Source organism: Microtus oregoni, unplaced genomic scaffold (genome assembly GCF_018167655.1).
Source record: "Microtus oregoni isolate MIOR12 unplaced genomic scaffold, Mior012 000008F_ref0000371, whole genome shotgun sequence".
Taxonomy (NCBI): domain Eukaryota; kingdom Metazoa; phylum Chordata; class Mammalia; order Rodentia; family Cricetidae; genus Microtus; species Microtus oregoni.
The window spans coordinates 36,292,010-36,363,936 of record NW_024543067.1 but is presented as its reverse complement, the minus strand read 5'-3'; the positions used below and the strand labels follow the sequence as shown (position 1 = coordinate 36,363,936).

General features: G+C 36.2%; 4 protein-coding genes across 4 annotated transcripts; 3 read left to right on the top strand and 1 right to left on the bottom strand.

Moving 5' to 3' along the window:
* The first annotated feature begins 12,849 nt into the window (after positions 1–12,849).
* LOC121451345 (olfactory receptor 7G2-like) lies at positions 12,850–13,788 on the top strand. The gene has a single exon (XM_041656816.1). It carries the CDS (start codon positions 12,850–12,852, stop codon positions 13,786–13,788), a length of 939 nt encoding a protein of 312 aa, XP_041512750.1.
* An 8,541-nt stretch (positions 13,789–22,329) lies between these two features.
* LOC121451344 (olfactory receptor 7G2-like) lies at positions 22,330–23,280 on the top strand. The gene has a single exon (XM_041656815.1). It carries the CDS (start codon positions 22,336–22,338, stop codon positions 23,278–23,280), a length of 945 nt encoding a protein of 314 aa, XP_041512749.1. The 5' UTR covers positions 22,330–22,335.
* A 19,257-nt stretch (positions 23,281–42,537) lies between these two features.
* On the bottom strand, positions 42,538–43,479 carry LOC121451562 (olfactory receptor 7G2-like). The gene has a single exon (XM_041657215.1). The coding sequence runs from the start codon at positions 43,474–43,476 to the stop codon at positions 42,538–42,540; it is 939 nt and encodes a 312-aa protein (XP_041513149.1). The 5' UTR covers positions 43,477–43,479.
* Positions 43,480–54,384: 10,905 nt separating this feature from the next.
* LOC121451702 (olfactory receptor 7G2-like) lies at positions 54,385–55,326 on the top strand. Its single transcript, XM_041657421.1, has one exon. It carries the CDS (start codon positions 54,385–54,387, stop codon positions 55,324–55,326), a length of 942 nt encoding a protein of 313 aa, XP_041513355.1.
* The last annotated feature ends 16,601 nt before the right edge of the window (positions 55,327–71,927 follow it).

The following is a 71,927-nucleotide window of genomic DNA, read 5'->3' as shown; positions in this document are numbered from 1 at the left end:
TTCACAAACCTTCCTCCCAAGCCTCAAAAATTAACTGAGAAGAGGGAATGAAAAGAGTATAAGAGCTAGAAATCATGGATGTCTTCAAGGCCAGAGTGTTTCATGGATGTTACAGTACTGTTGAACACATGTACTTATAGCTCCTGGGAAAGGTTCAAAATAAAAAATGAAACCAAAGTAAAACATAAAAAAAATTTAAATGGAGCAAATAAACAAAATGAACACATAATCAAAAATCCATGCCACAACTGAAAGCACCAAGTGCATGTATCAAAAAGAAAAACAGAACACAAAAATCCAACAACAAAATCTTCCAATGTCAAGGTCCAAGAGATTAGGAAAGTCCAGGTTATCAGGACAAATGTGGACAACCAGCTGCTTTCTATCCAACGAGAGTTTCTCTGTGGCATCAAGACAAAACCCAGACCACTACAGCACCTTATAGAAAAAGATCCCAAAAACTTCTCACAGAGGCTTTTGTGATGTCACAGTAAGAAATGTGGCAGTAACAGCAAATAGCTCAAAAGATGAATCTCTATCTAGCTACAGGAACTGGATAACTTTTGTCATGGCTGTGAGCAAATTTCCAACAAGCTACAACTTAAAAGGCAAAGGGTAACCCTCCTCTCAGGCTCTCTGAGGGCAAGGAAGGGTGACAGATGAGGAGCTGGGAAGATTTGGGGAGATGGTTCTGCAGCAGTTGGGTACATGACTTTGATGAGCATCCAGACATCCAGTTCCTCCTGCTGCCCTGGGCTTTTATGACCTCCCCAAATGGAACCTCCTGCTAGAGCCCCAGGATGTGATACATGGGAACATGTGAGACCATTCTTATTAAACCTGAAGAGGACACTTTGACTTAAGAACTCAACAACAAGCTAACATAGCAGTAAGGTAACTAGTGGCATAGTAACAAGACAGACTCTGAAGCTATGTGCTGACCTTTGCTAGAGACACAATATGGACTAGTTAGAGAATAACCTGTGGTTTGCCCCAATGTCCTGTGCACTAAAATGCTTAAGTTCTCTAAAAATTCTGACTACTACATACATCATCTCTACACTTCATCCATTCAATTTCTCTACCTAAAGCTCTTATAGTTGGCCATGTAAATTATGCTAGCCCTCTCCAACACTGGGACAATGTAGTAAAATGAATACCTCACAATACAAAAGGACTTCACAATGGTCCTTTTGGTAGAATATTGGATGCGGCAGAGTAAGTATGGAAGATAGTTACCAGGATGGATGAGCATTTAAGTGCTTCAAAGGTTGTAGGAGAAAATAGTGCAGGTAGATGTGATAAAGATTCACATAGTGATGGAATAGCTTGCTTCTTACAGCTTGTTCATACTAATAAATCTTTTAAAACCTAAAATTAATTTTAAAATGTCAAAGAATCCTTCTTAAGGATAGGCATATAGGGTTAGGAAAAAGAAATCGAATGGAAGTCAGAAATTAAACCAAGAACCAATTCAGAGACAGGAACCCAAACCAACAAGCGAGGAAGCAAAGTCACTATTTAGATGTCAAAGCAGAAGAATAGTGTCTGATTTTCATAAATTGGTAATATCAAAGTTTATGTGAACCAATGTCTGAGTACAACAACTCTGCAGCCACCCAAGCTGCAGCCTAGCAGAAAGTCCTAGGGGGAAATGAATGATTCACAGGTATTCACAACCAAAACTGAAAACAAAACCAAGAGATTCTTCACTTTCTGCCTCCATGGACTCCATGGTTCCTGGCAGTGACCAATTCCCTATGATACACCATGTTTTCCAAAGGTTATGATATGGCTCAGGCTCTCAGAGCTCAGGGAAACTATGTCTGGGGATTGGGAAGATGGGTCTGAAACAGATGTTTATATGATTTGATTGTGTCCTGTTGCCTCTAATAACCCAATTCCCTACAATAGGTTCCACCACCATGGTTTTTTTTTTTTTTTTTGGTTTTTCAAGACAGCCACCATGGGGTTTTACAGTCTGCTTATTATGAGCCTCTGTTAGAGACCTAAATTCAGAGGCTTGAGATGGTATGAAACCTCACCCACACAAACCTTGAGGAGGACATTTTGACTTTAAAAATAACAGCAGTAACAACAAGAGTGGACTCAGTCAGTTTTAGGCCAGCCAGGGTTAGACACATGGACTAGATAGTGAACACACAGGTCCTTTTCACTCAGATCCTCAAATTCTTTAATGACTCCAACTACTGAAGAGTTCTTCAGGTCTAAAATAATTATACTCAGTTCCTTTTCTTTAAACCCATATTTATGGACATCAAAAGGCTGATAGTCTAAATGTGACACTATGAGGCCATGAAGAAATTATTGTTCCTCAACATTTCCCAGAGCATGTTTTGTTTAATAAATGTTACGGTGAGCAGAAGAAGACACTTTCAATGATAAGCAAAGTTATAACCACAGGGAAAGGCTGAGGAAAGTAACAAAGCAGGTATGTGTGCTTCACACGTATGGCCAAATCAAATTCTTTACTTTTTATAGCTACCTTAGCAAAAGCTGAGGTAAAGAAATAAACCACTGTACAAAACGTTAAAGATAAACAGGCAGAGAATAATAGAAAATTATTGATAATAAACTAAACTAAAGCACAGGCACTAACTACATCTAAACCAAAGTCAGTCAAAATTCAGGCACATACCCGAGCCCACTGGGAAGCACACTCACAATGTTCAGTTCAGTGGTGATCACAAATGTTCAGTTTCAATGACAGACAATCAAAATTTCTCCAGACCAAAGTCTTGAGTCAGGTCCTATGCAGTCAACCAGCAGCCTAACTGCCACCTAAGGACAAGATCCAAGCCTTATATGGGTGGGCCACTCTCATCACTCACAATGGCTCATTGTGAGGTCACAGAGCAATGGGCCAATCACAGCTAACCAGAAGCCATCAGTGCTTTGCAGTTCTTTGCTCATGGCTCCTCCCACATCAATGCTAAGACTTACCAGAGGAGATGGCAATTTGGCTCATGTATTCAGAAGATCAGGCACAGCATGGTGGTAGGGTCAGCTGGTGCACTGGTAGCAGGGCCTACATAAGTGCTTTTATTGCACAGATAATCTCCTCATGCTTAAGCCTATTTAAATGTCTTTGTCATCTAGTCCACTCCTGAATTCTTTTCAGTGTCACTACCACAAATGCTGTTAGTCAAGATCCCTAAAAACTCACAGTAATAATTAGACTGCTGAGGGTGACAGAGTGAAGATAGGTTTCTGTCACCACAATGGCTGACATTTCTGGGGGTTTATGCCAAATAAGCAGGGACAGAAAGTCAACTTTACTGCCTGGTGTCCTAGGTTTATCTGCTGGACTATTCTTAAGAAATATATAATAAGGAACTAATGTTATTGCTTGGTACTTATCTTCTTATAACCTGGGAGCATTATTCTCTACCCCATATCACACTACCAGCATCCTGGAATATGACCATACTGTCTGATTCCATAAGACAAGCAGGGTTGGGCCTGGGTAATACTTGAATGGGAGGCCTGGCATGTTGGCACACACATGTAATCCTACCATATGGGGGTGAAGGCAGGAGGATCAGGAGTTCAATGTCATCCCCAGACATACAATAAAGGAAAACTGAGCTACAGGAGAAGATGAAAACATTTTTATACGTGTTCACAAGTTTGGGTTCAGCAAGGCTTTCTTATCCCCAGCAGTGAACTCTATGAGAGAGCATAGAACATGGAAGAAACAGACCTCAGAGTGACAGAGGAGGAAAAGCAATTTACATCCAAATACTCAGAAGGTGGCAGATATACTCCCTTATGCAACCCTGAGACCAGAAAAAAGATTAATGTCCCCTGATCCCCCCCAAATGGAAGAGTACAGGGTATTGTGTAGCTCAGGCTGGCCTCATATTCCCTATATAGCCAAAAGTGACCTGGATCCTTCATCTCCCAGGTTTGAGAAGTGCAGGCATGAATGCATACCTGACAATGTTTTCTTTTCACTTTTCAATTTTTTTTAAAAAAGAAAATCTTTTTTTCACCATACATACCAATCCAAGTTCCCACTAACTGCACTCCTTCCATTCCATCCAGATACACTACCACCCCACCCCTATCCATTCCTTGGAGAGGATGTCACATTGCTTTGGGCAAGGTCCAAAGTCCTCCCTATTATATCTAGCTGAGCAAGGTATCCATCCAAAGAGAATAAGTTCCCAAAAGCCAGTACATACAGTGGAAATAAATCCTAGTTGTACTGCCAGTGACCCTTCAGTCTGCCCCAGACATGAAACTGTCAGCCACAATCAGAGGGACTACTTTGGTCCTATACTTGTTCCTTCCCAATCCAGCTTGAGTTTGTGAGCTCCCATTACTTTAGGCAGAATATTTCAGTGGGTGTACCCATTATGGTCTTGACCTCTTTGCTCATATTCTCATTCCTCCCACTCTTCAACTGGACTTTGGGAGCCCAGTCCAATGCTCTGATGTGGGTCTCTGCCTCTGATGGAAACCACTTTCTGGATGAAGGTTCTAGGATGATATTTAAGATCATCAGTCTGACTACAAGGCAAATCAAGACCAGGGCCACTCCACTCTCTTGCTTAGGGTCTTGTCTGGAGTCATTCTTGTGGATTACTGGGGAATTTCTCTAGAGCCAGATTTCTGATAAGTGTATAATGGCTCCCTCAATCAAGATATCTCTTTCCCTGCTCTCATCTCTGACCTTCCTCCTCCTCAACTAACCCATTTCCTCAAGTTCTCCTCACTCCTCCCCTTCTTTCTTCCTCTTCCTTTTCTACCCTCCCTTCTCTCCCACCCCCATGCTCCCAAATTTGTCAGTTGATATTGTGTGTTTTTATTTTCCAGGTGGATCTATGTATGTTTTTCTTAGGGTTCATCTTAATATTTAGATTCTCTAGGATCATTAACTATATAGGCTCAATATCCTTTGTTTATAGCTAGTTTCCACTTATGAGTGAATAGATACCATATTCATCTTTTTGGGTCTGTGTTACCTCACTCAGAATAGTGTTTTCTAATTCCATTCTTTTAAATGCAAAATTCAAGCTATTATTTTTTTCAGCTGAGTAGTATGCTAATGTATAAATGTGCCACGTTTTCTTTATCCATTCTTCGGTTGAGGGGCATCTAGGCTGTTTCCATGTTCTGGCTATTACAAATAATGCTTCCATGAACATAGTTGAACAAATATGATTGAGCATCTTTGGGTATATGCCCAAGAGTGGTATTCTTAATGTATGAAGGAAGTGATAATAATAAGTAAAGATGTCAAGAAAAACTGAATGAGGAATATTCTCTCAGGAATTCATTATATCACTGGTGATGAAGTCAAATCTATGCTTTCTTCCTTAGTGGCAGACCCTCAAGGGATTTTAATGATAGTGTCATAGTTACTTTAATGAGAAACTTTGGATATTCAACCATTGGGGAGATAGAAAGAGTAAGAACAAGTCTGAGAATATTTCATTCAATAGATCTACCTACTTCAAGAAGAAAAATCTATGCCTACTACTACAGAAGATATTGCCTGAGAAGCTAATGTTGACCTGTTCTATCTGTATTTCATACACAGAAAGATTTTTATTTTCCTAAGCAAGGTAATTTCGTGATAGCCATTTCTAATCTCTTTAGGCATAGTTATTATTTTGATAAGGTATGCTTTAGATATCTAACTCATTCATGGATCAATTCTTGCTATTTATCATTTCTTTATAGATATTCCTGCAAGTAGTATAAAGTTTCATATCTTTTTAAGTTTATATTTTTCTATATGATCTGTGTTCCATAAGGCATTTTAGCATTATGTCATTCTTTGATTTTTCATAATGCTCATGCTATATGTGTTTTTTGTTCTGTTTCTAACTTCTATTACATATAATTCTTTATGATGAAATTTTAGAGCCTCTGCAAGGGTTCATAGATTAGAAATTTTTAAAAAAATGGCATAAATATTTTTATGTATTTATTTTTGTGATGAGTGTTTTTGTTCTGTTTACTTCAAGAAACAAAACATTTTCTTGGTGTTAACCAAGACACACTGAAATATAATTGAATATTTGCTTTAATCCAGTGTCAGTGGTGTGATAGAAATGATGGCTAGAATGGTTACTATGAACAAGCAGTTCAAACACATACAACCATCTATTTTCTAGTGAGCAAACACAGCACTCAGAACCTCACTCCTTGAAAAATTGTGTTCTTATTTGTATCATATTGGGTCCCTGAATCTCATCTTACAATTAGTAAATAATGGCTTAGCCCACTGAAACTCTACAAACACATAGGTAGAACTCTGCATATCTTAAATATGTCACATAGGAAAATTCTCTGCCAGAGTTTTATATGCTAATCACCAATATATTGTGGTTATATTCACAAATGACTAAATGGTCTCTTGTATAACCAGGATGGTAGTGAAAAAAATGAAGCCTCAAATACACATAATCTTTTCACATCTGATTTGAATTCTATATTTGATGACTATTTCTTAAAAATACCATGTAATTTTATACCAAAATTTTCTCTTTTTATACTCTGTGAAATACTTCTGAATGAAAAGCTAAATTTTCATTTAATTCAGTTCAGCACTTTGAAAAAAATATATGAATGAATTTATGTTAAAAATATGTTCTACTGACAGAAAATGTTGCCAAGATAAGAAAGAAAGACAAGATATTATTTCTGCTTCTGGGAAGTTAAGCTAGGACAATCACTATGAAAATCATTGATGCAGTATTTTTAAAGAAAATCAGAAAATTTAACTTACACACTCCAGGGCATTTAGCTAAGGCCTCTACATTGTAACTGCAGAGTATTTTGTATTGATGTTCATTGCTGATGTACTCACAGCAGAAAAGAATAGCTAAATGGACAATGAAATTATGATTGGTATAAACAATTAAGTTTATACCCTGTGAGGAAAAAAGAAATTATGAAATTTATGACTAAATGGGAGGATAGGGTAAAGTAAAATAACAAAAAGTGAAAAGATAACATATGACATATGATATATTTTGTCTCGTATGCTCTTTCTCCCTTCCTCCCTCTCTTCTTCCCTCCCTCCCTCTGTCTTTTTCTGTCTGTTTCTCTCTCTCTCTCTCTCTCTCTCTCTCTCTCTCTCTCTCTCTCTGTGTGTGTGTGTGTGTGTGTGTGTATGTGTGGCTTTACTGTGGATACATGACATAAAGGCAGAAAGAAGACAAGAAAATAAAGAGGTTATGATGAAGGAAGGAGTATAATAGAACAGGGTTGATGTGAAAACTGAAAATGCACTATAGAGTTGGAAAGAAATACAGGGATGAATAATAGCATAGGATTATTTATGAAAATGTGGTATTGAATATATTAATATGGGAATTTAAAGATATAAGAATTTTAGTTGTGGAGAGTTACATGTCATCATCCCCATCACACTTTTTAAAACTCCTCTTCCATGACTTCCTGTCTAGCCTGTTACATATTAGGGATAGTAGGAATTCTCACAGAAGCCTTCCATGACCCTCCCTTTCAACTGTGCATCTATAGGTATCAATATCACAGATAAAGTAGCCTCCTTGCTTTTACAGTCAGCCACAACATGGATCATGGACCTCCCCATGATTTCTGGCTGACTACAGCAGAGACCACAAACTTTGGCCCCTTGGTGCAGTATGACCAGAGACCCAGTCAGGTCCTTCAGAAGCATCCAGATGATGGACACCAACATGGGCTCGGTTGACAGTACAGGTTAGTCACATCAATATGGCCCTTGGATGTCAGTCAGGGTTATGGGAAAGTACTATGTTCTATTTAAGGGTAGACCACTGAGAGTTTGATCATTACTTGAAAGAATATATAGATAACAAAAATTGGGTTTACATTTTTCTTTTTTTAAATCTCATATTTATCTTTACTTTTTTAGGAGGGTAACAAGGGTTGAGAGGCAGACATGGAAGTACTGGGAAATAATGTAGTAGGAGGCTACTTGCTTGTTCACAGTTTCTCAGCCCCCAAATAATCACACAGAAACCATATTATTTGCAATACCGTTTGTCCAATAGCTTAAACATATTTTGGACTAGCTCATAACTTAATCCATCTCAATTAATCTGCATATTGCCATGAGACTGTGACTTATGGGTAAAATTTTGATATCTGTCTCTGGTGGGGCAACATAGCTTCTTAATGACTTTGTCTACTTTCTCATAACATTCAGTTTAGTTTTTCCCACCTACATCTATTTTGCCCTGCCAGACCAAAGCACTTTCTTTATTAACCAATGGTATTCAGAGCATACAGAGGTGAATCCCATAGCACCTCCCCTTTTCTGTTTAAATAAAAAAGTTTTAATTTTAAAACAGAATAATTATATATAACAAAACAGGTATCAAACAAAAGTTACATTTACACTCCTTATATCTACTTTATATTTTATCATCACTAAGGAAAATTCTAATTATAACTATTTATTCTCAACTCTATCAAAGACCCCAGAAGGATATAATATTACCTAAGTAACCAGGAAGTGCATTGTAAGCAACTCCCAAAACTCTAGAATTAACAGAGACATCTTGCTGCCTAAGCAACCATACAAAGATCTTCTGTATTATTGGAGCATCTATATTCAGCCTATAGGCCCACAGTATCTAGTAGATTTTTCCATGAAGCATGAAATTTCAAAGCCAGTTCAACCTATATTGGCAGTATGTCAGTTAATTTCTTCTGTGTTTTGAAAACTGTCCTGGAGACTCTTTCGTGAAGCAGGAAGCCCAAAGGACCATTTCACCTTTAGGCAAGTTCAGCAGTCATTTTTCTGTGGGACTTGCTTGCTTAAGTCATATAGTATAGCATAAAGCAGTCGAAGCAAGGGCAGTTTCTTGCCCAAATGGCTAGCAAACTCCATAAGAATTCTCTTCAGTGTCCATCATCCTCTTTAAGTAATTGGTACTGCAGGAACAGATGTGTCTCATGTCATTAACTGTCCTAACTTATTAAAATATTTTAAATGCCATAGTCTTTAGTCATTGAATGTTTGAAGAATAGCTATCCATCTAAACTACACCTCTGTACATCTAGAAAATATAACAAGACTACAAGCCTGACTATTTAATTAATTTATTTATTTATTTATTTATTTATTTAAGATTTCTGTCTCTTCCCTGCCACCGCCTCCCATTTCCCTCCCCCTCCCCCTCCCCCAATCAAGTCCCCTTCCCTTGTCAGCCCAAAGAGCAATCAGGGTTCCCTGCCCTGTGGGAAGTCCAAGGACCACCCACCTCCATCCAGGTCTAGCAAGGTGAGCATCCAAACTGCCTAGGCTCCCACAAAGCCAGTACGTGCAGTAAGATAAAAAACCCATTGCCATTGTTCTTGAGTTCCTAGTAGTCCTCATTGTCCGCTATGTTCAGAAGATGACTATCTATTAACATATGTCTCTTAATTATACAGTACATTTTAAATGAGCTACATAAACACAATACCGTAATCAAGAGTAGATGTATAAATATAAAAACTTGTCTTCAAATTTGCATCAACAGAACAAGATTCATAGCAATGCAAAATATTTATATCTATAGCATATCCCACTTTAAATGTAAGCAAACATTTATAAGCACTATTTGGCAATTTGGGCATTGTTAACTCCACACTGCTTTCTGCCTTTTGTTGTGCAAAGTATTTTGGGGGATATTCATGGCCACCTTTCAGGGGGTTTTGGTCCATATAATCCCCACTCTCTGTGTATATTCCATCTTTATGGGGCTTATTTTCTTCACTCTATTATGTTTTCTACATGTTTAATATTTATTTTATTATCTTTATTTCTCTAATCTATGACTGTGCGCTCTCTCGTAAAGAATTTGTTTTATTTATTTAAATGATTACTTCTTTTTGTAATTCTCTGTACTCTTTTTCTTCTCTCTTCACAGCTTACACATGCATATGCAACACTGTGACCCATTTAGACATCGTTTCTATCTGAATTTGTCTTTATTGTGTATTTGTAATCATTTTCTGACAAGGACTGCTTCTTAAAATTTTAAGCAATTCTTTAAAGCCTAAGTGGTGGCATTGCCAGAGCAAATATGGCCTTGCTTGCTTGCTCTGCCCACTTAACATGGTAGAAGTCTGTTTACTACCTTTGAGACAACTAGGTGGGGCTGCCCTCTCCACCTCAACTCTAATAACCAGTTGGGCATGGGCAATGCTGCCACCAAATAACTGTCAGCAAGCTGCCCACAAACTCCATCTAAATGTTTGGCCTCCTGAAAGAGCAAGAGTTTGTACTAGCAGCACAACCCAGAAACCCACCCTGTCAAAATCTTGTGATGTTTTTTATGCTACTGATAAATCAGGAAAACATCTCATAAAGAAGTCACAACATTAAGCTTTGCTAATTCTGTTTTGCTTTGTTTTGTTTTGCCTATAATTCCTTCTAAAACTCCATCAGGTTTTAAGTGGATTTTCATTTGCCACTTTGGTGTCAATCTGTAATAGGAGGCCACTTGTTTGTTCCCAGCTGCTGGATCCTGAAATAATCACACAGTAGCCATATTATTTGCAATACTTCTTGGCCAATAGTTTAAGCATATTTCTGGTTAACTCATATCTTAAATTAAACCATCTCCCTTAATTTGTATATTGCCACGAGGTTGTGATTTACTGGGTAAAGTTCCATCGTCTGTCTCCAGCGGGGCTATATAGCTTCTTCTGACTGGCTCTGTCTATTTTCTACCAGCATTCAGTTTAGTTTTCCCTGCCTACCTCTATTTTGCCATGCCAGGTCAAAGCAGTTTCTTTATTAACCAATTGAATTCATAACATACAGAGGGGAATCCCACATCTAAATAAGTGTGTTTGGGGTGCATAATGTGAAGTACCAGAGAATCAAAAAAAAATATTATTTTGAATTTTTCCCAAGACCAAGATAGCATTTCTTCTGTATTGCTTTTTAATTAATTAAAGATTGTTTTGGAAGTGGTAAAAATGATTATCAATAAGTCATACTAAATGATAAATATGCAGCAAATGGACTCTGTTGTTTACTACAAATTATTCAACTGTTCTCATAATGTGTTAACTCTAGCTTCTGTTTTGTAGAATCATATGTAACATTTGGAGGTCATTGTCCTCATTTATTGCACAGTTGTTTATTCTCTTAGTCTTCAAGTTAGATAGGTATATAAATCAATAGTCATATATGTTTGTCATATTCATATTTAGGATAATCAGGTTTTTTTAGATATACAAAGATTATATTTAGTATAGATAGTATAATCTTCAACCTCTTTGAAGAGCTGTAGAAAATGGCCTTTAATCTAACCTAGAGTTTCGTACTAATGAGACACAATCACTCCTGGCAACACTGCTCTACTCCAGAGAGAACGTTGAGCACCAAAGACACTCCACTGGAAGCTTGTCTTCTTCTTGGCAGAACTGGCCTTTGGGCAAAGAAAAGCCCATTCCTTGACTACTGATAGAGATACAGAGTATCCATGAATGGATAAAAACAGAATTGTCTTATCTTGCCAAGACAGGGTAGGATAATTCTACAAAAAAAGTTCCTTGCCTTTGAAAATGGTATGTCAGTTATGTTAGGCCTTAGCCGAAGCTGGTTGCCTCAACATTGCAAACAAGACTTTGGGTGATTGCCCAGGTAGTCAGTTGTCTCTGTTATTTGTTGCACATTTTGGAAGTTTCTCGTTTGTACTTCCTGGATGCATAAGTAATATTACTTCCCTTCTCAGATATTTGATGGAGTTGAAGATTAACTAATCGTAGTTACCCTCTACATTATTTAGACTCCTTGAAATAGAATGCTTAGCAAAACTTTTGTTATATGTTTCTTGCTTAATATAGATTGTTGTTTGTAATTTTATATTTGGTATCTGTTCCTGCTGTATATAGTTGTATTGGGTTTAGTGTGATCATGTTTAGAGAAAGGGGGAGATAATGGGGGACTTCAACCAATTGCGTGATATATAAGGTGTGTCCTCCCCAGGGCCACAAATAGCCTATACAACCATCAATGTGTGCTGGTTTTCTTTCGTTGTTTTCCAGCACTCCTGAATCACTGGAACCCTGGCTTTGTAAGTTCCCCTTCTTCACTTTATTAAAGCTGAATATTTTATATTAAAGCTAGTCTGGTTAATTCTAATTGCCAGTCATTTATGCCCCTTCAATCATAGGGATTGAAAATGACTTAATTTCAAATATTTCATTGCCATAATAAAATAATTTAATAATACTTATGGAGCAATGTAAGGAATTTGCTCTTTAAAATATATTAAATTTTTCTACTACAAAAATCCTCTTAAATGTATGTGTAAATTTATTTGAAATTGTATTAAAAACAGCACTAAAAGCAATGAAAAGTTAATGATAGTTTTTTAACAGGGAAAATTACTTATGTCTGTAGTTCTCACCATGGAAATGGTGGAGATCTTCATTAATATATATTTCTCCAAAATTCAACATATATATATATATATATATATATATATATATATATATATCCTTCAAGATGAGTTAGAAAGTAATGTCTCCGGTTGCCAAGATTGGCATCCTGACTCCTAGCCCAAGACTCATGGGGCAAAAGGGAGCCCTTATTCCTATAAGCTCCTCTACATGTATGTCAACATTCAAAAACTTCCCTACCAAAATATAGAAAATATTTTAAGTGAAAAACATAAGCATATAACAAAACCAACTGCATGAAATCTTAAGTATTATCTACTGGTTTATCTCTTAAATGAGATTGAAGAATATGTTTGGGTTTAGAGTATAACTTTTATCTCTAACATGCCTCCAAGTGATGTTGAATCATGGCCTTTAAATATTTTATTCTACTCTGTTTTCATTAGGTTTATCATCTACATGAAACCTGGAAATGAAACAAGCATCTCCTACTTTTTTCTATTGAAACTGACAAATGATGCTACAATGGAGCCCCTCATCTTTGGCCTGTTCCTCATTACATATCTGGCTAAAATTCTGGGAAATCTGCTCATCATTCTTGTGGTCATCTCTGAAGCCCATCTGCAAACACCCATGTACCTCTTTCTCTCCAAACTTTCATTTACTGACATCTGCCTTAGTACAACAACAGTCCCCAATATGCTGAAAAACATCCACACACAGGATCAGAGCATCAGTTACATGGGCTGTCTTACTCAGGCCTGCTTTGTTTTGAATTTTGCTGTATTAGAAAGCTGTGTCCTTGCTGCAATGGCTTATGACCGCTATGCAGCTATTTGCCACCCACTGAACTACACAGCAATTATGAATCCAAAATTCTGTGGTGTGCTAATTCTATTGTCACTGACCATTAGCATAGTGAACAGTTTATTACAATGTCTGATGATACTGCGGGTCTCATTTTGCACAAACCTTCAACTTCCTCTGTTCTTCTGTGAACTGGCTCAGGTCATTAAGCTAGCCTGTTCTGATACTCTCATCAACTATATTCTGATATATCTTGCAACATTTATATTTGGTGGCATTCCAATCTCTGGAATAATTTTCTCTTATACTCGAATTATCTCTTCTATTTTGAGAATATCTTCAATGAAAGGAAGGTATAAAGCCTTTTCTACTTGTGGGTCTCACTTTGTAGTGGTATCAATATTCTATAGTGCAGGAGTGGGGGTTTATGTCACTTCTGCAATTACTGTTTCACCTCAGATCACTACAGTTTCATATATGATGTATACTGTCTTCCCTCAAATGTTGAACCCCTTTATTTATAGCCTAAGGAATAGGGATATGAAGAAAGCCTTAAGGAAACTTATCACAAAGGTACCTTGTCTTCCATGATGTATTACTTGATTTTGACTTGAGTCTTTCATGGGTCCTACCAAGAAAAAAAAGTTTAAATACCCACAACATCTTGTGTGTTGCTGTGATCTATACACCACACTGACAAAATATCTATCCATATATTGTCCTTGATTTATTATTTTTATATTTTTTGATCTTGATAAAATTTTGACAAGTGATATTCACATTATACATTGGATCTATTTTCTCATACCAAATACCAAAAGCATGCAAACAAATTTACATCTTCATAATTTTATCCTATATAAAATCCTAGGTAAGATAAGTAAATCAATTTATAAATAGGGCATATTTATATATTAAATAACAATTGAAGATGAGTCAATAAATTTGAGAGGGAAGATGGGACACACTAGAGATATTGAAGGTAGAAAAATTAAAGTGTTATGATTTAGTTATATTTAAAAACAACGTTACTAGAAGTTTTAATAAGGCAATAGAGTTGACCTTTTAGTGCCTGCAAATATAGTCTTTTTCATGTTCAGAACTTTTATAGCCACATGTTAACTATAAAATTTATATATCTCAAGTATCATTATCTTACTATAAAATAGAATGTTAAACATCATTTACCATTTTGTACATTACCCAGACATTGTCTCCTACAGTTTCTGATATTTTTCAACCCTAAAAAAGTATTTACCTTGAAGAAATTTGAGTAGTCCATGGAACATTACCCATGTGTTACTTCACTTGATATTCTAACCTTATTTTTTACAGCTATCACATGTATGTGTATGTATATGAATATGTTTCTATGTACATGAGTGTAGGTGCCTAGCTAGAAAATATCTTCTGTCTTCCTGGTCCTGGTTATTGCCTGTTGTAGGTGGCTTTACATTGACTTTTATTAGGGAGTCATCACTGTAGCCTTGATGATTATTTTAATTATATATTGCTATTCTTCCCAGCCTTCTAGGTGTCTTAAAAAGAAAGTTTGCTTTTCATAACATTTGTACTTGCTGCAACTTTCAAATTATGTTATACTTGTTTTTTTATTACTTTAAAAATACAAATCTAAATTCCTACTTTCTCCCACTTCCCTCCCACTCCCTCCACACACCTTCCCCACCTCCCCCTTCCAATCTTAAAAGAGGGCAAGGCACCCTGCCCTGTGGAAAGTCCAAGGCCCTCCCCACTACATCCAAGTTGAGCAAAGTATATATCCAAAGAGAATAGGATATCAAAAAGCCAGTACTAGCAGTAGAGACAAATCCCAGTGCCATTGTCATTGGCCCCTCAATCTGCCCCAGCTCTCAACCACATTCAGAGGGACTAGTTTGATCCCATGCTCATTCATTCCCAGTCAAGTTAGAATTGTTGAGCTCCCATTAGCTCAGGCACATTGTGTCAGTGGGTGTCCCCTCATGGTCTAGACTTCCTTGTTCATATTCTTCTTCCTTCTGCTTTTCAACTGAACCTTGGGAACTCAATCCAGTGCTCCAATGCGAGTCTGTTTCTGTTTCCACCTGTTGTTAGACAAAGGTTCTATGATGATATTTAAGATAAACATCAGTATGAATACAGGGCAAGGCCAGTTCAGGGATACTCTTTATTGCTTAGTGTCTGCTTATGGAATCCCGGGAATTTTTTAGAGCCTGGTTTCTGGCTAATTCAAATTGGCTTCCTAAATCAAGATACCTCTTTCCCTACTCTCATCTCTGTCCACATCCTTCTCAACTAACCCATTTCCTCAAGTTCTCCTCACTCCTGCTCTTCTTCATTCCTCTTCCCTTTTACCTTCCCTTCTCCCAACACACACATGCTCCCAAATTTGTCACTTGATTAGTATGTTTTTACTTTACAGGTTCACCTTATTTCTTAGCTTCTCTAGGATCATGAACTATAGGCTCAATATCCTTAGTTTATAGCTAGTATCCACTTATGAGTGAATACATACCATATTAATCTTTCTGGGTCTGGGTTACCTCACGCAAAATAGTGTTTTCTAATTACATCCATTTGCATGCAAAATTCAAGCTGCCATTGTTTTTTTACAGGTGAGTAGTATGCTAATGTATAAATGAGCCACATTTTGTTCAGCCATTCTTCGGTTGAAGGGCATCTAGGTTGTGTCCATGTTCTGGCCATTAAAAGTAGTGCTGCTATGAACATAGTTTAATAAATATGATTGAGCATCTTTAGATATATGCCCAAGAGTGGTATTCTTAATGTATGAAGGAAGTGATAATAATAAGTAAAGATGTCAAGAAAAACTGAATGAGGAATATTCTCTCAGGAATTCATTATATCACTGGTGATGAAGTCACATCTATGCTTTCTTCCTTAGTGGCAGACCCTCAAGGGATTTTAATGATAGTATCATAGTTACTTTAATGAGAAACTTTGGATATTCAACCATTGGGGAGATAGAAAGAGTAAGAACAAGTCTGAGAATATTTCATTCAATAGATCTACCTACTTCAGGAAGAAAAGCCTATGCCTACTACTAGAGAAAATATTGCCTGAGAAGCTAATGTTCACCTGTTTTATTTATATTTCATATGCAGGAAGATTTTTATCTTCCTGAGAGAGGTAATTCCTTGATAGCCATTTCTTATCACTTTAGGTATAGTTATTAATTTGATAAGGTATGATTTATATATCTAACTCATTCATGGATCAATTCTTGCTATTTATCATATATTTCTTTATAGATATTCTTGCAAGTAATATAAAGTTTCATATCATTTTAAGTTTATATTTTTCTACATGATCAATGTTCCATGAGGCATTTTAGCATTTTGTCATTTCTTTGATTTCCTTAATGCTCATGCTATATGTGTTTTCTGTTCTATTTCCAATTTCTATTACATATAATTCTTTATGATGAAATTTTAGAGCCTCTGCAAGGGTTCATAGATTAGAAATTTTTTAAAAAATGGCATAAATATTTTTATGTATTTATTTTTGTGATGAGTGTTTTTGTTCTGTTTACTTCAAGAAACAAAACATTTTCTTGGTGTTAACCAAGACACACTGAAATATAATTGAATATTTGCTTTAATCCAGTGTCAGTGGTGTGATAGAAATGATGGCTAGAATGGTTACTATGAACAAGCAGTTCAAACACATACAACCATCTATTTTCTAGTGAGCAAACACAGCACTCAGAACCTCACTCCTTGAAAAATTGTGTTCTTATTTGTATCATATTGGATCCCTGAATTTCATCTTACAATTAGTAAATAATGGCTTAGCCCACTGAAACTCTACAAACACATAAGTAGAACTCTGCATATCTTAAATATGTCACATAGGAAAATTCTCTGCCAGAGTTTTATATACTAATCACCAATATATTGGGGTTATATTCACGTATGACTAAGTGTTCTCTTGTATAACCAGGATGGTAGTGAAAAACATGAAGCCTCAAATACACATAATGTTTCCACATCTGAGTTGAATCCTATATTTGATTACTATTTCTTAAATTTTAGACCAAAATTTTCTATTTTATACTCTGTAAAATATTGCTGATTGAAATGCTAAATTTTCATTTAATTCATTTCAGCACTTTGAAACAATATATGAATGAATTTATGTTAAAAATGTGTTCTACTGACAGAAAATGTTGCCAAGATAAGAAAGAAAGACAAGATATTATTTCTGCTTCTGGGAAGTTAAGCTAGAACAATCACTATGAAAATCATTGATGCAGTATTTTTAAAGAAAAACAGAAAATTTAACTTACACACTCCAGGGCATTTAGCTAAGGCCTCTACATTGTAACTACAGAGTATTTTGTATTCATGTTCATTGCTGATGTACTCAGAGCAGAAAAGGATAGCTAAATGGACAATGAAATTATGATTGGTATAAACAATTAAGTTTATACCCTGTGAGGAAAAAGGAAATTATGAAATTTATGACTAAATGGGAGGATAGGGTAAAGTAAAATAACAAAAAGTGAAAAGATGAAATATGATATATTTTGTATGCTATTACTAGTTTTAGTTTCTCCTTCTTCCCCCCTCCCTCTCTGTCTTACTCTGTCTGTCCCCCTTCGTGTGTGTGTGTGTGTGTGTGTGTGTGTGTGTGTGCGCACATGTGTAGTTTTACTGTGAAGACATAGCATAAAGGCAGAAAGAAGACAGGAAAATAAAGAGGTTATGGTGAAGTAAGGAGTATAATATAACAGGAAGACGTGAAAATAGAAAATGGACTATAGAGTTGAAAAGAAATACAGGGATGCATGATGGCACAGAATTATTTATGAAAATGTGATGAAAATGTGGTGCTGAATATATTAATATGGGAATTTAAAGTAAGAATTTTAGTTGTGGAGACCTACATGTCATCATACCCATCACACTTTTTTAAACTCCTCTTCCACGACTTCCTGTCTAGCCTGTTACTTTCTAGGGATAGTAGGATTTCTCACACAAGCCTTCCATGACCCTCCCTTTCAACTGTGCATCTATAGGTATCAATATCACAGATAAATTAGCCTCCTTGCTTTTACAGTCAGCTACAACATGGATCATGGACGTCCATATGATTTCTGGCTGGCTACAACACAGACCACAAACTTGGCCCCATGGTGCAGTATGACCAGAAACCCAAAGAAATCCTTCAGAAGCATCCAGATGATTGACATCAACATGTGTTAGGGTGACAGTTCAGGTCACTCACATCAATATGGTCCCTGGATGTCTTTAAGGGTTATGGGAAAGGTAGTACTATGTTCTATTTAAGGGTAAGACCACTGAGAGTTTGACTATTACTTGAGAGAGTATATAGATAACAAAAATTAGGTTTATATTTTTCTTTTTTTTAATCTCATTCTTATTTTTACTTTTTTTAGGAGGGTAACAAGGGTTGACGGGCAGCCATGGAGGGACTGGGAAATAAATGTAGTAGGAGGCTACTTGCTTGTTCCCAGCTTCTCAGCCCCAAAAAATCACAGAGAAACCATATTATTTGTAATACTGTTTGGCCAATAGCTTAAACATCTTTCTGTCTAATTCATATCTTAAATTAACCCATCTCAATTAATCTGCATATTGCCATGAGACTGTGTCTCATAGGTAAAGTTTTGATATCTGTCTCTGGTTGGGCAACATGGCTTCTTACTGACTCTGCCTTCTCTCTCCCAACATTAAGTTTAGTTCCCCCCCCCCTCTATTTTGCCATGCCAGGCCAAAGTACTCTTTATTAACGAATGGTATTCACAGCATACAGAGGTAAATCCCACATCACCTCCCATTTTCTGTTTAAATAAAAAGGAAGGGTTTAACTTTAACACAGAAAAATTGCATATAACAAAACAGGTATCAAGCAAGAATTGTATTTACAACCTTGATATCTACTTTATATTATATCACAACTAAGGAAAATTGTAATTATAAATATTGATTCTTCAACTCTATCAAAGACCCCAGAAGGATATAATATTACCTAAGTAATCAGGAAGTGCATTTTAAGCAACTTCCAAAACCCTAGAATTGACAAAGACATCTTGCTGCCTAAGCAGCCACACAAATATCTTCTGTATTATTGGAGCATCTATATTCAGCCTATAGGCCCATAGTATCTAGCAGATTTTTCCATAAAGCATGAAATTTCAAAGACAGTTCAACCTATATTGGGTATTTGTCAGTCACTTTCTTCTATGTCCTGAAGAATGTCTGCAGACTCTTTCATGAAGCAGGAACCCCAAAGGACCATTTCACCTTTAGGCAAGTTCAGCAGTCATTTTTCTGTGGGATTTGCTCGTTTAAGTCATATAGTATAGCATAAAGCAGTTGAAGTAAGAGCAGATTCTTGCCCAAATTGCTAGCAAACTCCATAAGAATTCTCTTCAATGTCCATCATCCACTTAAAGTAATTGGTACTACATGAACAGATGTGTCTCATGTAATAAACAGTTCTAAGTTATTAAAATATTTTAAATGCCATTTTCTGTAGTTGTTGAGATGTTTGAAGAATAGCTATTCATCTGAACTATACCTCTGTACATCTAGAAAATATAACAAGACTACAAGCTTGACTATTAAAGACCTATGTTTCTTAATTATATATTTTAAATGAGCTGCATAAACACAATACCTTAATCAAGTGCAGAAACACACATATAAAAAAACTTGACTTCAAATTTGCCTCAACAGACCAAGATTCACATCAATGCAAAATATTTATATCTATAGCATATCCTACTTTAAATGTAAGCAAACATTTATAAGCAATACTTGGGAATTTGGGTATTGTTCACTCCAAACTGTTTCTTGCTTTTTGTTGGGTGAAGTATTTTGGGAGTTATTCATGGCAGCCTTTCAGGGGGTTTTGCTCCATTAAACCACATTAGTCTGGAAGGATTCCACAGGTTCTCATCTTCCGTGGAAACAAAAGAAGATCCTCTTTTTCAAAGCAACTTGTCCTTAGACAAAAATTTTGAAGTCAAGAAACTATTAAAACATATATGTTGGTTTCGATTAGCAGCCCATACAATGAAATGTCTCTCTGTACATAGCTGCTTCACAGTCAAAAAAATTCAAAGAAAACACAAATTATATATATATATATATATATATATATATATATATATATATATATTCCAGAGTCTCTGTGCATATTTCATCTTTATGTGGCTTATTTTTCTAACTCTATTATGTTTTCTACATGTTTAATATTTATTTTATTATGGTTGTTCTATTTATTTAAGTGATTTACTTCTTTTTGTAACTCTCTCTTCCAAGCCTACACACATATATCCAACACTGGGACCATTTAGAGGTCTTTTCTATCTCAGTTTGTCTTTATTGTGTATTTGTATTCATTATCTTAGCAAGACTGCTTCTTAAAATCCTAAATGCTTCTTAAAATCCTTAGCAGTGGCATTGCAAGAGCAAATATTGCCTTGCTGCTTGCTTTGCCCAGTCCAAAATGACAGAAATTTGTTTCCTACCTCTGAGACTGCTGGGTGGGAGCCCATCATCTTCAGTTCAACTCTGATATCCAGTTGGCCCATGCTGCCACCAAATAACCTTGCAGCAAGCTGCCCACAAACTCCATTTAGATGATTGGCCTCCTGAAAGAGCAAGAGTTTGTACTAGCAGTACAACCCAGAAACCCACCCTGTCAAAATTTTGTGGCTTTTTTTTATGCTACTGATAAATCAGGAAAACATCTCATAAAGTAGTCACAACATGAAGCTGTGATAACTCTGTTTTTTTCCCTCGAATTCTGTCCAAAACTCTGTCAGGTTTTAAGTGGATTTTCATTTGCCTTGTTGGTGTCAATCTGTAATAGAAGGCCACTTGTTTGTTCCCAGCTGCTGGACCCCGAAATAATCACATAGTAACCATATTATTCGCAATACTTCTTAGCCAATAGCTTAAGCATATTTCTGTTTAACTCATTTCTTAAATTAACCTATCTCCATTAATCTGTATATTGCCACGAGGCTATGACTTACTGGGTGAAGTTCCATCATCTGTCTCCAGAAGGGGTATGTATGGCTTCTGACTGACTCTGCCTATTTTCTACCAGCATTCAGTTTAGTTTACCCTGCCTACCTCTATTTTGCCATCCCAGGCAAAAGCAGTTTCTTTATTAACCAATGGAATTCATAGCATACAGAAGGGAATCCAACATCTAAATAAGTGTGTTTGAGGTGTATAATGTGAAGTACCAGAGAATCCTTAAAAATGTTATTTTGAATTTTTCCCAAGACCAGGATAATATTCTTCTGTTTTGCTTCTTTAATTAATTAAAGATTGTTCTGTAAGTGGTAAAAATGATTATCAATAAGTCAGAATAAAATGACAAATAATATAGCAAATGGATTCTGTAGTTTATTACAAATTATTCAACTGTTCTCACAATGTGTTAACTCTAGCTTCTGTTTTATAGATTCATAGGGATTGAAAATGACTTAATTTCAATTATTTCATTGTAATAATAAAATAATTTCATAATTATGTAGCAATGAAAGGAATTTGCACTTTAAGATATATTAACTTTCTATTATAAAATTCTCTTAATAAAGTATTGTGAGTTTATTAAAAATTGTATTTAAAAAGGCACGAAAAATGAAAAGATAATGATAGTTTTTTTTTTAACAAGGAAAATTATTTATGTCTGTAGTTCTCACCATGGAGATGTTAGTGACCTTTATTAATATATATTTCTTCAAAATTTAACATATATAGATCATTCAAGATGGCCTAGAAAGGATTGTCTCTTGTTGACAAGTTTGACAACCTGACTCCTAGCCCAAAACTCATGGGGCAAAAGGGAGCCCTTATTCCTATAAGTTCCATTCTGTCCACCTTCTGTGTGTCAATATGTAAGAACTTCCCTACCAAAATATAGGAAATATTTAAGTGAAAAATATCAGTATGTATCAAAACCAACTGCATGAAATTATAAGTATGATATTATCTACTGGTTTATCTCTTGAATGAGATTGAAGAATATGTTTGGGTTTAGAGTATAACTTTTATCTCTAACATGCCTCCAAGTGATGTTAAATCATGGCCTTTAAATATTTTATTCTACTCTGTTTTCGTTAGGTTTATCATGAACATGAAACCTGGAAATGAAACAAGCATCTCCTACTTTTTTCTATTGAAACTGACAAATGATGCTACAATGGAGCCCCTCATCTTTGGCCTGTTCCTCTTTACATATCTGGTCACAATTCTGGGAAACCTGCTCATCATTTTTGCGGTCAGCTCTGAAGCCCATCTGCAAACACCCATGTACCTCTTTCTCTCCAAACTTTCATTTACTGACATCTGCCTTAGTACAACAACAGTCCCCAATATGCTGAAAAACATCCACACACAGGATCAGAGCATCAGTTACATGGGCTGTCTTACTCAGGCCTGCTTTGTTTTGAATTTTGCTGTATTAGAAAGCTGTGTCCTTGCTGCAATGGCTTATGACCGCTATGCAGCTATTTGCCACCCACTGAACTACACAGCAATTATGAATCCAAAATTCTGTGGTGTGCTAATTCTATTGTCACTGACCATTAGCATAGTGAACAGTTTATTACAATGTCTGATGATACTGCGGGTCTCATTTTGCACAAACCTTCAACTTCCTCTGTTCTTCTGTGAACTGGCTCAGGTCATTAAGCTAGCCTGTTCTGATACTCTCATCAACTATATTCTGATATATCTTGCAACATTTATATTTGGTGGCATTCCAATCTCTGGAATAATTTTCTCTTATACTCGAATTGTCTCTTCTATTTTGAGAATATCTTCAATGAAAGGAAGGTATAAAGCCTTTTCTACTTGTGGGTCTCACTTTGTAGTTGTGTCATTATTCTATGGGGCAGCAGTGGGAGTTTATGTCACTTCTGCAATTACTGTTTCACCTCAGATCACTACAGTTTCATATATGATGTATACTGTTCTCCCTCAAATGTTGAACCCCTTTATTTATAGCCTAAGGAATAGGGATATGAAGAAAGCCTTAAGGAAACTTATCACAAAGGTACCTTGCCTTCCATGATGTATTACTTGATTTTGACTTGAGTCTTTCATGGGTCCTACCAAGGAAAAACTGTTTAAATGCCCACAATATCTTGTGTGTTGCTGTGATCTATACACCACACTGACAAAAAAATCTATCCATATATTGTCCTTGATTTATTATTTTTTTATTTATTGATCTTGATAAAATTTTGACAAGTGATATTCACATTTTACATTGGATCTATTTTCTCATACCAAATACCAAAACATGCAAACAAATTCACATTTTCATAATTTTATCCTATATAAAATCAGATCTAGGTATGTAAATAAATTTATAAATACGGCATATTATATATTAAATAGCAATTGAAGATGAGTCAAAAATTTGACAGGGAAGATGGGACACACTAGAGGTATTGAGGTAGAAAAATTAAGATGTTAAAATGATTTAATTATATTTAAAAAACAATATTACTAGAAGTTTTAATAAGACAATAGAGTTGATCTTTTATTACCTGCAAATATACACTTTATTAATGTTCCAAACGTTTACAGCCACATGTTAACTATATGTGATCTCAAATATCATTATTTTACTATGAAATAGAATGTTAAACATTATTTACCATTTTGTACAATACCCAGACACTGTCTCCTATAGTTTCTGTGTTTTTCAAGCCTAAACAGATTTGCCTTGATGACATTTGAGTAGTACTTTGAACATTTTCATGCTTTACTTCTCTGGATATTCTAAACCTCATTTTACCGGTATTACATGTATGTGTATGTATATGTATATGTTTCTATGAACATGACTGTAAGTGCCTGGCTAGAAAAGATTTTCTGTCTTCCTGTTCGTGGTTGTTGCCTGTTGTAAGTGGCATTACATTGACTTTTATTAGGGAGTCATCACTGTAGCCTTGATGATTATTTTAATTATATATTGCTCCTCTTCCCAACTTTCTAGATGTCTTGCAAAGAGAGTTTGCTTTTCATAGCTTTTGTACTTGCTGCAACTTTCAAATTATATTATACTTATATTTTATTATTTTATTACTTAAAAAATACCAATCCAAATTCCTACTTTCTCCCCTCTTCCTACTTCTCTCCACTCCTTCCACACACCATCCCCTTACCCTCTCCAATCTAAAAAGAGGGCAAGGTTCTCTGCCCTGTGGAAAGTCCAAGTCCCTCCCCACTACATCCAGGCTGAGCAAGGTATACATCCAAACAGAATAGGATATCAAAAAGCCAGTACTTGCAGTAGACACAAATCCAAGTTCCATTGTTTTTGGCTCCTCAGTCTGCCCCAACTCTCAACCACATTCAGAGGGACTAGTTTGATCCCATGCTCATTTATTTCCAGTCTAGTTAGAGTAGGTGAGCTTCCATTAGCTCAGTGAGTAAATACTCATGGTCTTGACTTCCTTGTTCATATTCTCCTTCCTTCTGCTCTTCAGTCCAGTGTTCCATTATGAGTCTCTGTCATTGTATCCATCTTTTGTTATACAAAGTTTCTATGATGATATTTAAGATAATCATCAGTCTGAATACAGGGCATAGCCAGTTCAGGCATGCTTTTTTTTAAACTTTTTTTTTTTTATTGAGAAAAGGAGAAAAGAAAAAAACAAGTTTCCTCCTCCTCCCAGCCTCCCATTTTCCTCCCCCTCCTCCCACCCTTCTCCCCCTCCTCCCACCCTTCTCCCCCTCCCCCCATTCCTCTCCCCCTCCCTCTCCAGTCCAAAGAGCAGTCAGGGTTCCCTGACCGGTTGAGAAAAGCTTGAGGGAATTGAGGTAATCAGGCATGCTTTTTTATTGCAAAGGGTTGGCTTGTTGATTCCTGGGAAGTATTCTAGAGCCAGCTTTCTGGCTTACCCCCAAAAGGCTCCCTCAATCATGATATCTCTTTCCTTGCTCTCATATATGTCCTTCCTCCATCTCACCAATTCAGTTCCCTCAAGCTTTTCTCAACCCTCCTTTTCTCCCCTCTTCTTCCCATTCTCCCCTTCCTTCTATCCCCACCCCATGCTCCCAAATTTTGTCAGGCTATCTTGTGTGCTTCTGTTTTTCCAGATGGATCTGTATATGTTTTTCTTTAGTTGTACATTATTACTTAGGTTCTGTAGGATCATGAACTATAGGCTCAATGTCCTTTGTTTATGGCTAGATTCCACATATGAGTGAGTACATGCCATATCCATATTTTTGGGTCTGGGTTATCTCACTCAGGATAGTGTTTTCTACTTCCATCAATTTTCATGAAAAATTCAAGATGTCATTGTTCTTTTTTACCACTGAGTAGTAATCTAATGTGTAGATGTGCCACATTTCCTTCATCCATTCTTCCATTGAGGGGCATCTAGGTTGTTTCCAGGTTCTGACTATTACAAATAATGCTGCTATGAACAAAGGTAAACAAATGCTTTTGAAGTATGCTTGAGCATCTTTTTGGTATATTAGCAAGAGTGGTATTACTATGGATACTGGATACTATGGTATGATGGCTCCCAATTTTCTGAGAGAACGTCACAGTGATTTTCAAATTGGTTGCACAAGTTTGCATTCCCACCAGCATTGAATGAGTGTTTTCCCTACTCTACATCCTCTCCAGAATAAGCTATCATTGGTGTTTTTGATGTTGATGACAGGTGTAAGATGGTATCTCAAAGTTGTTTTGATTTGCATTTTTTTGATTGCTAAGGAAGTTGATTGAACGTGTCCATAAGTATTTTTTAAACATTTTAAATTCTATTGTTGAGTATTCATTGTTTAGTTCAGTACCCCATTTTTAATTGTGTTATTTAGAATTCTAATGCCTAATTTCTTGAGTTCTTTATTTATTTTGGAGATGAGGCCTTTGCCTGATGTGGGGTTGGTGAAGATCTCCCATTCATTAGGTTACCATTTTGTCTCATGAACTGTGTTCTTTCCTTTACAGAATCTTCTCAGATTCAGGAAGTCCCATTTATTCATTGTTGCTCTTATTGTCTGTGATACTGGGGTTATACTTAGAAAGTGGTCTCCTGGGTCCCTGCATTGAAGGCTACTTCCCACTTTTTCCTCTATCAGGTCCAGTGTGGACATATTTATATTGAGGTCTTTAATCCATTTAGACCTGAGTTTTGCGGTTGGTGATATATATGGATCTATTTTCATTCTTCTACAGGATGGCATCCAGTTATGCCAGCACCATTAGTTGAAGATGCTTTCTATTTTCCATTGTATAATTTTAGCTTCTTTGTCAAATATCAAGTGTTCATATGTATATGGATTAATATATGTTGTCTCAATTCACTTCCATTGGTCAACATCTCTGTATTAATGCCAATGTTGGTTTCATTACCTTACCTCTGTAATAGAGCTTGATGTCAGGCATGGTAATGTCTCTGGAATTTCCTTTATTATATAGGATTGTTATGCCGGGCAGTGGTGGCGCACACCTTTAATCCCAGCACTTGGGAGGCAGAGGCAGGCGGATCTCTGGGAGTTCGAGGCCAGCCTGGTCTACAATAGCTAGTTCTGGGATGGGCACCAAAGCTACAGAGAAACCCTGTCTCGAAAAAAACCAAAAACAAAAAACAAAAAAAAAAAAAAGAGAAAGGATTGTTTTGGCTATCCTTGGTTTTTGTTATTCCATATAAAGTTGATTATTGTTCTCTCAATGAACAATAAATTCTCTCAAGAATTATTGCTTTCTCTGTGAAGAATTGTAGTGGGATTTTGATGCAGATTGCACTGAATCTATAGATTGCCTTTGTTAGAATTGCCATTTTTACTATGTTAATTCTTCCTATCCATGAGCATGGGAGATCTTCCCATTTTGGGGAATCTTCTTCAATTTCTTTCTTCAAAGATGTAAAGTTCTTTCCAAATAGGTCTTTCACTTCCTTGGTTAGTGTTACCCAAAGATACTTTATGCTATTTGTGGCTATTGTGAAAGGCGATGTTTCTCTGATTTCCATCTCAACTTCATTATGTATATAGGAGGGCTTTGTGTATAGGAGGGCTACTGATATTTGTGAGTTGCTCCTGCCATATCACTGAAGGTATTTATCAGTTGTAGGAGTTCTCTGGTAGAGATTTTGCAGTCACTTATGTACACTATCATATCATCCAAAAATAACAAAAGTTTGACTTCTTTCTAATTTGAATTCCCTTTGTCTCCTTATATTGTTTTATTACTATTGTTAGAACCTCAAGCACTGTGTTGAAGGTGATATGGAGAGAGTGGACTGCCTTGTCTTGGTCTTGATTTTAGTGGAACCACTTTAGGTTTCTCTCCATTTAATTTGATGTTAGCTGTCAGTTTGCTGCATATTGCGTTTATTATATGTAGATATGATCCTTTTATCTCTAATCTCTCCAATATCTTTATCGAAAAGGGGTGTTGAATTTTGTCAAATGCTTTTTTGGGATCTTATAAAATTATCATTCTTTTAGTTTATTTACACAATTGATTACATTGATAGATTTTTATATTTTGAACCAGACCTGCATCTCTAGGATGAAGCCTACTTGATCATAATGGATGAAATTTTAGTGTGTTATGAGATTCTGTTTGCCAGTATTTTATTGAGAATTTTTGCGTTGATGTTCATGAGTGAGATTGGTCTGTAATTCTCTTTCTTGGTAGAGTCTTTTTGCAGTTTTGCTATCACGGTTACTGTAGGTTCATCTATACATATGTTCTGGAACAATGTTCTAGAAATACCAGAGGTGGACTACCTACCATCTCATATGCCACCAACAACCACAATATGAGTTAGAGGAACATCCATGCATGTGCTGGCAACCAAGCGGTAGGTTTGCATATTTCTGTTCCCATTATTTGGGAAAATTAGAATAGAAAGAGAATGACTCATTTCAATTTCTCTGTTCACTCTTGAAATACAAGACAAACATTGAGAGGCTTATCTCCTTATTAGGCTAAATATGCCTACTTCACAAGGGTATGCCACAAGATAACAAAGGAAATATGAGTTTCCTATTATCCTTGGGATGATACATAAATAATGATATAGAAAAGAAGATGGAAATAAGAACATTTACATTACATTTAGTAATATGTCTACATATATTCATATGCATCTAATACAAAATATATTCAAATAAATCTGTACATTAGTTTAAAATTACATATTTAGAGAAGTAAAAGTAAAATATTTTCTTCTCTTAAAAGTTGGATAGTATACAGGAACCTAATACATTTTATTTGATTTATTCTGCTTTAGAAATTTAATAATTTTAAAGGCAAAATATCATCATTAATGAATTCATGGAGCATATATATGTTCTTTTTACTTTTGATGTTGTTTTATTATGGATTTCATTTAAAAATAATTAAATCACAGAAAGATATAGACATGAATACCATCTTGGTATTGGCCTTATTCTCTTCCTAGGACCTCTTTGCATATTCATAAATAGAAAGTAGTTTCAAATAAAGCCCTGCTAAACAATGCAAATAAGATTCAGGAAGTAAAAATCAAGAATAACCTGGTCACATACATGTATATATTAAATATTCTAAGTTAATTACATGATTGAAAATTCACAATATTTAAAATTTGACAAAATAACTTGATGTGGAGTATGGAAACCATAACTAGACTCCATGAAGCACTCATTTCATCTTTATCATCATCATTTATGCCCTGACAATCCTTAAATATGCATGAGCAACTCTTTTATGGAAATTCTTTAGCTTTTCCTGTTCTGGGCAGTCCTAGATGTTTCTATTATTGTCAAACACAAGGTTCTACAGTCTTCCTTAATAATGTCTATCCAGTGTTTCTTTGGTCCTTCCTCTTTGCCTTATCCTGTGAGTTCTTCCAAGCAGTGCTATCTTTGAATATCTGCTGTCATTCATTCTCATAATATGACCAAAGTATCTCAAGCCAAATTACCATATTCTGTAGTTTACTTCCTTCCACAGATAGAGATGTTTCTTAGTGTCATCATTACACAGCCTATCTCTTTGTATAATGATGAGAACCTTCCTGAGATATGCCATCTTAAATACATTCAGCCACTGTTCTGAGGATCAGTTCATTTTCCAGGTTTCAGAGTTGTAAAGGAGGCAGATCAAGACAATGTCTTATATATTATTTTTGTCATTATATCTCTTGTTGATCAAACATTTCCTAGTGCATGGAATGCAGTCCTTGATAACCCTATCTGCCTATTGATGTCTGAAATTATTCCCTCCTTTGAACTGTGGTTTCCTCCCAGATAGACAAAGTTGCTTGTTGAGGTTCTGATTTGTTATTACAATGTTAAAATGTATGTGTGCCCTTCCTGTGTGCTGTGTCTCAGTCTTCTTGATGTTAGTGGCCAAGGTCATTTATTAGAAGAACCAGGTGAAGTCAAGAAAAGATGGATAAAATACTTTGACATTCTATACAATGAACTAAATGCTCTCAAGTAGACTACAACAAAAACACTTTGGCAGCCACACAAACACCAGATATGTTGAGAAAATATTAATTATTGATAGGAGCAAGATGAGGAAGCTATCAATAGAGCAAAACACAGAAAGGCCCCACAGAGTGGATGACATTGTAGTGGAGGAGCTGGAGGTAGCTACAATAGGCTCAGGGGTTGAGGCACTTCTCAGAATCTTCAGAGAGTTATAGGAACATGAAGCTATTCCCGTGGAATGGAAGCACTCAGTCACAATTTTTATACACAAGAAGAAGGAGAAACTGGGCTGCTCAAATGACAGGGTCTTGAATTTGTTGTGCCATAGCAGCAAGATATTCTCCTTTATTATCTAGAAAAGAATCAAGGGCAGAACAGAAGAAATCCTAGTAGAGGCCCAGTGTGGATTCAGAGCTAACAAGAGCACAACAGATCAGATCCTAACACTGAGGCCACTGGCAGAAAAATATGAAGAATTTGGAAAATACTTATATGTCTGTCACATCAACTTCAGAAAAGCATTCAATAGGAATTTGGGAAACAATGAGTTTCTACAGGTACCCAGAAAAAAATTATAAAAATACTAGAAAGTGCCTATAAAGATACCTCTACATCAATCAAAATCTGAGGAGAACTAAGTGAACAGTTTAAGACAATTATCGGAGTTTTGTATGGATGCATCTTCTCACCACTTTAATACTTCCATGGAATTAATAATAGCAACAGCCCTGGAGGATGAGGAGATATGTATGCAGGGAAGTTATGTGTGAATCAATAACTTGCATTTCACAGATGATACAACAGTACTTGCTGGAAGTCCAAATGAGCTACAGGTCATGGTAAGTAGAGCTGTTGAAGTAAGTTAAAACCTTGGTATGAAAGTAAACATCAAGGAAACTGAGATAAGTAATACCATGAAATGCTAGCAAAATGAAATCTTTTCATATGGTACTGTAAAGTAGAAGAAAACTAATGAGGATTGAGGGCAGTAAAGCAGAAGTTTCACAAGTGGAACAATCCTGTCCACCGTTCTACACCTTCAGCATACCACTACCTGAAGAGACAAGTGTGTATGCATCATTCTTAGCAAAAAAAAAAAAGCAAAATCTAGGATAGTTCCGATATCTTTAGCACGAACACAAAGAAAGATCCCTCAGTTCCTTCCAGGAAAGGAAAGAGAAGCCCATGGAAGCTACATGAGTAAGAAACAAAAACTTGCAGTACATCCAGATTCCTGATACCAGAATAGCCTACTGACCTGGATAAGACACTTGGGTATGATTACAGAATATATGTAGTTCCTGGGACCTTTGGGGCAATAATATTCACAGTTCAGTATAATTATACTTTTGTCATTCCTAAGGGAGTATGAGTTGCTGAAATCCTTGAAGAGCAGTATTCCTGAATGAAGAATTATTACTTGGATTATTCAGTGATTAGGATAGAACATTGAAAGCCTTTAGTACTGGCTCATATCTATTTTGAGTACCTCAAACACCTAGTTTTGTTTCCTTCTTATTTTATCTCTTCATTTAATTTTGTATGCACAAAAGCACATAAATGCAATATTAGGATGCTAGTATCCTTTTGTAATTGTGCTACATTTATATAGCATATTCAATATACTACATTTATAATATCTGTGATAATATGATCAAAATGAAAATGTTATAGGCTAATAATATGTTAACAGTTGGGAACATTGATTTTACCTAGATATATTGTAAACAGTATTAACTAATTATATTTTTCATTATCATCTACAAAAAAACATTTGTAATGTCTTCAGGTGGCATAAACATATTTATTGAAGTAAAACTACTCATATTTAGTTGATTTAAAAATTGCAAGTTACTTCATAGATTAGTTCATTGTGAAAGAAGTAGTATATTAAGAAAAATGCACACTATATATCTTCATATTAATAAATGTATTTCAAAAAGTAGATTATGAGTCACTTTATTTTCTTCATTCTTATATGAATTTTTAACTTTCTCCTGAGCACTTGATTACTATACTACAAAACAATAAATTACATATTAGTATAGACAGTATATAGAAAAGTTTTTGAACTAAAGTTCTTCTGTAATTATTGGTTATAATTTGTTAGTAACTGTAAATACTAATCTTTCATAATTTACTAAGGGAATTTAAGAGTTTTGGCTACTATGAGTTTGTCCATGCTCCATTGGGTTCCCTCAAACCCATGAGGAAATGGGTATTACTAATTGGATGCATGGGGTTGTGGAATCCTATAATGGAAATAAAGGTGTAAGGACCTTATTTTGTAGGTATCTGAGGGATGTGAGGGATTTAGAGTGATTATAATGATACTATCTTGTATAGAAGCTACTAAAGATAAATAAAACTAAAATTTCAAATGTTCACACTGTAATTTCAAAAGAACAATATTAACTTGACTAATGTTGTTCTGTTATTAAAGATTTACTTTAATCAAAATAATTCATGTAACTTTCACATATAAATTAATTATTTTTCAAGTTATTTATTTATTTATTTATTTTTCCATTAAAAAATTTACACTTCCTTCCCTCTTCCCAGTCTTCTCCAGCTCCCTCCCTCCTTAAGAGAAGGCAGGGAACCCTGCCCTGTGGGAAGTCCAAAGCCCTTCCCTTCTACATCCAGGCCTAGGAAGCTTTCCATCCAAATAGACTAGGGTCCCCAAAATCCAGTATGGGCAGTAGAAACAAGTCCCAGTGCCTTTATCAATGGCTTCTCAGTCAGCCTCCATTTTCAACCACATTCAGAGAGTCGAGTTTGATCACATGCTCATTCAGTCCTGGTCCAGCTTGATTTGGTGAGCTCCCATTAGAAAAGGCACACTGTCTCAGTGGGTGGACCAACCCCTAGCAGTTCAGATTTCCTTGCTCATCTTCTCCTTCCTTCTGCTTTTCAACTGGACGTTGGGGGCTCAGTCCATTGCTCTGATGAGGGTCTCTGTCTCTATCTCCATCCCTCGCTGGACAAAGATTCTAGGGTGACATTCGAGATAATCATCAGTGTGATGGTGGGGCAAGGCCAGTTTAGGCACCCTATACTCTGCTGCTCAAGGACCTAGCTAGGGACATCCCTGTGGACATGTGGGATCCTCTCTAGAACCAAGTCTCTTGCCAATCCTAAAATAGTTCCCTTAATGTAAATATCTTCTTCTCTGCTCCTATATCTGCCCTTCCTCCATCTCCACCCTCCCACTCCCCCAAACTCTGTTCAGTCATTCCTTTCTCCCTTCTCTCTCCCCGTCTCCCCTTCCCCCAACCCCACCCCCACCCATACTCCCACCCCCATGCTCCCAACTTTTACCCAGCAATCTTGTTTGCTTTCAATTTCCAGGAGGATCTATATATGTTTTTCTTTGGGTTCAACTTGTTATTTGGCTTCTCTAGGCTTGTGAACTATAGGCTTAATGTCCTTTGTTTATGGATAGACTCCACTAATGAGTGAGTACATACCATATTCATCTTTTTGGTTTTGGGTTCTCAGGATAGTGTTTTCTATTTCCATCTATTTGCATGCAAAATTCAAAATGTCATTAATTTTTACCACTGAGTAGTACTCTAATGTGTATATATTCCACACTTTCTTTATCCATCCTTCCATTGAGGAGCATCTAGGTTGTTTCCAGGTTCTGGCTACTACAAATACTGGTACTATGAACATAGGTGAACAAATGCTTTTGTAGTATGATAGGGCATCTCTTGGGTATATTCCCAAGAGTGGTATTGCTGGATCCTGAGGTAGATTGATTCCCAATTTCCTGAGAAGCCACCACACTGATTTTCAAAGTGGTTGCACAAGTTTGCATTCCCACCAGCATGGATGAGTGTTCCCATTACTCCACATCCTCTCCAGCATAGGCTATCATTGGTGTTTTTGATTTTAGCCATTTTGAGGGGTGTAAGATGGTATCTCAGAGTTGTTTTGAGTTGCATTTCCCTGATCACTAAGGAGGTTGAACATGCCCTTAAGTGTCTTTTGAATATTTGAACTTCATCTGATGAGAATTCTTTTTTCAGTTTGGTACCCCATTTTTTAATTGGGTTAATTAGAATTTTCATGTTCAGTTTCTTGAGTTCTTTATATATTTTGGAGATCAGACCTTTGTCGATTCAGGGTTGGTGAAGATCTTCTCCCAATCAGTAGGTTGCCTTTTTGTCTTAATGACAGTGTCCTTTGTTTTACAGAAGCTTCTCAGTTTCAGGAGGTCCCATTTATTCAATGTTGCTCTTGTTGTCTATGCTACTGGGGTTATACGTAGGAGGTGGTTTCCTGTGCGCATGTGTTACAGTCTACTTCCCACTTTCTTTTCTATCAGGTTCAGTGTGGTCAGATTTATATTGAGGTCTTTAATCTATTTGGATTTGAGTTTTGTGCATGATGATAGATACGGATCTATTTTCATTCTTCTACAGGATGACATCCAGTTATGCCAGAACTATTTGTTGAATATGCTTTCTTTCTTCAATTATACACTTTTAGCTCCCTTGTCGAAAATCAGGTGTTCGTAGATTTGTGGATTAATATCCTGGTCTTTGATTTGATTCCATTCGTCAGTCTCTGTTTTTATGCCAATACCAAGCTGTTTTCATTACTGTAGCTCTGTAATAGAGTTTGAAGTCAGGGATGGTAATGCCTCTGGAAGTTCCTTTATTGTATAGGATTGTTTTGGCTATCCTGGGATTTTTGTTTTTCCATATAAAGTTGATTATTGTTCTCTCAAGGTCTGTGAAAATTTTTGTTGGGATTTTGATGGGGATTGCATTGAATTTCTATATTGCCTTTGGCGGAATTGCCATTTTTACTATGTTGATCCTACCCATTCAAGAGCATGGGAGATCCTTCCAGTTTCTTGTGTCCTCTTCAGTTTCTTTCTTCAGAGCCTTAAAGTTCTTGTCAAATAGATCTTTCACTTCCTTGGTTAGTGTAACCCCAAGATATATTGTGCTATTTGTAGCTATCGTGAATAGTGATGTTTCTTTGAATTCCCTCTCTACTTCTCTATCCTTTGTGTATAGAAGGGCTACTAAGTTTTTTGAGTTGATATTGTATCTTGCCACATCACTAAAGGTATTTATCTGTTGTAGTTCTTTGGAAGAGTTTTCAGGGTCACTGTTGTACAGAATCGTATCTTCTGCAAATAACGAAAGTTTGACTTCTTCCTTTCCAATTCGAATCCCGTTGACCTTTTTATGTTGTCTTATTGCTATTGCTAGATCTCAAGTATTATGTTGAAGAGATATGGTGAGAGTGGAGAGCCTTGTCTTGTTCCTGATTTTAGGGGAATGGCTTTGAGTTTCTCTCCATTATATTTGATATTAGCTGTTTGTTTCCTGTATGTTGTTTTCATTATATTTAGATATGTTCTTTGTATCCCTAACCTCTCCAAGACCTTTATCATAATGGGGTGTTGAATTTTTTCAAATGCTTTTTCAGTGTCTAATGAAAAGATCATATGTTTTTTTCTTTCAGTTTATTTATATGATGGATTAGATTGATAGATTTTCATATGCTGAACCAGTCCTGCATCTCTGGGAAGAAGCCTACTTGATCACAATGGATTATTATTTTTTGATGTGTTTTTTGGATTTGGTTTGGCAGTATTTTATTGAGAATTTTTTCATTGATGTTCATGGGTGAGATTGGTCTGTAATTTTCTATCTTGTTTGAGTCTTTGTGTCGTTTTATTATTAGAGTAACTGTATCTTCATAAAAAGAGTTTGGCAATGATTCTTTTGTTTCTATTATGTGGAACACCTTAAGGAGTATAGGTATCAGCTCTTCTCGGAATTTCTGGTAAAATTTGGCATTAAAACCATCTGGTCCTGGACTCTTTTTGGTTGGCAGGTTTTTTATGACAGCTTCTATTTCCTGACAACTTATAGGTCTATTTAAATTGTTCACCTGGTCTTGATTTAATTTTGGTATATTGTATTTATCTAAAAACAAGTCCATTTCTTTTACGTTTTCCAACTTTGTGGCATATAGGCCGTTGTTGTAAGACCTAATGATTCTCTGAATTTCCTCAGTGTCTGTTGTTTTGTCTCCCTTTTCATTTCTGATCTTGTTAATTTGCGCATTCTCTCTCTGCCTTTTGATTAGTTTGGATAGGGGCTTGTCTATCTTGTTGATTTTCTCAAAGAACCAGCTATTTGTTTCATTAATTCTTTGGATTGCTTATTGTGTGTGAGGTTTATTTCAGGCCATTCAATCCTATTCTTACCCCATTCCACACAGATTCACTCTCACCTACCACTCTAAATTTTGTATTCTTTTTTAAATTATATAACACACTAAGTACAGTTAATGCCGTCTGTATACTCATGGATGTAGAGCCAGCTACTGGAACTAGAATCATATTCCAAGTACTAAGTCCTTAAAGTCATTGATTTTTTTCTTTTCCTAACAGTCATCAAATGTTGGCGGATCTTCAGAAAGTGCTAAGGGCTCCTGAGCCACTTCTCTATCCATATTGAAACAGGTTTGTTTGCTTTTGCTCCAGTATTGTTAATGCAAAAAAAAAAAAAAGTACTATAAGTGACCTGGCCCTATCATGTCTAGAAGATACTATCATTCTCCGCTCCTCACCGATCTCTGCTTCTTATGATTTTCTGCTTCCCTACTGGTAATTTTCCTGGGGACTTAGCAAAAAAACACTGGAATATTAAGTTTATGATAACCTCTTCAGAAACAATTATTTATACTGTACTTTTGACAGTTCTGAGTTTCTTTGCCTACTGCTGTAAACATCAGAAGGGTTCTCTCTGATGAGTAGGAAGTAACTTTCTCTTAGCATATAGATTTTAGAGCAAATTTACATTATATACATTCAGCAAAGTAACAAAAGTGGTGTCTTGGGGAACCAAAAACTATGTCAGTAAATTATCATTTTGAAGATGCCCCTAAGATACCTCTGTCTTTCTAGATTCCTAGGAATTTATTGAATAGTGACCCCAGTCTTCTTTTTGGAAGTGTGTGTGTGTGTGTGTGTGTGTGTGTGTTTTTGAGACAGGGTTTCTCTGTGGCTTTGGAGCCTGTCCTGGAACTAGCTCTGTAGACCAGGCTAGGTCTCGAACTCACAGAGATCTGCCTGCCCCTGCCTCCCAAGAGCTGGGATAAGTGTGTTTTTTAAGAGGAAAACTATCAGAGAGAAATGTAGAGCTCAATAAAAATAATAAAAATAAAAAAGTTTTTAGAAAAAAAGGAGGAAAACTATCTACCCACTATCAAGGGTGATGCAGTTTAAATTCACACACACACACACACACACACACACACACACACACCAAAGCACTTCTCTCTCTCTCTCTCTCTCTCTCTCTCTCTATATATATATATATATATATATTATACATATATATATATATTAGATTTTCAAAGTTATATTTTAGCATCATCATGATAAGAAGTGTAAGCTGATTTCCTTATTCTCCTAGTAAGCAGAGTAAGGCTCAGCCAAAGTAACTTTCTTTGAAACAAAACAATAGTATATTTCATAATTATGGTGCCAAAAGTGTAAACAAGATAACGAGGAAAGTACACGATAGAACGTATTACTTTCCGGGAAGACCAGCAAGCAAGAGTTCAAATACCCAACAACACATTCAAAAGATGCTCTCAGATACGTGTATACATTTGTAAACCTATCATTTTAAAGCGGACATATGGATCCCAGAAGCTCTCTGGTCATCTGAAAGCTGTAATGGAGTAATCTTTTCAGATCATGCCTTCAAACCAAGGTCGAGAAAAATAGTGCAAAATAATAGTGATTCTCAGGCTTTTTAAAATACAGTTCCTCAATCTGTGGTGACCACCTGCAACAATTTTTTTTTCATGTTTCTTAATTGCAATCTTGCTGTGGTTATGAAAAATAATGTAAATATCTGTGTTTTCTGATACTCTTAGCTGACCCCCATGAAAAGGTCATTTAATACTCAAAGGGGCCACAACCCACAGGTTAACAACCACTGCAATAAAGCAGTGTTCTTGTTACTCAGGAGTATAGTTAGAGTCTTTTTCTTTATTTAAAATTTTTATATATTTTATTCATTGATATTTCAAGATTTTATATTATTTTATACTGGTAATGAAGTCTTTTCTTTTGCATAATTACTCTTTATTTCATTCTAGCTGTGCCAATATGAGCAATTAAATTACAATAGTAAATATGGTATTTGAATTTTTTTAATTGAGAAAAGAAAAAAAAACAAATTTCCTCCTCCTCCCAGCCTCCCATTTCCCTCCCCCTCCTCCCACCCTTCTCCCCCTCCTCCCACCCTTCTCCCCCTCCACCCACTCCTCTCCCCCTCCCTCTCCAGCCCAAAGAGCAGTCAGATTTCCCTGCCCTGTGGTAAGTCCTAGGTCCTCCCCCCTCCGTCCATTTCTAGGAAGGTGAACATCCAAAATGGTTAGGTTCCCACAAAGCCAGCACATTACGTAGGTTCAAAACCCCGTGCCATTGTCCTTGGGTTCTCATCAGCTCTCATTGTTCGCCATGCTCAGAGAGTCCAGTTTTATCCCATGCTTTTTCAGTCACAGTTCAGCTGGCCTTGGAGAGCTCCCAATAGATCAGCTCCACTGTCTCAGTGGGTGGGTGCTCCCCTCGTGGTCCCGACTTCTTTGCTCATGTTCTCCCTCCTTCTGCTCCTCATCGGGACCTTGGGAGCTCAGTCCAGTGCTCCAGTGTGGGTCTCTGTCTCTATCTCCATCCATCACCAGATGAAGGTTCTATGATGATATGCAAGATATTCGTCAGTATTGCTCTAGGATAGGGTCATTTCAGGTTCCCCATCCTCAGCTGCCCAAGGAACTAACTGGGGACCTCGGCTTGGGCATCTGGGAGCCACTCTAGGTTCAAGTCTCTTGCCAACCCTAAGGTGGCTCCCTTAACTAAGAACCGTGCTTCCGTGCTCCCTCATCCAACCTTCCTTCATCCCAATCCTCCCCCTTCCTCAAGCTCCCCCCATTCTCCCCCTACCCCCCTCTCTCCCCATCTCCCCTTACCCCCATCCCACCCCACCCCAAAGATCTCAATTTTCTCCCCGGCAATTTTGTCTACTTCCCATAGCCAAGAGGACAACTATATGCCTTTCCTTTGGTTCACCTTCTTACTTAGCTTCTTTGGGATCACCAATTGTAGACTCCGTGACCCTTGTTTATGGCTAGAAACCAATTATGAGTGAGTACATCCCATGTTCATCTTTTTGGGTCTGGGTTACCTCACTCAGGATAGTGTTTTCTATTTCCATCCATTTGCATGCAAAATTTGAGAAGTCATTGTTTTTTACCGCAGCATAGTACTCTAATGTGTAGATATTCCACACTTTCTTCATCCATTCTTCCGTTGAAGGGCATCTAGGTTGTTTCCAGGTTCTGGCTATTACAAATAATACTGCTATGAACATAGTTGAACAAATGCTCTTGTCATATGATAGGGCATCTCTTGGGTATATTCCCAGGAGTGGTATTGCTGGGTCCAGGGGTAAGTTGATCCCGAATTTCCTGAGAAACCGAAACACCGATTTCCAAAGTGGTTGCACAAGATTGCATTCCCACCAGCAATGGATGAGGGTTCCCCTTCTTCCACAGCCTCTCCAGCAAAGGCTATCATTGGAGTTTTTTAATTTAGCCATTCTGACAGGTGTAAGATGATATCTCAAAGTTGTTTTGATTTGCATTTCCCTGATTGCTAAGGAGGTTGAGCATGACCTTAAGTGTCTTTTGGCCATTTGAACTTCCTCTGCTGAGAATTCTCTGTTCAGTTCAGTGCTCCATTTTTTAATTGGGTTAATTAGCATTTTAAAGTCTAGTTTCCTGAGTTCTCTATATATTTTGGAGATCAGACCTTTGTCTGTTGCGGGATTGGAGAAGATCTTCTCCCCGTCAGTAGGTTGCCTTTTTGTCTTGGTGACAGTGTCCTTTGCTTTACAGAAGCTTCTCAGTTTTAGTAGGTCCCATTTATTCAATGTTGCCCTTAAAGTCTGTGCTGTTGGGGTTACACATAGGAAGCGATCTCCTGTGCCCATCTGCTGTAGGGTACTTCCCACTTTCTCTTCTATCAGGTTCAGTGTGTTCGGACTGATAGTGAGGTCTTTAATCCATTTGGACTTGAGTTTTGTGTATGGTGATAGATATGGGTCTATTTTCATTCTTCTACAGGTTGACATCCAGTTATGCCAGCACCATTTGTTAAAGATGCTTTCTTTCTTCCATTGTATACTTTTGGCTCCTTTATCAAAAATGAGCTGTTCATAGGTTTGTGGGTTAAAATTCGGGTCTTCTATCCGATTCCATTGGTCGACTTCTCTGTTTTTATGCCAGTACCACACTGTTTTCATCACTGTAGCTCTGTAATAGAGTTTGAAGTCAGGGATGGTAATGCCTCCAGACAATCCTTTATTGTATAGGATTGTTTTGGCTATCCTGGGTTTTTTGTTTTTCCATATAAAGTTGATTATTGTCCTCTCAAGATCTGTGAAGAATTTTGATGGGACCCTGATGGGGATTGCATTGAATCTATAAATTGCCTTTGGTAGAATTGCCATTTTTACTATGTTGATCCTCCCAATCCAAGAGCAAGGGAGGTCCTTCCATTTTCTGGTATACTCCTCAATTTCTTTCTTCAATGCCTTAAAGTTCTTGTCAAATAGATCTTTCACTTCCTTGGTTAGAGTTACCCCAAGATATTTTATGCTGTTTGTGGCTATTGTGAAAGGTGAAGCTTCTCTGATTTCCCTCTCTGCTTCCATATCCTTTGTGTATAAGAGGGCGACTGATTTTTTGGAGTTTTTCTTGTATCCTGCCACATTACTAAAGGTGTTTATCAGCTGTAAAAGTTCTTTGGTGGAGTTTTGGGGGTCGCTTGGTATTTGAATTTTTTAATGCAATTTAATACAAATAGAAAGAAAATGAATTTGTTGAATCTCTTATAGCAACTTCTAGTAAGTAAAAACACCTGAAATTATGAATTAGTTATTCAATAAATGCTTGTCTCTAAGACTAGAAAATGTTCTTCATATCACAAAATTAGCACAATCACATTGCATGATTATCATAAATGCACAACATCATGTGGATTTTTTCCATTATGTAGAGTTTTGTATTTATGAATTAGATGTGGACCAGCAAGATCCCTTGCTGCATAATGGTTCTTCCTAAACAAACTCAGTAAAAGAAAGGTCAAATCAAGAACCTGAACTAAAGAAGAAGGTATAAATCATCTCTACATGTTGTCCTTTGACTGCTACATGAATGTTTTGGCAAATGCAAGCTCCACTTCCAACACTACAGACACATACTCATTCATGAAATAAAATAAGAAAGATGTTGCATGCTATGGAATGGATTAATTGCTTAACGAAAATAGAAAAATAAAATTATATTATTGAATTAATGAGTAATATTATTACTGCTACTAACATTAAATTAAAATATGCATTTTCTATAATTTTGAATATAGAATGAGCTTTGGAAAATAACATCCACTATGCTCTTACATGCCTCATAAGGAAGACAAAATTCTACCAATACCTTAGATCAAAGGAAGTAGGATTTTGAAAAATATATCTAGTAGGTGAGAATAATTGACAATAGTGGTAAACTAGAACATTCCTAAAACTTACACTTTTGTTTTTCTTCTTCCTCCAATGAGATATGTTCACAAAAGGTCTACAGAAAAAATATTTCTAATGCATTTTTAAATGTAATAAACTTGATAAATTTTTGTGATTGAAGTATATTTGTTCTAATATATCAATAGATAAATTTCTGAAATATATATATATATACACAAAACCCCAAATCATATATAAATATAATATGATGCTCATTACACAAATTACCAATATGCATTTTTACCAAAAATGAAAATTTTATGTGCTTAGCATACAAAATATCTCTATAGTCTAATAAAAGATGAATTAAGTCTCTTTAAGCTTATTTAATGTCAAATTAAATACATGTTTATTGTATGATATTAATATAATAAGAGAATTTATGAAAGAACTTAAATCAGAAAATATATCTAGGTTGAAAATAATAATACATCAAATAAAATAGATATTTTGCTTATAAACATGAGAGAGAAAATACACTCAGCTCTGCTTAACCAGCAAAAATAGACTATCAAAATTTTAATCAAAACAAGATGGCTATGTACATTTAAATTACATAGAAGTATACATATATGTATAAAACACGTTAAAAACAATGTATATGTGTGTATAAATACATGTATATTATATATATACATATATCTATACACATGCACACAAATGCATTCCTACTAAAGCTAATGTTAAAATTATATCTTAATTGAGAAATGAGACTATCCTTGATCATGGAAAACCATTGTCTTTGAAATTTATTTTTTAACGAGGAAGAGACCTCTTCACAGAAGTTGTACAGGTTTATAAAACAGAACATGATCTATTAATATGAGAGATACATAGAGCAAAATCATAAACTCATACTGTTGAACTACTAATTCCAATATTGAAATTTCAGTATCTATAATTAAATTAAGTCATTCTTTGTCCTCTATCTTCATACCACTGTATTTCATATTGTAAAATAACAATAGAATATAAGCCTACCAATATAATATAGAATATGCCATTCCTGTGAAAGTATACTTGCTTATATAATTAATATACAGCAGATTTTCCAAGGTCAAATGAATAAGGATATAGACATATTGATATAGACACAACAATCAATTTTTCTCATTTAATAGACTCAAAGAAATTTTATTCTTTGAGTGAAGAAAATATTCTCAGTTTCTGTCTGAGAATCATGTACTAATCTGTCACTTGATTATTGCCAAGTTTATTATTGACTGATTTAAAGAATGACCACATCACATAAAGTGTGCCATCCTAAAGATGATCATTCTCAAGGCCTCCTTTATGTCCCTATTCCTCAGACTGTAGATAAATGGGTTCAGCATCTGAGTGACTGTGGAATACATTACTGAAGCCACTGCTGTCTTTCTGGGAGATTCTGTAACTGCAGAGCTAATATACACTCCCAAACCTGACCCATAAAACAAGGAAACAACTGACAGGTGAGACCCACAAGTGGAAAAAGCTTTATACCGTCCTTGCACTGATGGGATTTTGAAAACAGACGAGACAATTTCAATATAAGACAGAAAAATTCCTAAGAAAGGAATACCGCCAAATAGGACAGCTGCAATATAAATCAAAATCTTATTGATAAGCGTGTCAGAGCATGCAAGCTTTATGATCTGAGCAAGTTCACAGAAGAAGTGGGGGATTTCCAAGTCTGTGCAGAAAGTCAGCCGCAGCACCATGAGACTAAGCAGTAGTGCATTCACAACACTAATGATTAGTGAAACTAGAACGAGTAGAGTGCAGAAGTGTGGATTCATGATAACTGTGTACCTTAGAGGGTGGCAAATCGCCACATAGCGATCGTAGGCCATTGCTGCAAGCAAACAATTTTCTAATCCAGCAAAAATCAAGACGAAGCAAGCCTGAGTGAGGCAGCCTGTGTATGATATTCTCTGATCCTGTGTTTGGATGTTCCAAAGCATCTTCGGTACTGTGGCTGAGCTTATACAGATGTCAGCCAAGGATAGGTGGGAGAGTAAAACGTACATGGGTGTATGGAGATGGAAATCTGAACTGATGGTCAGGGTAATGAGTAGGTTCCCAAGAAATGTGACCAGGTACATAAACAGGAATAGTCCGAAGAGAATGGGTTGTAATTCTGGATCATCTGAAAGACCCAAGAGCAGAAATTCTATTGTAGCTGTATGATTTGTGGATTCCATGTTGTTTAGAAGACTAGGGGAGAAAAAACAGACATTAAGACATAAATATTTTTTCCAAAGATACTTCATTACAGAAAAATTTCACCTTCTAAAATAATTCTCAATTATTTTTTCTTTTCCCACTTTCCTGTAATAATGTCCATTTTGCTTTTTCTGCTCTGTTCTTTTGGCTACATTAAACTGAATTATTTCTTTTTCTTCATTTAAACACTAAGTATTAATAATGTAGAACATTGTGTCTGACTAAAATTCCTCCAAATTCTGAATTCAACTAAAAAATAATCAAACAAAATGATTTACAGCATATACAAACACCATATCAAGTAATATTTTTAAAATTGGCACACTTCATTTTAATTTTTGCCTCATTATTTTCTTAATGCAAGGAAGATATAAAATCATTGTATAAGATATTTTGTGTCTTAATATACAGCACTGTGACATATCATCCGTTTTTAAGTAAGTATTGCAAGGATATTCCAAAACATAGTTTTATATATGAGGCACCTATATTATAATTTGTAATTTACTAACGACATGAAGCTGTTCAAAATAGGATAAAAATAATGTTTGAAAATGAAGTAAAGATAGAGAAGCCTTGATTTATAATCTCAAATTCAAGTGTAAAATCACAAACCTTAGAACTTTGTGTGTATAGAAGACCAAAAACTTAACAATAGAGATGAACAATATTATCACTTCTCCCATAAATTTAATGAAATATATAGCAATTAAATTAACATAACCTACAGTTAGCCACAAGATTTACCAATCTGAGGCTGATGAGTGGGCTCAGCAGGTAAAGGTGCTTGCTGTAAAGATTGAGATCCATAGTTTGAACCCTTGAATCTACATGGGCTAAAGAGTGAGTCAACACCCAAAGATATCCTTTAACCTCCACACGCACACCATGGCAAGGATATACCTACATTCATACACAGACGTTCATACATGCACACACTCACAAACATGAATAACTAATATATTTTTTAAAAAAGAATAATCAAACTGATTAGAGAAAAATAATTTAAATAAAACTTATAAAATGTTTTAATAACCATTAAAGTATACCAAATAATTATAATTTTTTGGTAAGCATGCTATGCATCATGATTAAAATAGTTTTATTATCATCTATCACTAACCAATAAATTAAAGCATATTACTATATAATATTTGACATTGCTAAAACAACACATATGTACATCTAATAATATGAAGAATATATATGCTCCATTCCCAGACAGAAAAATGAAACAGAATTTGGTACTCATTATTCTCCTGAGTCTTTAAAATATATATTCAGAATATATATTCATATATTCACATGTATGTGTCTGTGTGTATGATTTTATACAGAACTACATATAAAATAATAATATTACATAATTCTAAATTGATGTAATTAATTTGTTTTATGTGGTATTCTATGTTGTGCATTTTCAAAATTATAGAATAATATTTAAAAACACAAATAAGAGTTTTACTTCAGTATCAGCCTTAATATGCTCATTATTGTCAATACACATACGCAAAAAGTCAAAAAAGAACTGTTCTGCAAATAGATGCTTTATAATAGTGAGCCAAATATTATCTAACCTACATATACACTATTGCAATTTTTGCTTTGTCCAATACACTATAAAAATGATTGAGAATTATAGAACACTCTTTAAAAGAACCAAGAGTAGACTGCTCTTTAGAATGGTTTTAAGACCAGGGTAAGATATTAGCAAAAGGAAAATTTCTCAAATAAATGTACGTTGCAGAGCATAAATGGAGTTTTTCAAGTTACTTGGGCACTAGCATAAAGGAATGACATACAGTTCTTCTTGAACTTACAAACACATAAGAGAAATTGTTCTTTCTGTGAAAAGGGCACTTTTCCTTCTTTGAAGAAATAAATGATTCTCAAAGCAAATGTTGGTGTAGTGCATACTTAAATGGGAAAGACAGTCAAATGATGATTACAGCTTGATTAAGTATGGTGTTGGTGGCCCATGGGACTTTGCTTTACAAAAGTCCCAATTAAGTGGAGCCCATTTGACTCTCAGATGGCTACAGGACAGCACAGGTCCTTAGAGACATAACATCTGTAAGGAAGAAAGTTTCTTTGCTGATTAACACACAAAAAGAGGACCTTACCTTTCCATCATCTGATTTTTTTTTACCATAGTTATGGATAGTATCTTGCATATCTTACCCTATCTTTATCCTATCATTCAAGGAAAGTTTTTTTTTTCCACTATATCCTAAACATCAATGTGGAAAGCTGTGGTAGTATTATTAAGACTGTAAGCTTGGAAGGAGGAATAGGAAAATGAATAATTATATTCACAAAATGTGAATGAGATAGTTAAAATATATCTTTTTATGTGTGACTTACTAAAATAAATTAAAAAGAAACCATTAAATACACAAATGAGAAGGTAAAATACAGTCTAATGAAACACATAAAAACTGTGACAAATTAATTTGTGCCATCTATGTTACATTCAAAAATTTCTAAAGTATAATCAATAATTAAATGAAAATGGACACTTTCTTCTTTGTATCTGATTTATCAGTGATTACTCAGCTTAAAAATCAATGTACAATTATTCTGTAACATTCAATATTCTTCAACTACAAAATAGTAAGCTAGTAAATATAGGGGGTCATATAATGTGTGTATATGTGTTTGTGTGTGTAAGTCCATAAACACCATAAGAAAAGGTTAAAAAATTAAAAGTAGCACCTTTGCCAAGGAAGCAAGCAGTGCTAACTACATATCTTATCCTTTCCCTCCATTCCTCAAGTTCTAATTCCCTAATCTCATCAGTAGTTCTGCAGCAGAACACTTGCAGCAGCTCCTCCACATTCCGTCCCTGGTAGATGGCATAGATCAAACCCTCTCCAAATCTTTTCCCATTCAAAGCTTTCTCCCGCCTCTAATTCCATCAGGCATTCCCTGGGAACCAGCAAGCCACATTGGGCAGGAAAGCAGGACGGTTACCCCAGTCTCATCTCCAGTTGTTACCACACATCTGCTGCAGCCTTTCTTACTTCCTAACACATACACACCATATCCCACAGATATTCCCCTTAAACTTTTACCCCCAACTCATTGTTTTATTCCATTCCCCCAAGCCCAGTAGGTATTCCCTGAGGACCCACTTCCACACTGGGAAAGGAAGAAGGTAGGCTAACTGCAGGTCTTCACATACCTCAGGATTCCTCCATGTCCAGACCCAGCTCTAGCAGAAATTCTCTTGTGACTTATCCTTACTCTCTGCCCCTGTTCCAAGGAAACTGACTAAGCATAATCATGGGGAATAGCATGTTTTCCTCACTCTCCTGAAGCCACACTACCATCATCATCCCATACCCATTTCTAAGACTCTGGTCCCAATACACAGAAATATATTTTATTAGGAACCACCAGTGCCCATACCTATCAGAATCCAAAAAGATTTTACTAAAGGCAACACATTTCCACCACATACTCCTGAGAACCCAAGATGATGCAGAAACCAAAGAAGACAATACACACTGAGACCAGATATTAGCACTTAGAATAACATTCTTCCCAACCCCAGATGTGTAGACACCAGTGAAGAAACATAATCAATGACAGCTATGACAATATGTCTTTAATATAGCCCAGCATCTCTAACACAGTAGGGCATGAATATACCCGAATAGTTAAAGCACAAATAAAAGACCTATAAAAAAGCATTTATGAATATGATAGACATAATTAAAAAGCAAATGATTTTTTGAAGAAATACATAAAAATACAAACAAATTTTGTAATGAAATGACAAAACCCCATAGTAACTGAGATTAAAAAGAGAATAACTAAAACAAAATAAAAAAACAGAAAAACCTAGAAATAAACAATTTAGAAATTCAAAGAAGAATCTCAGAGGCAAAAAAGGAAATATGATGGAAAAGAAAAATTCAGACATTGAAGAAATTGTAGATGAATTGGATACCTCAGTCGAAGAAAATGCTAATTCTAAAAACTCCTGAAACAAAACACCAATGGAAATCCAGGAAATTATAAAATTACCAAATCTAAGAATAATAGGAACAGAGAAATGAGAAGAAACTCTGGTCAAATATACAGAAAATATTTCAAAAAATTTAAAAGAAAATTTCTCTAATCTAAATTAGTAAATGTTTGCCATGGTACAAGAAGCATACAGAACATGAAATAAACTAAGTCAGAAAATAAAGTCCCCTTTCACATTTAACAATAAAAACACTAAATGTATATAACAAAGTAAAACATTAAAATTAGCAAGAGAAAAATTTCAAGTAACATATAAATGCAGACCAATTTTTACTACACTTGCTTTCTCAATGGAAACCTAAAAAGCCAGAAGATCCTGAAAAGATGTGCTATAGACTCTAAGAGCTAGAAATTCCAGCACAGAGTTCTCTAACCAACAAATCTTCAATCATTACAGAAGGAGAAATTAAGACATCCCTTGATAAAACCAAATATATGAAATTCTTATCTGCAAGTCTATCTCAAAAGAAGGTGCTAGAAAAATAAGTTAAACTAAAGAGATTATCTAAACATACACACACACACACACACACACACACACACACACACACACACACTCACAGAAAATAAATGATCCAAGACCAGAAAGTCAAAAGAAGAAAGCAACACTTCATACCCATACAATCAAATAAACCAAAAAATGAGAGGTCTTGACAAAAAATGATTGTTATTCTCCAGCAACACCAATGGTCTCAATTCTCTAAGAAAAAGAGTAAGAAAGTGACTACAAAACCAGGATCTATACTTCTGCTGTATAACAGACACACATCTTAAAGTCACATTAACATATTAAAAATGGTCTACTGATGATGGACCCTTTCATGAATTACAGATATTAAATATTTTATTATTGTTGCTTGGTTTGTATTAAAATCTCTAACTCTTGATAAGAATACAAAAAAACAGAATCATATGAACCTAATTGTATCACTTTTAAATTTTAAGTATATTTTAAAACTTCATACATGAGTGATATATTTATACTTCTATTCCCACATCTTTTTCCTATAACTCCTCCAATGTCATTCCTTTCTCTCTCAATTCAGAAATTAGTCTTTTAATGTTTTATCATATGTATACACATTTGTACATATGAATAACTACATATATACATATACATACATACATATGTACACACAAAACAGCAGCCTACAGAATGAGAAAAAACCTTCTCCAACCCCACATCAGACAGAGGTCTGATCTCCAAAATATACAAATAACTCAAGAAATTGGCCATCAAAAGAACAAATAATCCATTAAAAAAATGGAGTACAGACCTAAACAGAGAACTTAAAACAGAGGAATCTAAAATGGCTAAAAGACACTTTTAAAAGTGCTCAACATCCTTCACCGTCAGAGAAATGTAAATCAAGACAATTCTCAGATTCCCTCTTACAACTGTAAAAATGGGCAAGATCAAAAACACTGATGACAACTTATGCTGGAAAGAAAATTGGATAAAGAGAACACTCCTGTGTTGTTGGTGGGAGTGAAAATTGGTATAGCCCCTTTAGATATCAGTATGGTGATTTCTTAGAAAATTAGGAAATATCCTTCCTCAAGACCCAATGATACCACTTTTGAGTATATACACAAAGGATGCTCAATTGTACTTCAAGGACATGTGATCAACTATGTTCATAGCAGCATTGTTTGTCATAGTCAGAAACTGGAAAAAACATAAATGTCCCTTGACCAAAGATTGGATAAAGAAAATATGGTATATTTACACAATGGAGTACACAACAGAAAAATAATGGTATCTTGAAATTTTCAGGAAAATGGATGGAGCTAGAAAACATCATATTGAGTGAGATAACCCAGACCCAGAAAGACAAATATCATATATAATCATTCATAAGTCACTTTTAGACATACAGCAAAAAAAAAAAACAGCCTAAAATTCAAAATACCAGAGAAACTAGACAACAAGGACAACTATAAGGATCTAATAATCTACATGGGAAGTAGAAAAAGACAAGTTCTTCTGAGTAAATTGAAAGCATGGGGACCATGGGAAAGGGTTGAAGGGTAGCATAGAGGAGGGGGAAAAAGGAAGGGAGAAAAGCAGAAAAATATATAACTCAATCAAAGCAATAAAAAAATAAATTTGAAGCAAGAAAAAAAGAAATAAGAGTGTTACTAACATTCTGACTTATGTGGCTGTGATGGTCTTGAAGGATAGAATCAGTGTTTGAACTAAAGTAGGCAAGAAGATGTATAATAAAACCACTTTATCCCACCTTGAGAAAAAAGCTATATGACTTGAAGCATGATAGAGACATCGTTCTCTGATGGACTAGCTCGCATGAGTCATTATGGATACTGATTATTTTGGATTAAAGTTATTGTAATGTTAATTAGTGGAGTACATCAGATGAAAGAGAGGATATAAAAAAAGTAGTAGTGATTGATGCTCAGTTTATTGGGCCAGATAGGGTTAGGTTCTGTGAAAGTTATGAGATTGAGTTAAATTGGTTTGGACTCACATAGAAATTTCATGACTTTACTGAGGCTTATGATTGGACATAAGATTTATGAGGTAGAAAAGGACTATTCAATAGTGGTATGGACTATTGGCATGAAAATTTTGATTCTTAAGGATGAAAACAATCTAATGGGTATGAAACATAAGCAAAGAGGAAGCACCATCAAAGACTTTTATATCAGTCCTCCATCATCACCACATCAGCCATCACCAAAGAGCAAAAACAAATTTAAGAAGATGTAGGAAATGGAGACTTTGATCAGTATATTGAATAAGGCATACAAGAATAGGCATTTTTGTTTAATTCCTTATTGTAGACAAAATTCAGTTATTAGACTTTGGACTGCAGTTCTGTTCTTCACATATTTTTTTATTTTGAGGAATATTCTATTTCTAATTTCTTTAGAAATTTTATCATGAAGAATGTTTAACTTTATCAAATGACTTTTCTGTATCAGTTGGGATAATGATATGATTTATTTTCTTATTTAGATGGTGTATTATATTTGTTGATTTGCAAATGTTAAGTAAACCTTGAATCTCTGGGATAAATCTCACTTGGTCACCATGCTTAATCCTTTTATTTGAATTTATGATTTCATAATTTTATACATGTGCCTATTTTATCTTGATCATATATGGCTCTAAACCTTTTGTTTCCTGTGACCTTCTATCCCATCTCAGTATTAACTTTGTCTTCCTTTTATAAGATTTACTAATGAATTTTATACCTAATTGGAGAGAGAATTGTTAATATAATCATCAAAACATATTGTATATTGATATACACATATAAATTCTGAGCTCATTAATACTGAAAAGTTCAAAGTGAATTCAAGTATGGAATATCATCATCTCTACCTGTGAAAGTATAGATGAGTTGTAGACAAATTTCATGATTTATACACACATCTTTATTCCACTGTTTTAAATTTTATTGAAACATTTGATTCTTCAATTATATATAATGATCTGGAAAATTAAAATGCATTTGCCTTTAAGAAAAAGTAATTATTTTTTGACAGTACTAAAAATTAGGTAAGTGATTTTTAAAAACATACAGTTATAATCTTGTCTGTATTTTAAATAACGAACATGTAGAGCTTTCTTTCTAATTTAAAAATCTCTAATTATTGTTCAGTAAACTATAATAAAATATATTTCCAGTGTTAATAATCAAAATATGCAGATACAATAAATAGAACTGAATATAGTATTCATACCCATGGGATCTGATAATCAATGAGGACATATTTTAACTTTTGAGTGTAGATCCAATGTCTACTTGCTCTCTTGAGGTTAGAGTAATAGCAGGAAACTGAATCTAATGGGAATCTTTGGGCATTGACCCCCATGAGATACATACATTATCAGAGTCAGCCTGAAACCACATAATTAGTGGACTTTGGTTGTTAAACCTCTGCATTGAAGCTTAAAGGTGCCCTTGATTCTAAATAAATGGTGGAGTAAGTTGATATTTCTACTTGTCCTGAAAACAAACCCTGTGCAGCATCCATGTGTGATTCTGGACTTCAGCGTTAGTGAAGATAGCCAGAGATCTCAGTTTTCCTCAGTCAATGATTTGCAAATGAAAGTGGGTCTTTTCTTACAACTATATTTTGGAAAACATTGAAGAAAGTACACACATCAAATTACAAATTTAGCCCCCTTTAGTCTCTGATCAATTGTTAGTCTCTTGAAAACTTCTCAAATATGTTTATAGTGACATGCACCTTGTCTACATTATTATAGGCCTAAAATGTATATTAGAGAAGGATATATTTTTGATGGTGAGAAATATACCTTTCTTCCATTTTTACAATTTTTAAAAAAATTATTCTGATGTTTTTTTAAACATTATGGTGTAAATAAATAGGGTTTTTATGTGTACCTGAGTTTTCTATGTCTTCCAGAATGGTATGTGCACAATCTACATGGCTGGATAACTGATTATCTCTTCTCTCACTCTTTCAGATGCAGAAGTTGCAAGATCAAATATCAGCATAGCTTATTTCTTCTTATATTTAGAGGTTTGTTTTATTGTACCATTCTGTGTGCATGTGGGGGTTGGTGTTATATTTATTTTCTTATTACAAAGACACAAGCTCAACTGGACTTCAGACATGGCCACATTCTAACTTAATTTCTTTCCCCAGAAATTCTTCCCAAGTATAATCAGATGTTGAGGATTAGCAGGATAATTTTTCACTAAATGGATTCTAAATAGAGCATCAGTCCATGTCTGTGAGTAGCTTCTCTTTTCCTTTATGTTTCTTGAAAACAACTTTTCACAAAATGATTAGACTATCACGTAGTCATATGGTGTATATCTATAAAGAAAATGTTGATGTATAGAAAGCCTCATTATTCTCCTTCAGTTTTTCTCTTTCAATTACTAAATCTTTTGAACAGAAGCATTTTGCTGAAAAACATAAATGCAAACCCTCCCCTCCCTCATGAGTCCAGAAGGACTTACCAATTACATAGACATAAAAGTCATTGACCTTCCACTGGGTTTGCAATTTTGATCTGCACCCCAGACATCCGACGGATCTCATTGATTTTAGCACCCTGACGCCCAATTATGCAGCCAATCAAATTATTTGGAATGGTGAGCTCATGAGAAGTAGTTTGAGCAGATGCATCCAAACAGTCAGCGATTCCAGGTTTTAAATAGTTTGTAAATTTTCAGTTTCTACACACTTTATCATCCACTCATGATTTTTTAATTAAAAGTGTTTTAATTCTTTCTCTGTTCAGCAGTTACGCTGAGATATCCATATTTAGTTTTATAAGCTCCCCCCTTTTCCTTTTTTTGGGGTTTTTTTTTTGGCTCATGAATTTTTGTTTGTCATGGAAATGTATGAGTGGAATATTAATACATTTCAGTTTAGTTCTGTAATGTCAGGAATTTTTCAAAAAAAATTAAAAGATGGACTGGAGCTTTTTCTTTGTGAATAGAAACTGGATGCCACAGTGAAAAAAAAAGTCATTGACATGTTTCAGAGCTGGAAACAATTAAAATAAAGACTACTAAAATGTAGATTTGCATCAATATTTCTCACTATTTTCCATCTCATCCCCTAAGAATTCTTTATATAATTCTGTCATAATTCTTCTATATTGCACAGTATGAGTTAACTGAACAGAAATTGGAAAGACAATTGCACTGAGATGAGGAAAGTGAAACATACATCCTTGCATGCTACATGCATACGCGTGTGCACACACACACACACACACACACACACACACACGATTATAGGTCATGTTTGAAGAAATAGGCTCTTCTTATTTCTAGTTAGTTCTTTAAGTCCCATGCTAGTGATTGAAGATGTGATCTATCAGGTCAATATTGTGACCACCTGACCTGATGTTAACTGTCATGTTTTCTCTCCCTTGCTAAAATGGACTCTTATTATTCAAAAATCTTAAGTTCAAAGTAAATGTTTTCTTCTGTAATTTGCTTTGGTCATGGTGCTTTATTGTAGCCACAGAAACATGATAAAATCCTTTACATTATTTTAGAATATTAGTTGAGTCATATCTGAAAGCAGGAGTGTAGACTTATCATATATTTAAAACAGAATGCTAGGAAATTAGACTTCTTATTTTTTTCTGTATATATAATTTATGTTTATGTAATCAACATAGCGGTCATCAGAATTCATAGCAGGAACATATTCTGTAATTTGATGAGTAGTTAAAAAAAATCTGAGGCATTCCCATATTGGTACAAATTGCTGTAGACACACAGGTTTACTATGCTCTATCTGATATCTTCCTCCTAGGTATGGATGGCATCTCGAGGAAATGGCATGCTTTATTTTTTGTAATAAAATCATTTGCCACTATATTTACAAATATTTCAACATTCATTGAAGAGAACTGAAGTGTAGGAACATCACATAAGAGGAATGGAATATAAGTGTATTAGAAGTTGAGCTAGGGCCAGGTGGTAATGAAGCATGTCCTTAAATCCAGCAGCCAGGAGGTAGTGGGATCTCTGTAAGTTTGAGGGCAGCATGGTCTACAGCCTGAGTTTCAGGACAGTGAGGGTTAGTATATAAAGAAATCTTGTCTCCTAAAACCAAAAAAAAAAGAACTACTAATTCAGTTTATATTAATAACGTAGCTTAAAAATATTAAAGCACTGGTTCTCAAGTTTCAAATAAATCAAATTCAGTGACATCATTTACGGAAAATATATTCAATAAGTTATGCCAAGGAATTTATAAAAATTGCATACAAAATGTTTCAATAATTATGATACCCACTATACACTAATGAAACAGTATAATTACCCCCCCCCCCAAAATTAAGATCATTTTTACTTCTTTTTAATGTTATGTTCAGCATCAATATGGAACTTTCAAATCAATCAGATATTTCTGAATTCTTTCTTATTGGGCTTACATATGCTCCAGATATTGAGTCATTTATTTTCACCTTGTTCCTGTCTATATATTTTGTTACAGTATTCGGAAACATTCTTGTTATACTGGCTGTAAGCTCTGACTCTCACCTCCATACTCCTATGTACTTCTTCATTGCTAATCTGTCTTTTACTGACATCTGTATAAGCACAACAATAATCCCAAAGATGCTAGTGAACATCCAAACACAGGACCAAAGTATCAGCTACGCCGGCTGCCTGTCCCAGGTGTGTTTTGTTTTGATTTTTGGTACCTTAGAAAATTGTATCCTTGCTGTGATGGCCTATGACCGCTACTTGGCCATAGGTCATCCCCTGAGTTACACAGTTATCATGAACCCTTTACTCTGTGTATTGCTTATTTTTCTTTCACTGTTGATAAGTATCATGTATGGACTACTGCATAGTCTGATGTTGCTAAATTTGTCTTTCTGCACAGACCATAATATCTTCCACTTCTTTTGTGAACTTGTTCAAGTCATCAAACTTGCTTGCTCTGATACTTTCACCAATACCCTTCTTATATACACAGTTCCTAGTATCATTGGTGGTATTTCTATTGCTGGGATTATTTTCTCTTATATTCAAATTATGTCCTCAATTCTCAAGATCTCATCAGTCCAGGGACGGAATAAAGCCTTTTCTACCTGTGGCTCTCATCTCTCAGTAGTGTCCTTATTCTATGGGACAGCTTTTGGAGTGTATATGAGTTCTGCCATTTCTGAATCTTCTGTTAAAAATGTAGTATTTTCTATGATGTATATTGTGGTGCCTCAAATGCTGAACCCTTTTATATACAGTTTGAGAAACAAAGAAATGAAACAGGCAATGAGACACCTCATCATTTCTGTGGTCTTATCATCTCTATAATTTGAGTTTATACAAACAGTCAGAACGAGAGAAACATTTGTGACAATGATTAGCAAAACCTTTCATCATCAAGTCTTTCAAAAATGACTGGGTCCTGATTTGTTTAAGCATATTATTATGTGGTTCATAAGTATGATATTGGTTTTGAATTTTCATTTATATAGTGTTCTACAAATAATTTTATTTTTTATTCATTTCATTTCTGTGACTTCTCTGAGGCAGAAGCAAATAAGGTGTGTTTTGCTGTTGTTGTTGTTTGTTTTTAATAAAATTTAATTGACATGTTTATGAAAAGTAAAAGTTAATAACATACAGGTAAATAAAAACTTGTACAATATCAACTTTATATTAAAAACTGGATACAGCCACATCCTGTGCTTGATTATGTTTGGTTTGTAACCCACAGAAAGACTATTTTCCACACTAACAGAAATTTCATACTTTCTAAATAATTACTGAAAACATCCCAGGAAAACAGTCTTTATGGAGCTGTATTACCACCCACACTGATTGGTTTATTATTTTTCAATTCATGCTTTGAGTGTCTGCAAATTTTGTCATGATAAATATCTTTGTTATTAAAGTTCATATTATTTATCAAAGAATAGATATATTATATTTTTTTCAAAATTACATTTCTATCATTGGAGTACTATGAATAATGAAAATATTTAAGGGGAAATTTAAGTTGATAAAGGGAGACAGTGGTTGTGGTCAGGGTGTATATGACAGGACAACTGCAAATGAATACTAATAAGACTATCCAAATATGTAAACACCATAATTAAATTTATGTATGTATATTTCAGCAAGAATAAGAGAATAGGAAACAGCTATAAATCTCTTCTTACAAATTAATGACTGCTAGGATAGCTTGAAATTTTTGTATAATTCAAAAACATTTTGATGAGATTAATGATAAATGCAAAGAGTAATGGTTTCAATCTAGCCATCAGACAGTTTTATTGGAGGGTGGTACTGGAAAAAATTATATTAATATTTAATATTTATGGTTTTGGTAACTGGTAGAATAATTAATGTATGGCTATATTACTGTTATCTTCTATATTTCATCTGTATTGGTTTTGTTTAAATTTGAATATAGTTAATAGCATTAATAAAAGACAAAAACTACATATTGAAAGAAATTTTAAACAGTCTGTACTTAAAATCATTAGCTCATATGAAATTAATAATAGAGGAACCTTCCTTCATTAATAAGTATGCAGGATTGTTAAAGTTATGAAGTAAAAGATGTTTTGAATAGAAAAAAACAAAACCACTTCTCTACCAATGAATTGATGATTTAAATCAGATCAATTATCCTGAGTGTATGGAAATCTCTTTATATTGCAAAATCAGTTGCTTTATTTCTCCTTTTCTTTATAAAATGTTTGATGTTAGTGTACAAGATAATGTTATATGACATGTATATACATACATATCAAATATTGAAATTACCACCTCAACTATAATTGAAGTAGAATATCAACAGTGTAATTTTTGTTAAGAAAGTTATTGAAACTATTGGTATGTTACTTAAATATAAGTAAAACTTGAAATTGTATAATCATATTTTTTTCTGCATGGACTATCACTGCTAGACAACATCAGTTACTTTGAAAATATTAAGAAACACACAATAATAACATTCTGTAAGCATTAGTTACATACATTTTAGTAAGTTTAATACAAACATATGCAGAATGTAGTTCTGTATATTTTTTCATCAGCATCAATTTTACAGATATTATGTAATAAAAATGCCTCAATTTAAAGCACCATGATAGCTCCTTAATGCATGAGGTAAATTGTTGAAGGCCATGAGAGTTACAGCAGGTGACAACTCATGTTCAGATGTCAACCCACCAGAAGAATGTTTCTCTGATGGAGGTTAATCCTGTCTGGGAAAATTCTACAGGACCACTGTTTCTGGAAATTCTTGCTCAAGCTTGCAAAAGCAGATTGGTGTATCCCTAATAACTGCTTTGTAGTAGGTAATCTCACATGATGTGTATATGTAATCTCATGATTACATTTTAAATTTATTGGCTCATATATCTGTGGGTAGTCAGGAAGATGATTTTTCATTTAATTGTATATTTTTGATATATAAAAAAAATACTAGGACATGCTTCATAACTAGATTTATTGTTCCATGAGGCTGTAAGACACACAAAAAAACTGCCTTGTTCCTTTTGTTCAGACTAACACAAGAAGTAACAATTTCTCCTCAGTTTAAGACTAATTACACAGAATTAGTTTATTTTTTCCTCAGATCAAGTTCAATCTAGATTAAAGGCCTTTGTAAATAGTTTATAAATTTAAAGCTTTACAGCTGAGGTTATACACAGGAAGTGGTCTCCTGTGCCCATGTGTTGTAGAGTACTTCCCTCTTTCTCTTCTATCAGGTTCAGTGTGTTCGGACTGATATTGAGGACTTCTACCCCTGGACCCAGCAATACCACTCTTGGGAATATACCCAAGAGATGCCCTATCATACAACAAAAGTATATGCTCAACTATGTTCATAGCAGCATTGTTTGTAATAGCCAGAACCTGGAAACAACCTAGATGCCCTTCAATGGAAGAATGGATGAAGAAAGTATGGAATATATACATATTAGAGAACTACTCAGCAGTAAAAAAAAAAAACAATGACTTCTTGGATTTTGCATGCAAATGGACGGAAATAGAAAACAGAATCCCGAGTGAGGTAAGCCAGACCCCAAAAGAGGAACACGGGATGTACTCACTCATATTTGGTTTCTAGCCATAAATAAAGGACATTGAGCCTATAATTCGTGATCCTAGAGAAGCTAAATAAGAAGGTGAACCCAAAGAAAAACATATAGGCATCCTCCTGGATATTAACCTTTATCAGGCGATGGAAGGAGACAGAGACAGAGTCCCACATTGGAGCATCGGACAACAACCCCAAGGTCTAAATCAGGAGCAGAAGGAGAGAGAGCACGAGCAAGGAACTCAGGACCGCAAGGGGTGCACCCACACACTGAGACAATGGGGATGTTCTTTCGGGAACTCACCAAGGCCAGCTGGCCTGGGTCTGAAAAAGCATGGGATAAAACCGGACTCGATGAACATAGTAGACAATGAGGACTGCTGAGAAGTCAAGAACAATGACACTGGGCTTTGATCTGCATGTACTGGCTCTGTGGGAGCCTAGGCTGTTTGGATGCTCACCTTACTAGACCTGGAAGGAGGTGGGAGGTCCTTGGACTCCCCACAGGGCAGGGAACCCAGTCTGCTCTTTGGGCTGATGAAAGAGGGGGAGTTGATTGGGGGAGGGGGAGGGATATGGGAGGCAGTGGAGGGGAAGAGACAGAAATCTTTAATAAATAAATAAATAAAAACATTTTTTAAAAAAGAAAATATAAGGTTATAAGACCTAAAAAAAAAAAAAAAAAGCTTTACACCTATGTACAAGGTCAGAGTCGCAGGTGTCTAGCTAAGGTAACTACACGAAGCACCACAAGAAAAGCATGCCAATTCTTCACTTGCCAAGTTTAGCTAACAAAAGACCTATGTCTCAAAGTTTGTCACTGGGCACAGTTCCATTGGAGTCTGATCACATCTTTACTCCTAAAACCTTATGTTTCCATGGTAAATGATTCAGCTCCTCATTGCTTACTTGAGAAACGTGCTTTTGACTAATGAGAGGTAACTTTTAAAATTTTTATTGCTTCAAGCCTTCTCCAAAAGAAAAAGTTAGAATAGAGGAGGAGACACTAGTAACAATTAGAATTAGAACAGGAGAATTAGAATAGAGACATAAGAATAAATAAACATTATGCAAGCAGTATTAATATGAGGTCATTCTGTAACCTCTCAGACTAGAAATCTTCTAAGTTCCCTTTGTGTTCCCTTAGCTTCATTGTGATAACTGACATGAACCCTGGGAGGAAGCCAGCAGAGCTGGACTCTGCAGGCTATTGAAAGTAATGTGTCTATATGGATAATAGGACACATACACACACACTCACACATAATTATGAAAAAAAAACCTGATGATAAAGTTTAGGTCCACTTCCTTCTATAACAAGCACTTTACCAGATGAGGTGGTTTCCCATTCCCTATGGCTTATGATTATTTTTGTGGCTATTTGTTACTTTCTGTAGTACACATAGCAAAATTCCCCCCATGTTTTTATCATGCAAAATCTTTATGTTTTCACTGTGAATGCCCTGCTCCATAATATAGTGTTACAGAAGCCATCCTTACCTAACAACAGCCATATTTGTGAGATGTGATTGAGGAACAGTTGATATTACAAGAAACTCTCTGATTCTGTAATTCAAATCTTTCTGCCACTACATCTTCAATGTTCCTTGTATTCAGAAGTGTTTTTGTATTGGAACTTGGGTCCTCAACTCTTCATTTTTATTTATTGTGGCTTTTTTCAGTGGTTTCTATTACAAAGAATAGTTTCCTTGATAAGGGGTGAGGAGAACATGTAACACAGGATATGAAGAAATATTCACATTAGGCATTATCTGGCTTAGTAAAGTAGTGCTTGCAGATCCTCCTTCAATGTCTACATGACTGCACTATTTTACTAGGTTTCCAGCAGGAAGCATTGTTTTCCTCTTGCTGAAAGGTCTTAAGGCAATTAGAAACTTGTTGTTTACTGAAAAAATTTACATGACACTGCTACACCTTGATTATCATACCATGCTGGTCACCAATGTGTTTTATAGGCATCAAAGCAGGGTATGACTCTTAATTGCCTATCTCCTCTGGAATATTACATGACAGCCTTGGTTACAATGAAGAACAGTCCTCAGAAAAGGGGCATTCAGATAATTTCCACCCTAGAAATCTTTGAGACCTGTTTCTGCAATAAAAAATGTTTTAAGGAATAGGAATTTGTCTTCCACATTTAGGGGTAGCCAAGTGAAAGAGCAATAAAAAGTGTGCTTGGGGATTCTTTTGGACAGACCTGGCAAACAATTTATTTATTTTTGTTTATTTATTAAATTTTTTTATTAAAAATTTCCGCCTCCTCCCTGCCTCCCTTTTCCCTCCCCCTACCCCAACTCCCCACGCCCCACTCCCCTCCCCCGACCTTTCCAGTCCAAAAAGCAGTCAGGGTTCCCTGCCCAGTGGGCAATCCAAGGTCCTCCCCGCTCCATCCAGATCTAGGAAGGTGAGCATCCAAACCAGCTAGGCTCCCACAAAGCCAGTACATGCAGTAGGGTCAAAACTCAGTGCCATTGTCCTTGGCGTCTCATCAGCCCTCATTGTTCGCTATGTTCAGAGAATCCAGTTTTATCCCATGCTTATTCAGTCCCAGTCCAGCTGGCTTTGGTGAGCTTCCAATATATAAGCCTCATTGTCTCAGTGGGTGAGTGCACCCCTCGTGGTCCCGACTTCTTTGCTCATGTTCTCCCTCCTTCTGCTCCTCATTGGGACCTTGGGAGCTCAGTCCAGTGCTCCAGTGTGGGTCTCTGTCTCTATCTCCATCCATCGCCGGATGAAGGTTCTATGGTGATATGCAAGATATTCATCAGTATGGCTATAGGATAGGGTCATTTCAGGTTCCCTATTTTCAGCTGCCCAAGGAGCTAACTGAGGACATCGCCCTGGGCACCTGGGAGCCCCTCTAGGTTCAAATCTCTAGCCAACCCTAAGATGGCTCCCTTAATTAAGTTATGTGAATCCCTGCTCCTCTATCCAACCTTCCTTTCTCCCAATCATCCCGTTTCCCCAAGTTCCCCCCATTCTCCCCTTCTTACTTTTCTCTCCCCATCTACCCTTACCCCCGTCCCATCCCACCCCCAAGTTCCCAATTTTTTGCCCGGCAATCTTGTCTACTTCCCATACCCAGGATAACAACTATATGTTTTTCTTTGAGTTCACCTTCTTATTTAGCTTCTTTAGGATCACAGATTATAGACTCAATGACCATAATTAGTGGCTAGAAACCAATTGTGAGTGAGTACATCCCATGTTCCTCTTTTTGGGTCTGGGAAACCTCACTCAAGATAGTGTTTTCTTTTTTATCTTTTTTTTCTTTTTTTTATTGAGAAAAGGAGAAAAAAAATAAAAATAAAAAAAAACAAGTTTCCACCTCCTCCCAGCCTCCCATTTCCCTCCCCCTCCTCCCAAACTTCTCCCCCTCCTCCTGCCCTTCTCCCCCTCCCCCCACTCCTCTCCCCCTCCCTCTCCAGTCCAAAGAGCAGTCAGGGTTCCCTGCTCTGTGGTAAGTCCTAGGTCCTCCCTCCTCCATCCATATCTAGAAAGGTGAACATCCAAACTGGCTAGGCTCCCACAAAGCCAGCACATTAAGTAGGATCAAAACCCCGTGCCATTGTCCTTGGCGTCTCATCAGCCCTCATTGTTTGCCATGTTCAGAGAGTCCAGTTTTATCCCATGCTTTTTCAGTCATAGTCCAGCTGGCCTTGGTGAGCTCCCAGTAGATCAGCTCCACTGTCTCAGTGGGTGGGTGCACCCCTCGTGGTCCCGACTTCTTTGCTCATGTTCTCCCTCCTTCTGCTCCTCATTGGGACCTTGGGAGCTCAGTCCAGTGCTCCAGTGTAGGTCTCTGTCTCTATCTCCATCCATCACCAGATGAAGGTTCTATGGTGATATGCAAGATATTCGTCAGAATTGCTCTAGGATAGGGTCAATTCAGGTTCCCTATCCTCAGCTGCCCAAGGAACTAACTGGGGACCTCAGCTTGGGCACCTGGGAGCCCCTCTAGGGTCAAGTCTCTTGCCCACCCTAAAGTGGCTCCCTTAACTAAGAATTGTGGTTGCGTGCTCCCCTATCCAACCTTCCTTTATCCCAATCTTCCTGTTTCCCCAAGTCCCCCCCTTCTTCCCTTCTACCTTTTCTCTCCCCATCTCCCCTTACCCCCATCCCACCCCACCCCCAAGATCCCAAATTTCTCCCCGGCAATTTTGTCTACTTCCCTTAGCCAAGAGGATAACTATATGTTTTTCCTTATGCCCTTCAATGGAAGAATGGATGATGAAAGTATGGAATATATACACACTAGAGTACTATGCTGCAGTAAAAAACAATGACTTCTCGAATCTTGCATGCAAATGGATGGAAATAGAAAACACTATCCTGAGTGAGGTATCCCAGACCCAAAAAGATGAACATGGGATGTACTCACTCATAATTGGTTTCTAGCCATAAATAAGGGTCACGGAGTCTACAATAGGTGAACCTAAAGATAGTATTTTCTATTTCCATCCATTTGCATGCAAAATTCGAGAAGTCATTGTTTTTTACCGCTGAGTAGTACTCTAATGTATATATATTCCATACTTTCTTTATCCATTTTTCTATTGAAGGACATCTAGGTTGTTTCCAGTTTCTGGCTATACAAATAATGCTGCTATGAACATAGTTGAGCATATACTTTTGTAGTATGATAGGGCATCTCTTGGGTATATTCCCAAGAGTGGTATTGCTGGGTCCAGGGGTAGGTTGATCCCGAATTTCCTGAGAAACCGCCACAATGCTTTCCAGAGTGGTTGCACCAGTTTGCATTCCCACCAGCAATGGATGAGTGTTCCCCTTACTCCCCATCCTCTCCAGAAAAGGCTATCCTTGGTGATTTTAGCCATTCTGACAGGTATAAGATGGTATCTCAAAGTTGTTTTGATTTGCATTTCCCTGATCACTAAGGAGGTTGAGCATGACCTTAAGTGTCTTTTGGCCATTTGAACTTCTTCTCTTGAGAATTCTCTGTTCAGTTCAGTGCCCCATTTTTTTAATTGGGTTAATTAGAGTTTTAATGTCTAGTTTCTTGAGTTCTTTATATATTTTGGAGATCGGACCTTTGTCTGTTGTGGGGTTGGTGAAGATCTTCTCCCAGTCAGTGGGTCTGGCAAATAATTTAAAAGAGGGCTTCTCATGTCCATTACTGAGGTTTTTGTTAGGTGTTCTTTATATTTTGGACAAACCATTATCAGGCCAAATCTGAACAGTTCATTAAACTCTATAAGTTTAGTACAGAATTATTTGTATTACTGATTTTTAGATAAATGACTTCATTCATTAGAGTTTTTTCAGATACTTTTATTGTTAATCCACCCACATTTCTCCTTCTGTAGATACCTCTCTCCCTCAAAACTGAAAAGGTTGTTATTTTTCTCTTTTATTGCTGCCCAAACCTCCTGTTTTGGCAATGAATCTGTTATACTTCATGGTTTCTACAGCCACCCCATGCTATGTATGCAAATCTGAAGATTTGGAGCCACAGCCTCCAATAGAAGAGAATACATGATTTTTTTTTATCTGAGTCTGGGTTATCTCTCTCAATAAGATATTTTCTATTTCTATCTATTTATCTACCAAGTTCATATCACTTTTTTCTTTAGAGCTGAATCATGTATTTACATCATATATATGTAGATGTATACATATACATTTATTCACACACTAAAACATTTTTGTTGATTGAAGGATATTAAGGTTGTTTCCATTTTCTAGCTGTTGTGATTTGACTGAGAATGCCCCCCCATATACTCATTTTGTCTGAAATGCTTTTTCCATAGGCAATTAAGCTATTTGTGAATAATAAGGACGGATTGCATTTTTTGAGTAGTTGTGGCCTTTTTTCAGGAGGTATGTCACTAGAGTTGGGCTTTGGGGTGTCAAAATTCTATGCCAGGATGATTCTAGTTCTTTTACTGTTGCATGTTTTTGCATGAGATGTAAGATCTCAACTACTTCTCCAACACCATGTATGTCTGCCTGCCACCATTTTCCCACCATGACAATTATAAACTAAACTTCTGAAACTGTAAGCCCCCAATTAAATATCATCTTTTAAAAATTTATTTGATCATGATATATATATTGTGAATATATATATTCACAATAATGGCCTCTAGAAGGGCGGGTTACCTCCTCTTGCTGCTGCTGCTGCACTGACAAGGTCCCTGTTGGCTGGTCTTGTGAATACAATAAACCTTGCTTTTGCATTTCAATGAGTTGGTCTCCCTGGTGGTCGTTTGGGGGAACCCCAGCCTGGGAATAACAGCACTACATTCCCTAGTACATGAAAGCACATTGGATTTTATCAAAGTTTTTTTCCTCCATATACTGAAATGATCATGCGTTTTTTGCTTTTAAGTTCATTTGCATGGCTTATCACATTAATTGACTTGCATATATGAATCATCCCTGCATTTCAGGGAAAAGGCCAGAGTTTTCACAGTACATAATCTTTTTTATGTATGCATTGATTTTATTGCCAGGTATTTTATAGAATTTTTTTAGCCTATGTTCCTCAGAGATACCAGCTTGTGATTTTTTTCATTGTGTTATCATTTGGTTTGGGTATTTCAGTAAAAGTGGTTTTATGGAAAGAATTTGAGAGTGCTACTTCTGTTTCTTTCTTTCTTTCTTTCTTTCTTTCTTTCTTTTTTTGAGTGCTTTGAAAATGACTGGCCAAAGATCTTCATGAAGGATGGCAAAATTCTACAGATTCTAAAAGTATTCTCTTATAATAGTCCAAATTTCTATGGTGTCTTTTGTAATGTAGGCTGTTATGTGCCATGTAATGAGATCAGGCTTGATTCAGGCAGAGGACAGGTGAAGTCTAATTACAGAGTAATGTTTTTAAGGGCAGTAGAGAAGGGATCTGTGGAAGCCTGCAAGTATGCTTGGTCCTTGTAAGAAGGCTGGATTCTGGCAGAATCTAGAGTCTTGTTGCAGCACAGAAAAGTTTGGTTATATTATGCTTGGGCATAATATTTACTATACATATTTACTATACATAACCTCTGTATTAGATTTACTTATGACCCGCATATATTTAATGACTTCATGTTCCATGTAATGTTGATTATCTTAGGTGATAATGAATTTTCAGTGTTTGAGCATCATAAAATTGAGATGAGAAATTTCTCTTATGTTATTTATTTTGTTCATAAATATTTCCACTCATTTCATTGTAAACTGATAAATCATAGGAGATTCCAAGAACACCAGGGTGCATTTTAATCATTGAGTTGAATTTTATATTAAAACTGAATTATTTGTTATATAACTTGATGTTATAATCTTTAGGCCTGGTCTGTCACCTGGGTACACTGCCCCTTTAGGAAACCAGCCCTGCTTCCTTTCTCCCTTCTCTCACATCCTTCCCATTCCCTCTTCTCTCCTTCACTTTCCCTCTCCATAATGGTTTGTTTCAGACAAACCTCATGGTTTAAGAGAATTATTACTTTTTTCTTCATGATGAAACATGCTTAGGTAAAGAAGTAAATAAATATACCTTTTCTCAAACTCCTTAAATACATCAATAACGAATAATTTTTTCAAATTCACATATATTTAACACTGCTTGTAAAGTTCGGATATGTTTGTTTGTCATTTACTCATTTATTATTAAGGTTATATGTGAAAATTGCTTACATGCTTAGTTTAAAATGCTGAACACTGTTAGTGAATATTAGCCGTTTAAAAAGGAGTTATAAGAGATCCATTAGCATAAACTGTTTGAGTAATATAAGTAGAAAAAGTAATTTTCTACCCTACTGAAAGAGGATTCATGAACTCATGATAAACATCAGCCTAAATTTCTTTTTTATTTTTTTTAGTAAAAATTTCTGCCTCCTCCCCGCCTCCCATTTCCCTCTCTCCCCCTCCCCACACTCCCCTTCCTCTCCAGTCCAAAGAGTAGTCAGGGTTCCCTGCTCTGTGGGAAGTCCAAGGTCCTCCCCCCTCCATCCAGGTCTAGGAAGGTGAGCATCCAAACAGGCTAGGCTCCCACAAAGCCAGTACATGCAGTAGATCAAAACCCAGTGCCATTGTCCTTGGCTTCTCATCAGCCCTCCTTGTCCGTCTTGTTCAGAGAGTCCAGTTTTATCCCATGCTTTTCTAGTCCCAGTCTAGCTGACCTTGGTGAGCTCCCATTAGGTCAGCCCCACCGTTTCAGTTCCCTGTTTAGAACTGTACCCCATTTTTGATTGATTATTTGATAATTTGGTGTCTAGTTTCTTGAGTTCTTTATATATTTTGCAGATATGTCCTCTCTCCAATATGGAGTTAGTGAAGATCTTTTTCCATTCAGTAGGTTGCCTTATTGTCTTAGTGACTGTGTCCTTAACAGCTTCTAAATTTCAGGAGGTCCCATTTATTAATTGCTTGTCACTGTATCTGTGCTACTGGGTTTCTCTTTAGGAGGTGGTCTCCTTTGCCTATGTGTTCAAGGCTACTTTCTCTTCAGTAAGATTCAGTGTGACTGGATTTATGTTGAGGTATTTGATCTATCTGGACTTAAGTTATATGCAGGGGGATAGATATGGATTTATTCACATTCTTTTACATGTTTTCAACCAGTTATACCAGAAGCATTTGATGAAGATACTTTCTTTAATCCATTGAATACTTTTAGCTACTTTGACAAAAATCAGTGTTCATAGGTGGGTGGATCAATATCATGGTCTTTAATCTTATACCATTGATTCACCTGTTCCATTTTATGCCAAGACTAAACTGTTTTTGTTATTGTAGCTCTAATATAGATCTTGATGTCAGGGATGGTGACACCTCTGGAATTTCCTTTTCGTAAAGTATTGCTTTGGCGATTCTGTTTTTTGTTTGCTTGTTTATTCAAATGACATTGAATATTATTCTTTCAAGGTCTGTTAAGAATTGGTCTGGGATTTTGATGGGAGTTGCATTAAGTGCCGATTTCTTTTGGTAGGATTGCCATTTTTGCTCTGTTGACCCTACCTCTCCAAGAGCATGGGAGATCTTTCCATTTTCTAATATCTTTTTCAATTTCTTTCTTCAAAGACTTAAAAGTTCTTTTATTTATTTATTTTTATTTTTATTTTTTTTTTGGTTTTTCGAGACAGAGTTTCTCTGTGGTTTTGGAGCCTGTCCTGGAACTAGCTCTTGTAGACCAGGCTGGTCTCGAACTCACAGAGATCCGCCTGCCTCTGCCTCCCGAGTGCTGGGATTAAAGGCGTGCGCCACCACCGCCCGGCTTAAAAGTTCTTTTTGAGCATGTCTTCTACTTGTTTGGTTACTATTATCCAAAGATATTTTTGTTATTTTTAACTATGGTAAATGGTGATGTTTCTATGATTTCTTTCTCAGCAGCTTTATCATTTGTATATTAAGAGAGCTACTGAATTTTTTTAGTAGCTTTGTATCCTGCCACATTACTGAGCTGTTTAACAGCTATAGTAGTTCCCTCATCAAAGTTTTGGGGACATATATTTATACTATAATACCATCTGTGAACATCAAAAGTTTCATCTATTCCTTTTCAATTTGTATCCTTTGATCTCCATTTGTTGTCTTATCACTCTAGCTACCACTTAAAGAACTATCCTGAATAGGTAAGGAGAGAGTGGACAGCCTTGTCTTGTTCCTGATTTCAAGGGAATCAGTTTAAATTTCTCTTTATTTAATTTGATATTTTGATGTTGACTGTGAGTTTACTGTCTATTGCTTTTATAATGTTTAGACATATTCCTTGTACTATTGAGCTCTCAAAGACATTTATCATGAAGGTGCGTTGAATTTTGTTGTAGGCTTTTTCAGAATGTAAGGAGATGATGATCTACTTTTTTCTTTCATCTTATTTATATGGTTTATTACATTGATAGATTTTCATATATTGAACTATCCCTGAATCTCTCAGAAGAAGCCAACTTGATCATGATAGATAATTTTTATGATGTGTTTTTGGATTTAGTTTGCCAGTATTTCGTTGAGTATTTTTACGTCTATATTCATGAAGAATATTGGCCTGCAGTTCTCTTTCTTAGTTGCGTCTCTGTGTTAACCAATGTAACTGTCACCACATAAAAAGATTTTGTTATTGTCCCTTTCATTTTTTTGTGTAAAAGTGGTGTTAACACTTTTTTGAAATTTTGTTATAATTCTGTACTCAAACTGTTTTGGCCCTGTTTTTTTTTTTTGGTGGGGGGGGGAGACTTTTGATGACTACTTCTATTCCTTTAGGTATTAGATGTTCATGTAAATTTTTTATCTGTTCTTGCCTTAATTTTTATACATGGTACCTATACAGAAAATGTCCATTTCTTTTAAATTTTCCAATTTTGTGGAGTACAAGTTTTTGAAGTATAACCTGATGATCCTCTGGATTTCCTCTGTGTCTGTTGTTATATCCCCATTTTCATTTCTGATTTTGTTAAATTGTGCTGCTGCCAGCGCAGCCTGGATGCCAAGACTGGTGGGGGGTTGGTGGTGGTGGTGGTGGTGGTGGTGGTGGTATTGAGACACAAAGGCTTCTTTTCAGGTGGAAGAACAGCAACCTTTATTTTGCCCAGCAACCTTTTATACCTCTACTCTTTCTGTGGAGACCCACCAGCCAGAAAGAACACAAACACCCTTGTCAAATACAGACCACAAGGAAGTTCCACTGTCAGTCAGGGGGAGTGAGGACAGCTGGATCACAACAAAATTGCATATTCCCTCTAAGCCTATTTGGTTGCTTTGTATGAGGGTTTGCTACATCATTGATTTTCTCAAAGAACCAACTTTTTGTCTTATTGATTCTTTGTATTGCATTCTTTGTTTTTAGTCTATTGATTTTAACCATCAATTTGATTATTCCCTGGTGTCTACTCCTCCTGGGTGAGTTTCTTTTTATTTCTAGATCTTTCAGATGTGCTGTTAAGTCACTTGTGTGATATTGCTTCAGGATCTTTATGTAGGTAATTAATGCTATGTACTTTCCTCTTAGCACTGCTTTCAAAGTGTCTCATAAATTTGGACATGCTGTGCATTCATTTTCATTGAAGTCTAGAAAGTCTTTTAATTTCTTCAGTTCTTCCTTGACTCCATGGGTGATTCAGTTAAACACAGTTCAAATCCCATGAGTTTATAGTCTTTCTGTAATTAGTGTTGTTGTTGAATTCTAACTTCAAGCCATGGTGATCCGATATGATACATGGGGTTCTTCCAATTGTTTTGAATTTGTTGGGATTTGCTTTGTATGTGGTCAATTTTAGAGAAGAATTTTTTTAGATCAAAGTTATCTCAGGGCATGCACCTCAAGGCCTGTAGGACAGAGAAAACCTGTATCAAGTTTGAAAGATAGTCGTAAAGCTTTCAAGTGAGGATGTGACAGCAAAATCTAGGTAGACTCCCCTGCAGCCAGAGGGAGGGCTTGGCTGTCTCTCATTTGATGGAGGTATCCCTGAATCACATGATGTCACTTGACCTATATATGATGTCACTCACATTAATAAACTAAGTTCCTGCTTTGACTTGACTGCCTATCAGATCTGATTGTCGTGCGTCATGCGGCTGCAGAATGGGCAGACAGCACACTCACCTTTCCCTGGGAAATAAGGCTAAGGAGGCCTGGCAACTGGCACCCAAACAGGGACACATCTGGTCTCAGGGCTAAGTGGTTGGTCAAGGTGAGTGGGATCCCATGATGGATAATGCAAATTTACACAAATATGACCAAGTGATTATCACGTTGAGATATATGCTACTCTCCCAAGGTCTGGAATTGTAAGACTACAATTCAATGGAGGTATGGGAAAATATAATTACTGTGGCCCCCTGGGTACCCACTGGTAATCTTTTCTCATGGGACACATGGAACCAGGTGGAGACTTGTAACACAAATGGGTCCTGCTTGTGGGGGTTTCTGTCCTGCCCAGTACCCGACAGCCACAAGCCTCAAAAAAAAATCACACAGAGAGTCTGCATTAATTACAAACTGATTGGCCCATTAGCTCAGGCTTTGTATTAGCTCTTATAATATATATTACCCCATTATCCTTAACTATGTTAGCCACATGGCTCAGTACCTTTCTCAGCTGGTGGGTTACATCTTGCTTCTTAGTGGTCTGGGCAGGAGTATGAGGAATGGGCTTCCTCCTTTCCAGCATTCTCCTGTTCTCATCTCCCCGCCTCTACTTGCTGTCTGATTAAGCCGCCTATACTTCCTGCCTGGCCAATCAGCGTTTTATTAAAATACATGATTGACAGAATACAGACAATTCTCCCACACCAGAGCCTCTGGTCAGAGAAAGGGAAAAACACTGTAGTAATTATGGGCGGCGGGGCTGCGTCCCCAGCACCCCAGCTGCCCGCACGGCTAGCTTATGCCCGAAATAACAACACACAAACTGTATTCATTTAAACACTGCTTGGCCCATTCTCTTCTAGGCTAATTCTCACATACTAATTTAGCCCATTTCTAATCATCTGTGTATGGCACCCCAAGGTGCGCTTACCAGGAATATTCTAGCCTATGTCCATCCTGGGTCGGAGCTTCATCCCGGGAGCGGGGCATGGCGTCTCTCTCAGGCGTCTGCTCCCGAGAGGAGAGCTGTCGAGACTGAGCTCGCTCACTTCCTCTTCCTCCCAGCGTCCTGTTCTGTTTACTCCTCCCACCTATCCTCTAACCAATAAAATGGGCCAAGGCAGTTCCTTTATTAGCCAATGACCTTCCTCCATCAAAACACTTTGATATACCCTCACCATAGGGATTCTATCCAATTATTACGGCCCTTAAGACATGTTTTCACACCACTGCTCGGCCTTCCCCAACAGATGGTAAGGAATAGGACAGAGACTAGGATAGGTCTAAGGAATCTGAAAATAATCAACTGGCTAGAAGGGCATGAGAAAAGGAGATAGGTGAGGAGCAGGAAAAGGCCAAAGATCAGGAGCTGTCTAAAGAATCCAAAAGTAACCAACTAACCAAAAGAATGGGAGAAAAGGAGTCAGACAAGGAGGAAAAATGGGCACAATTTACTGAAGAGTGGTTTCAGGGGAAAAAATAAGGCAGGCAGAGGCAAAGACAAAAAGGAAAGTAGATATTGTTTGTGATAGGGAATGGTCACCTCCTTATGCCGTGAGCTGCCCTGGAAAGAATAAAATGGGAAAGGAGAATGGGACAAATAAGGGGCTCCATCCTTGCCAGGAGGAAATGAATATGGGAGGAACAGCAAAGTTGGGACCTCTCACACAGAGGAACATAGGGCAGAGCCTTCTGGGGATCCTAACCCTACTTATGCTGAGGCATATAGCGCTAAGGTTTACAGATCCTAAGCCTTCACAATCAGTGTTGCCCCAACCCTAATTGCCCCCTAGCCTGGTATCCTTGGGAATCTAAGGACCAGAAAGAATTGAGGAAGGCAGTGGCCGAGTATGGCCCCTCCTTCAGGACCCTCTTTCAGGAGGTAGCCTATCATCCTTGTATCCCCAAGAACTGGTATGTTCTGGCTAAGGCCACCCTGGGCAAACCCAATATGTAAAATGAATGGCCTTCTTTAAGGAGGCCTCTTGCACTAGGACAGTTCAATAGAGTGGTTGAACCCCCAGTTCCCATCACTTATCCAATGCTAACTGGTACAGGGGAAAGCTTTTCCACTGGGGTCCAATAAACCACAACTGTACTTCTGTATCAGGACCAAGTCAGTTAGGTAGACCTGGGCAAAGCTAGGAGGGACCCACTGAATCACTTATAGTTGGCACAAGGCAAAAACCAGGGGAGCCACTTCCAGACTTTATTGTCCATGTACAGACCAGCCTTGAGAGGAAATTGCCCCCCGCCTGCCAGTGGGCTTAGAGTCCAATTTACAAAGCTCCTAGTCTGGGAAGGTATGAA

What these genes read in the sequence shown, in the direction of transcription:
- LOC121451345 (XM_041656816.1), top strand. Translation starts at nt 12,850, where the DNA reads ATGAAACCTGGAAATGAAACAAGCATCTCCTACTTTTTTCTATTGAAA.
- LOC121451344 (XM_041656815.1), top strand. Translation starts at nt 22,336, where the DNA reads ATGAACATGAAACCTGGAAATGAAACAAGCATCTCCTACTTTTTTCTA.
- LOC121451562 (XM_041657215.1), bottom strand. Translation starts at nt 43,476, where the DNA reads ATGGAATCCACAAATCATACAGCTACAATAGAATTTCTGCTCTTGGGT.
- LOC121451702 (XM_041657421.1), top strand. Translation starts at nt 54,385, where the DNA reads ATGGAACTTTCAAATCAATCAGATATTTCTGAATTCTTTCTTATTGGG.